General features: G+C 41.3%; 2 protein-coding genes across 2 annotated transcripts; one reads left to right on the forward strand and one right to left on the reverse strand.

The window, feature by feature from the left end:
- Positions 1-6,306: 6,306 nt before the first annotated feature.
- Positions 6,307-13,081, forward strand: ppl (glycine cleavage system H protein, mitochondrial). The gene is made up of 5 exons (XM_053789234.2): positions 6,307-6,501; positions 8,302-8,381; positions 10,194-10,257; positions 11,059-11,190; positions 12,144-13,081. Exons 1-5 carry the CDS (start codon positions 6,339-6,341, stop codon positions 12,239-12,241), a joined length of 537 nt encoding a protein of 178 aa, XP_053645209.2. The 5' UTR covers positions 6,307-6,338; the 3' UTR covers positions 12,242-13,081.
- Positions 13,082-21,215: 8,134 nt separating this feature from the next.
- Positions 21,216-53,594, reverse strand: LOC128697498 (serine protease 30-like). The gene is made up of 7 exons (XM_053789232.2): positions 53,347-53,594; positions 28,782-28,963; positions 27,436-27,573; positions 25,681-25,768; positions 25,179-25,340; positions 23,529-23,717; positions 21,216-22,543 (listed from the first exon to the last, which is right to left on the reverse strand). The coding sequence occupies exons 1-7, from the start codon at positions 53,390-53,392 to the stop codon at positions 22,422-22,424; spliced, it is 927 nt and encodes a 308-aa protein (XP_053645207.2). The 5' UTR covers positions 53,393-53,594; the 3' UTR covers positions 21,216-22,421.
- Between the last annotated feature and the right edge of the window lie 18,495 nt (positions 53,595-72,089).

Genomic DNA, 72,089 nt, shown 5'->3' on the forward strand with positions numbered 1-72,089 from the left:
AGATGTGAGGTTGCTATCCCAGATTGCTGGTTTACTGGCATGAAGGGTAGGGTATGGCACGGGTTCCATGCTGCATCTGCGCTACTAGCGGTGTCGAGTCCTCTTGGGCGCGGAGGGAGATTTCTGGCCCTTTCATTCCTCCTAGGAACTATCCCTCCCCGGTCCCCCCTTTTTTTTTTCTTTGTTTTATTTTTATTTTATTTTCTTCTTTCTTTTTTTTTCTTAAAAACAAAAAGAAAGAAGTAACCTAACCATGGCAGCCCTAGTCCATGAACCTGGTACCCCCGGGCCCCTTCTTGATACCGCACCCCGTTCTGACCCCGCCTCGTCTTTGGACCACTCTTCAGACATTCCCCATGCCTCTGTACCTATTGCCGGTGCTGTTTCCTCACCCGCTTCAGGTACTGAGGCCTCGACTGACTCCTTCGATTTATCAGACCTTCGCTCTCCTCTGACTATGCTTCCGGCCTCTCCCTCTACGGTGCGGCAATTTTCAAATCGCCGACCCGTTCCACGTCGGACCAACTCTGGTCCCACGCCTAAACGTCAACGACAATTACCTGCTGATGATACTTCTCCACCTTCACCTTCTCGTTCTTCTCAGAAACGATCGACACGTCCTTCACTACCTTTCCACGCTCAGTTTCAGACTGAACAGTGGACTAAATTCTTCACTTTACGACCAACTTCCTCTACTGCCTATCTTTCTGACCATAGTATTGGCAAGGCACTCCTACGCCATGTTGGTAAAGATATTTCTTTTCATGCTCTTAAGAGCGGTACGCGCATCATTACCGTACAGAATGCTACCCATGCTCGTGAGCTCTCTCGTCTTTCCCATATAGATACTGTTCCTGTCACCCTTGAAAAACATCATTCCCTCAATTCTTGTAGTGGTACCGTTATTCTGCCCCATACCATAGTTCAACAAAATTTCCAGACATGTGGCACCGACATTCTAGAACAGCTGGAACTCCAAGATCTCCCAATCCTCAAGGTAGACACTTACGTTCTTCCTGCCCGTGGGCGGAGACGATACCCTAGCAATGTGGCTCGTTTAACTTTTGACAGCCGAGAACTCCCATCCTCCGTTTATATAGCAGGACATCGGTTACAAGTTCGAAAGGTGATCCCTACACCACAACAGTGTAGAAATTGCTGGCGATTTGGCCATCCAGCGAAATATTGCAGATCTATCGCCGAATGCCCAGTCTGTGGTGCCGATGACCATTCTAATACGTCTTGCAATCGATCTCCCTCTTGCCTTAACTGTCATGAGGCTCACCCTTCGTACTCTCGCCGTTGTCAGGTCTATTTAAACGAGCGGGAAATCCGTTACCTCAAAGAGACAGAAGATCTCCCTTATGCCATGGCAGTTTCTCATCTCCGCCTCCAAGGGAGACTCCCACGTGTTTCTTATTCCCGTGTTTCAAAACGTCCCCCCACTTCTGGTATCCCATCTTCTACACCCACCTCTGTGGTTACCTCTCCCATAATCACTCCTGTATCTAATCCTTTTGCTGTCCTCGGCTCAGACGTCCCTACTTCAACGCCTCAGTCTAATCTCGCTTCTTCGAGTTCTCTCTTACAAGCCTCAGTATCGACGAGACCTCGTACGACACCTCTTCCCAATCGTCCCTCTACTTCTCAAAAGTCAAAAAAAGGTCCGGTAACACCTCCTACCCATCTTCCACCTCCTCATTTTACCCTCCCTGTCTCTGTCCCTAGTTCTTCCCCTCTCACTGGCTCAGTTACAAGTGCAGAGGTTCACCCTCCTCCTCGTAATGTACCTTCCTCCCCTGTTCCCTCCCAAGTTTCTTCCTCTTCTGCCACCTCCCAGGTTCCTGTCTCTTCTGTCCCCTGCCACGCTTCTCCAGTTCCCTCCACCCTTTCGCCCCCCCCTACCTTGGTACAGTCCAATACAGTTCCAATCTTTACTCATCCTCCCCCTACCATTCCCAATATTGTCTCCCATACGACATCTCTGAATTCCGAAACACTTGAAGCAATCTCTGAATATATTGCAGAGACCAAACCATCAATGGACACTGATCCACCTTCCGCTCTTTCTCTCTCCTCTGCTCCATCTGCGCAACTCCTTTCTTCACAGCGCACCGTTCCTTCGCTGCTTGAACATTTTCCACTGCCTCCGCATGTGGACTTTTCTAACCCTTCTAGTCCGTAGGAACCCTTACCTGCGGATTTCAAGTATCTTTATCATTGCCAATCATGGCCTTTTTACAGTGGAATATACGCGGCCTCAGGGGTAATCGGGGTGAGCTTCAGATGTTACTCTCCCAGTTTGCCCCTGTTGGTGTTTGCTTACAGGAACCAAAATTACACTCTGCTGTTATTTCTCACATCTCAGGCTATAATTTATTGTATTCTTCAGATCCTTTTCCTGATGGGACCTTTAATGAAAGTGCCCTTCTTCTCCGCACTGATATTCCGTACCATCAGCTATTTATTCATACTTCGCTGCATTACACAGCAGCCCGTATCCACTTACATAGGTGGTATACGCTCTGTTCTTTATATCTCTCTCCTTCTCGGGCATTATCTATTCCGGATTTTGCCTTCCTTGTTTCGTCATTACCGCCACCGATTCTGTTACTTGGTGATTTTAATGCCCACCATTTCCTCTGGGGAGGGTCTCACTGTGATTCCCGTGGAATTCAGTTAGAGGCTTTTCTTGCCACCCACCCCCTCCATGTTTTAAATACAGGTACTCACACCCATTTTGATCCTCGGACTCATACTCTCTCTTGCATCGATCTCTCAGTTTGCTCTTCCTCCGCCGCATTAGACTTTACTTGGTCTGTTCTCCCGGACTTACATGACAGTGATCATTTCCCAATCATTCTTACTTCCCCTTCATATTCGCCACCTCTTCGCACCCCACGCTGGCAATTTAATCGGGCAAATTGGAACCTTTACTCACACCTGACTGTTTTTAAAGAGGTTCCTTCTTCGTCCTCCATCGATGAGCTTTTACACCTCTTCTCGTCCTCCGTTTTCACCGCAGCTTCTCATTCTATACCCCAAACTTCGGGCAGGCATTCTCAGAAATGCGTGCCTTGGTGGTCTCCTGCTTGTGCTTGTGCAGTACGTTTGAAACGCGCTGCATGGGGCAGGTACCGGTACAATAGAACCACAGAGCGACTCCTTGATTTTAAACAGAAGCGTGCGATCGCTCGCCATGTCATCCGTGACGCTAAACGCACTTGCTGGCGAGATTATGTCTCCACCATCACCTCTGCTTCCTCTATGAGTGCAGTCTGGAAAAAAGTACGAAAACTGAGTGGTAAATATTCTCCTGACCCGGCTCCTGTTCTGCGGGTTGCCGGTGTTGATATAGCAAACCCACTAGATGTTGCCAATGAAATTGGCAATCATCTGGTCCGTATTTCTCAGGGACTCCATCTATGCCCCTCATTTCTTTCCTCAAAGTCTGCCAGAGAGTTAGCACCCTTGGACTTTTCTTCTCTCAGAGAAGAACAGTATAATGTGCCTTTTACACTTCAAGAACTGGAGGCAACACGCTCAGCTTGTCGATCATCGGCAGCTGGGCCCGACGACATTCATATTCGTATGCTACAACATTTACATCAGTCAGCCCTTGCAGTCCTATTACGCCTTTACAATCTTATTTGGTCACAAGGAGTTCTTCCACAGCTGTGGAAATCCGCCATTGTTCTCCCTTTCCGCAAACCAGGCACTACGGGACATGAAACCTCCCACTATCGTCCCATTGCTCTTACCAGTGCAGTTTGCAAAGTAATGGAACGTCTAGTAAATAGACGTTTAGTGTGGTATTTAGAGACACACAACAGTCTCTCCACTCGTCAATATGGCTTTCGTAAGGGACGTTCTACCATAGACCCCTTACTGCGCTTGGATACGTATGTTCGTAATGCCTTTGCGAATAACCACTCAGTTATTGCCATATTTTTTGACCTTGAGAAGGCATATGACACAACTTGGAGGTATAATATTTTAGCCCAAGCCCACTCCTTAGGCCTTCGAGGCAATCTACCATCCTTCCTTAAGAACTTTTTAACTGACAGGCATTTCCGTGTTCGGGTTAATAATGTGCTCTCCCCGGACTTTGTCCAAGCTGAAGGTGTCCCCCAGGGATGTGTTCTGAGCACAACACTTTTTCTCCTTGCTATTAATGATTTGGCCTCTAGTCTTCCATCAAATATTTGGTCATCACTCTATGTTGATGACTTCGCTATTGCCTGTGCAGGCGCTGACTGTCACCTCCTTACAGTTTCTCTCCAGCATGCAGTCGACCGTGTTTCCAATTGGGCCACCACACATGGGTTTAAATTTTCCAGCACTAAAACCCACCAAATCACTTTCACTAGACGCTCTGTCATCTCTGATCATCCTTTGTACCTCTATGGCTCACGTATCCCTGAACGTGATACAGTCAAGTTTCTGGGCCTCCTCTTTGATCGTAGGTTATCCTGGAAACCTCACATTACCTCTCTGAAGGCAACTTGTCACAGCCGGCTGAACCTTCTTAAAACCCTTGCTCATCTTTCGTGGGGAGCTGATCGTCGAACCCTCCTTCACCTACATTCCACCCTTATTTTATCGAAACTTGATTATGGTGACCAGATCTATTCAGCGGCATCTCCTGCTACTCTCTCTAGCCTTAATCCCATTCATCACCAAGGATTACGTTTATGCCTTGGTGCTTTTCGCTCTTCCCCTGTCGAAAGCCTCTATGCAGAAGCGAACGTTCCAGCCTTATCCGATCGCCGTGATGCCCATTGCCTGCGCTACTATGTACGCTCTCATGATCTCCGCAATCCTTCCATTTATAGAATGGTCACTGATATTAGTAGACATTCTTTATTTGTTCGCCGCCCCTGCTTACTCCATCCCTTCTCTCTTCGCCTTCATTCGCTCTTGTCTTCTCTTCAACTACCACCTTTCTATGTACATGTAGCATCTCACTTTTCCCTACCCCCCTGGGAAGTTCCAGCTGTTCGAGTCTGTTCTTTCTCCCTCCCTTGCTCGAAAGCCCAACTGTCTACGGTCGCTTCCCGCTCTCTTTTTCTTGACCACTTTCACTCTCATTCTCATGCCATTGCTGTGTACACAGATGGCTCTAAGTCTTCTGACGGCGTAGGATTCGCAGCAGTGTTTCCGGACAGCGTCGTACAAGGGCATTTACTATCTTCAGCTAGTATTTTTACTGCTGAATTATATGCCATCCTTACAGCACTTATCCGTATTGCATCTATGCCTGTGTCATCATTTGTGGTTGTCTCAGACTCCCTTAGTGCTTTACAGGCTATACAAAAATTTGATACACCTCACCCCTTAGTCCTCCGTATCCAACTTTGGCTACGCCGCATCTTTACTAAGCATAAAGATATTGTTTTTTGTTGGGTCCCTGGTCATGTTGACGTACAGGGCAATGAACAGGCAGACACTGCTGCGCGGTCAGCAGTACATGACCTACCAGTTTCTTATAGAGGTATTCCATGTACGGACTATTTTGCTGTAATATCTTCCCACCTTCACACCCGTTGGCAACAACGTTGGTCTACTATGCTCGGCAACAAACTTCAGTCTATTAAACCGAGTATAGGTTACTGGCCGTCTTCTTATCACCAGTGTCGAGGTTGGGAGACTACTCTCTCCCGTCTTCGCATTGGCCATACTCGTCTTACTCATGGATATCTCATGGAGAGGCGCCCTGCTCCTCTCTGTGAGAATTGCCAAGCTCCATTATCAGTCAGCCACATTCTGTTGGACTGCCCACTTTATCAACGAGCACGCAGAATTTACCTCTGTCGTCGTCTTCGCCCCGCTGCTCTCTCTTTACCTTCCCTTCTCGCTGATGGACCCACCTTTCATCCGGACTCTCTCATTGACTTTTTGACAACGACTGACTTACTTCACAAATTCTGATACTTTCAGCCCTTTCTACTTGTATCTCTTGCTACCCCCTACCCCCGTACTATCCCCTGCCCCGCTGTTTTCTGTAACCTGCTGATCATCCCCCCTCCCTTCTGCCATCCAATTCCCTTGCTTCCTTCCCTACCCTGCAGCGCTGTATAGCCCTTGTGGCTTAGCGCTTCTTTTTGATTATAATAATAATAATCCTCAGCAGAATGAAAGCTCTGCAAAATTACGGTTCCTCAATACAAAGAAGGTTCCTCAGCAGGATGAAAGCTCTCCGTAAGACGAAGGTTCCTAAGCAGAATGAAAGCTCTCCGTAAGATGAAGGTTCTTCAGTAGGTTGAAGTGACCCCAGGAGATGTAAGGCACCTCAGCATGATGAAGGTGGGTTCCTCCTCCCCCAGGAGGGGGGAGGTATGAGTGGGTCAGCAGCAGCGATCACCAACATGGCTCGACTTCTACTTCACGGTGTGGGCTCTCTTCTCCCCAGACTATCTGCCTCACACCACCTGTATACCGTCACTCTCCTGCCTCACACTCTCCATAGACACTTCACCTACGCCGCCACCTTGCTAGCAGGTGAGGACACCACCTTAAATAACCATAAACTGAAGTGGTAATGTGTGGTGGAGAACTGAGACGCCGTCTGGTACTTGCAATCGTCTTCTCTTTATACTTTCTAACTCCACTTTTATCTCTTAAATTGTATTACTCACAGTAGTGGGAGAAAGGAGAGATAAATACTAATCACAGTTTATTTGCTAATGTATCTGTTGAGTCCCTATTGGTATATTTGTGTGTGATGTATTGATGGATATAGTGATTATAAATTACTAATGGCCAGGTCTGGATCCTGCTGGACATATGAGATATAAATCATTAACAATGAAATAGACGATTTAGATATTCTGTATCTGATATTTCATGATCTTTACAAGATTGGTGGGTAGTTGTAGCAGACAAGAGCAATGAGCTATGGTACAGTTCACCTCAGATTTTAGATAAACCTTCCACTATAAATGACAATAAAAACCAATGTAAATACTATAATGATCCATAGCTACGCAATCTAATACATGCATCAGCTAGGAGGATTGGTAAATTATTATTGTTATAATCAAAAAGAGAGGATTGGTAAAGCTTACCATGAATGTAGAACCCCAGACCTGCTCAGAACATTCCAAGCTGCACTAGCATGTGCAAAGAATAGAAAGCAAGAACTTAGGCAAAAGGAATGGGAACAATTTGTTAGTGGGTTAAATAGGTCTACCCCTTTAAGTTTGGCTTGGAAATATATAAATAAAATAACCAGGAAAAAGACTGGCAATGCTGCTCATCCCTTTCCTCTTGAAAGAGCAAACGACCTCATAAATTATCCAGGCATGAATACCTTCCATCTCATATTAGAAAAAACTTAGAGAGTGCTTCTGAAGAAATGTTCACCACAGTGTCTTCATAACTGATGAAACTATTTGTTTGCTGTTGTGTATGTTTATTTAGGCACAGGTACACATAAGTACAATTATCATACATAGTGTAAATTACCCAGGATAACCCAAAAAAAAGGTTAGTAATTTATTTCCATTGGGGCCCTTGTAATATTTAAACCTTAAAAGTTAAGACAGCTAAGTAACTCAACTGTGTGAAAATCAGTTAACAGTGAAAGGAGATATGTTTGGAATAAGGTAAACTTGAGTTAATTTACATTAACATTAATGAGAGGATCAGCTTACAGTGATAGGTACATGAATGTTAGCTATACAAGAAATCTCTCCTCCCTTTCTGTGAGCACTTTAAGCAAAGTCACCTCAAGGGAGGTTCCTTGATGCTGTTGAGGGGCTCTTGATCTGTGGAGTTGGACCTACGTTCACCTTCCATGGATTGAACCAGAGTGCCTCCCATTCCCTCAAGGTGCTGTATGACCCCTATAAGTCCAGTTCTCCCCCAGTGGAAATAAGTCACTGACTTTTTTGGGTTATCCTAAATGATTTACACATACGTTACTATATGATTTGTGTAACTGTACTCACATGTACCTATACCTAAATAAACTTACTTAATAATTTCAAGTAAGGTGCCTAGGTGCAACTAATACTTTTGTTCATGGAGGCATTTTCATGTTTTCAATTTATGATTCTATCATTTTGGTAATTACAAAAAATGGTGTCCTCATCATACACAGGTAATATCAACCTATCCCTAAGACAAGGCACTGCTGAAGTTACACTGTACACAGGGTACACTTCAGTGCTCCCTCATGTCTGTAATAACATGCTCCGACCAAGCTACAAGCATAAGGTGTCAGAGACATGACATACTGTAGAGTATGATTCAGGATCCATATGTAATTTTCACAAACTTGTACCTATACCTTTTCAGAGCGCAAGTATACCGAGAAGCATGAATGGGTTGCAGTTGAAGACAACATTGGAACTATTGGTATTACAAATTATGCTCAGGTAAGTTTGTGTTTTTTATGTTCCATGATTACTATTTTGCAGTTACAGTACTTACCTGTTGGCAACAGGAACACAGCTATGCTCGTGATGTCCTGTTTTCAGCACCTAATCTTGCTTGTATTATAGTATACTTTTAAATTTCTAGCGGTTATATGAACAGCAGCTAGTTGGCACAACTGTATACCAACACTAGTGTACTAATAAAATGTTGATTCACTTCACCCAATAAATCCTGTGGCTCAGTTGGCAACACACTCGCCTCACACATTGAGTGTCTGTGTTTGTCTCCACCATGGGTTGAAATGTTGCAATTGTCCATGCAAGGACAATTACAGTGTTTCCACTGGTCCGAGGATCAAACTCTGGTCCCCACAGAGTGAGCTGAGGCCACTACTAAGTGTACCCCAAGAGCTAAATACATTCTCAGTGCTTCTTCTCTTCCATCTCAGTCATCCACCTCTCATCAGTTAGTGAGAGAGAGCTGCCAGGTGGCATCAACCCCCAGGGGCAGTTATCACTCACAAACCACCATGCATTTGCAGTTCATATAATTAAGGACCTGTATTAATTGCAGTTAAGAAGGTTGGTTAGCCTTTGTACTATAAGTATTTTTAGGAAATATTGTACAGTACAATACTTGCAAAATAAACTATTACTGTGTAAATATTATTCACTGGGAAAATATGGTCCAATGGGTGGAAAATTAAATACTATATATGTATCGCCTCATGGTGAGCGAAAATCACAAATGATGCTCTAACCCACTGGACCCTGCAGTCCTACAAGAATCAAGCACCCAGCAGAGCTAGGTGTTTTACCTTGACTGCGTGATCCAGTAGGTTAGAGCATTATGCGTGATTTTTGTTCACCATGAGGCGATACATATATAGTATTTAATTTTCCACCCATTGGACCATATTTTCCCAGTGAATAATATTTACATATAGTAATAGTTTATTTTGCACCCTGGGAAAGAGGATTAAAGGGGCCCAGTGGAAATAAGCCATCCTGATGACCATGCAATCCTACAAGAATCAAGCGCCCAGCTGAGCTAGGTGTTTTACCTTGACTGCGTGGTCCAGTGGGTTAGAGCGTCATGTGTGGCTATATACGTATGTATGTATAATGAATCTCCATGGGGAAGTGGAACAGAATTCTTCCTCCATAAGCCATGCAACTAAAGTGCCGAGAGCAAGGGTCTAGTAACCCTCTTCTGTATATATTATGGCCGGTTTGTTGAAAAAAAAGTATGTATAATGAAGGATAGTAAAGAGCTGAAAAGCATCTCCCAAGCTATATCTGGTGTATACCCAGAGGTTGTTTCAAGGGTCAACGCCCCCATGGCCCAGTCTATAACTAGGCCTTGCAGTGGATCAGGGCCTGATTAACCAGGCTGTTACTGCTTGCCACACATTGAAAGTGTAACTAGAAACCACTTGGTGGGAGAAACAATGAGTTTGTGTGTGTGTGGTCTAAAACCAGCAAGCGTTGATTATCTCCATTTTCCATTTAATTATATTAAAGGGAAGTGCTAAACCTGTGGGGGTCATGTAGTGCGTGGGTAGTTTGTCATTCGTGATTAAATATGATCGAAATGCAATGTCTAAACTAAAACATACAAGAGCTTCAAGCAAATTCTGATGAACCAGAGTTAGAGAATAATATTTTCCCTGAAGGATCCAGACGTATTGTATGTATACTCACCTGCACCCCTGGGCAGACTGATTCATTTCTTACGTTGATCTTTTGTGAAGATATTCAAAAGTCTCTAATCTAATGTATATCAAATACTGCTCTCCCTCTTAATTTCAGGAATCACTTGGAGATATTGTATATGCCCAGCTACCAGAGGTAGACGCTGAGTATGAGCAGATGGGTAAGAATTTACATGCTGTTTAAACTCGAATATAACCCAGCTTCGTGAGTAATTCAACCCCATCCTGTTTTTTTTTTTCTTTTTTTTTCTAAAAATCCTTACATTTTTATATACTGTGCACCCTATCTTATGTACAGATAAAACTGGTTTCCAAATCTCGTGTTTTTGTTATCAAGTTTATTATAACAAATACACTACAGTATATAGGAAAAGAAAACCCGATCTCTAATTGAGCTGTTGATGTGCTGGAGTTACTATATTCAGGTCATGTGAATAGCACAGCTGTTCCATGCAAAAATAAGGAAGATTATTATTGCTGTAAGCAAGTTACCAAAAGTTTTAGTGTCATCTATAGCTCTGTTGCTAAAGCTTTCCTATATCCCTTGTAAATCTAAATTTATCAAACATGAAACTATTGTTTTTCATTCTTTCCTTGTTAGGTATCCTTAGTACCCTACTTGTGTCTCCTTTATACCTGTAATATTAAAATTTATAGATTTATGGTCACTTGTGCCAACCTCTTTGGTAGACTCTTAGATTATTTACAAGAGTCTTATTGTTTACCAGAACTAGGTCAAGCAGATTACCTCTAATAATTAACTTGGATAAAGTTCTGCAGGCTAGCTGCTGAAGTTATTATTGTGACTGCCATTGTATTTTTTTATTTGATTGTGTCATAGAGCGGAAATACCGTTATGATTTTGGGAGGGTGAAATTTCATGTACTGTATTACGTTCTCAACAGTTTTAAATTCAGATTAATGATTATTGTCAATATTTTAATTAGTTATTTTTTGGGCAGAGGAGTGTGGAGCTCTTGAGAGTGTGAAAGCAGCAAGTGAACTCTACTCTCCTGTTTCTGGTAAAGTGACTGCAGTCAATACTGCCGTTGAGGACCAGCCATCACTTATCAACCAGAGCTGTTATGATGAAGGTATTTCCTGCTACCACCCACAAAGGCTTTATTTTATTCTGTTATGCAGATCATACTAAACAATTTGCTTTGTAATTCTCACATACTTTGTACAGGTAGCTTACAATCTCAAGCAATATTTTTTCAGTCGGGTATGTGATTTTTCGTTGTTTTTATAACTGTTTACATCCAAGGTATCCAGATATCTATTGTTAATTTAGATATTTGAATTGTTGAAGTTCTAGGTAAAATACATTTTACTTCTGTGTTGACAGTCAAGGGTATCAAATATTTGTCATATTTCACCATTCATTTGTTTATTATGTTTACATTATCTGGGATATTTAATCATAAGATGTTACCTTCATAAATGATGGCATTGTCAGATATATTTTCATCTATGTCTTCCAGCTGGATCCTTTTGCATGGATCCAAGTTTTCTGCATTTAACATAAATCATACAACCTGCACACAGTGCTCTATCATTCCCTGTTCTCCACACTAGTTTTCCTATCCTGGCCTGCCAGACTGTTAATGTCCCTGGCCTTCTCTTTGATTGCAAGATGTCATAGAAATCACTCATTATATCATTGAAATCTCAATATTTCATGTAACCTGAAAATGCTCAATTTATTTTTTAAATATTTTCCTATTTTATGAGTTTTTAAACATTTTTGAATTGTAAGAAGTTGAATGCTGAAACTTGATGCTGGCAGGGCAGACAAGTGTTACATTTACTTTTATATAGTATACTTTAATTAATGTACCGTACATTTGAGATGGAGTGAACCCTAAAGTGAAGTGGAAGGAAATGTCAATAGACAGATGTTTTTTTTTTTTTTTTTTAAATTATTTCACATTTGCTTGGTTATTGTAGATGTTTCTGATTTGTTCATTGTTTTTGTATTTAAATATGGATTTGTATATTGTATTTATAATAAAAAAATTTCCTTAACTAAAAAATTGTCTTGCAGGTTGGTTATTCAAGTTAGAGTTGACTGTTCCAGCTGAAATAGATGAACTAATGGATGAAGACGCATATAAGAAGTTCTTGAAAGAAAGTGAACAATAACACAGGCAAGAGTAAGAAATATAGAGGCCAGCAAGTGTTGCAAGCTGGTGAATCCACATCAAACTATATGTTGCTCATTTGCTCACTTTATAACCATACCTCCTCAATCCTCTGTAGTGCACTATTCAAGGCTCCATAACTAGTGCACACTGTTTTGTTTTCAGTTGGGGTGTCCTGTATTATTACGCCTAATGATTTGTGCACAACAGAAATGTGGAGCAGAGGGAAATATGATCAAGAATTCTCTGTGGAAATGCTATCAACTACAACCTACGTGATTGTAGACTATAGATCTTGACCTTATTCTGTCTCGTCTCAAGTCTTCGCAAGTGAGTAGTCACTGCATGAATATTCTCATGGTTTACATAGGTATAGTGAATGTATTTTAGTTATTTTATCCATTATAAGTTCACACTGTCTCCAAATATAGTATAAAATTATTTGAACAAATTAATTTTGCCAGTTTCATTAAAACATACTTTTTCATTTAAAAATGCTAAGTAAAGTTGGTAAGATGCAGGCTGTAATGTACAATATTTATGAATCTTTCATCATTGAAAGGTTTTCTTTATTCTGATAATGATATAACATACTGATGGATTGGATTGATGTTATCCACTATTTTTATAAAGAATGTGATGGAAGAATGTTTGTGAATGGTAGGCCATTGTCAGCTGTAAATAATAGAGTACTGCTTAAAATTATGCTGCTCATGGCCTGGTGGTTCAGTGGGTGGTCGCGCAATAGCCCTGCAGTACGTATCTTTATGGTTATGAACTTTATTTCCATGTGAAGGCATATGCACAGATTCTTGTTCCAATATAATATTGATAAAGTGATGTTAGTAGTATTATTACACCCTCACTCTTCATGTAATTCTCCTTTCAATAAACTGGCCACATCCCACCAAGGTGGGGCAGTACAAAAAGAAAAACGAAAGTTTCTTTTTAAGTTTAGTAATACATGTACCTCAGTGGGAGATGGCCAACTTGTTAAAAAAAAAATACAGGAGAAGGGGTTACTAGTCCCTCTTTATTTAATTATTAAAGAAAAAAGAGAGAGAAATAAATACTTCAACACAACCACTTGTACATATTGATACTGTATATTTAGAAGCAGAGCTTTGTTTAAACTTTAGGTATGGAGTACAATTACATGCTCTTATTTTGAATTACTTTGTCAAAATTAATTTTCTAAATTTTTTTTTTCAACGTCGGCCGTCTCCCATCGAGGCAGGGTGACCCAAAAAGAAAGAAAAACCCCAAAAAGAAAATACTTTCATCATTCAACACTCACGTCACTCATTCATAATCACTGTCTTTGCAGGGGCACCCAGATACAACAATTTAAAAGCATATGTAAAGATATAACATATCCCTCCAAACTGCCAATATCCCAAACCCCTCCTTTAAAGTGCAGGCATTGTGCTTCCCATTTCCAGTACTCAAGTCTGGCTATATAAAAATCACCAGTTTCCCTGAATCCCTTCACTAAATATTACCCTGCTCATACTCCAACAGCTCATCAGGTCTCAAAAACCATTCGTCTCCATTCACCCCTATCTAACACGCTCACACACGCTTGCTGGAAGTCCAAGCCCCTCGCCCACAAAACCTCCTTTACCCCCTCCCTCCAACCTTTTCAAGGATGACCAAAACTCCAACTTCCTTTCCCTACAGATTTATGTGCTCTCCAAGTCGTTCTACATTGAGCCATTCTCTAAATGGCCAAACCACCTCAACATCCCTTCTTCAGCCCTCTGACTAATACTTTTATTAACTCCACACCTCCTAATTTCCACACTCCAAATTCTCTGTATAACATTTACACCACACATTGCCCTTAGACAGGACATCTCCACTGCCTCCAGCCACCTCCTTGCTGCAGCATTTACAGCCCAAGCTTCATTCCCATATAAGTGTGTTGGTACCACTATACTTTCATACATTCCCTTCTTTGCCTCTATGGATAACGTTTTTTGTCTCCACAAATACCTCAATGCACCATTCACCTTTTTTCCTTCATCAATTCTATGATTAACCTCATCCTTCATAAACCCATCCACTGACACGTCAACTCCCAAATCTCTGAAAATATTCACTTCTTGCATACTCCTTCTCTCCAATGGGATATCCAATTTTTCTTTATCTAAATCATTTGATACCATCATCACCTTACTCTTATCTATGTTCACTTTCAGCTTTCTACCTTTACACACCCTCCTAAACTCATCCAATAACCTTTGCAACTTTTCTTTAGAATGGCTCATAAGCACAGTATCATCACCAAAAAGTAACTGTGTCAACTACCATTTTGCATTTGATTCCCCATAATTTAATCCCACCCCTCTCCCCAACATCCTAGCATTTACTTCTTTCACAACCCCATCTATAAATATGTACATGTATATTAAACAACCATGGTGACATTACACATCCCTGTCTAAAACCTACTTTTACAGGGAAGTAATTTCCCTCTCTCCTATACACCCTAACCTAAGCCTCACTATCCTCATGAAAACTTTACAGCATTTAGCAGCTTACTACCTATTAAATACACTTTTAATATTTACTACATCATTGCTCTCTTATCCACTCTATCATATGCCTTTTCTAAATCCATAAATGCAATGAAAACTTCTCTACCTTTATCTAAATACTGTTCACATATATGCTTTAATATAAACACTTGATCTACACATCCCCTGCCCACTCTAAAGCTCCTTGCTCATCTGCAATCCTACTCTCTCTCTTACCTCTAATTCTTTCAATAATAACCCTACCGTACACTTTTCCTGGTATACTCAGTAAACTTATTCCCCTATAATTTCTACAATCTCTTTTGTCCCCCTTCCCTTTATATAAACAAACATTTATTAAACAAAAATACCAACCACTTCAACACTATATATCCCCTGCTTTTAACATTTCTGTCATGATCCCGTCAGTTCCAGCTGCTTTACCCCCTTTCATTCTACGTAATGGCTCACGCACCTCCTCCACACTCACATCCTGCTCTTCACTCCTAAAAGGTGTGATACCTCCCTGGCCAGAGCATGAAATTACTGCCTCTCTTTCTTCATCAACATTTAAAAGTTCCTCAAAATATTCCCGCCATCTACCTAATACCTCCAGCTCCCTATCTACTAACTCCCCTACTCTGTTTTTAACTGACAAATCCATTCATTCCCTAGGCTTTCTTAACTTGTTTATAACACTCCAAAAAATTTTCTTATTTTCTGCAAAATTTCTTGACAGTGCCTGTCCCACTTTATCATCATCTCTCCTTTTGCACTCTCACCCTTTCTTTTACTCTACATAAACTCTTCTTATAACACTTCTGTTTTGTACAAACCTCTCATAAGCTAACTTTTTCTCTTTTATCACACCTTTTACTTCATCATTCCACCAGTCACTCCTCTTTCCTCCTGCACCCACCCTCCTATAGCCACAAACTTCCACCCCACATTCTAATACTCCATTTTTAAAACTATCCCAACCCTCTTCAACCCCCCCACTACTCATACTTTCATTAGCCCACCTTTCTGCCAATAGTTGCTTATATCTCACCCTAACTTCCTCCTCCCTTAGTTTATATACTTTCACCTCTCTCTTACTTGCTGTTACCATTTTCCTTTTGTCCCTTCTACCTCTTACTCTAACCGTAGCTACAACTAAATAATGATCCAATATATCTGTTGCCCCTCTATAAACATGTACATCCTGAAGCCTACCCATCAAACTTTTATCCACTAATACATAATCTAACATTACTTTCATTACATGCTATATCATACTTGTATACTTATTTATCCTCTTTTTCATAAAATATGTATTAATTATTACCAAACCTGTTTCTATACATAGCTCAGTTAAAGGCTCCCCATTTTCATTTACCCCTGGCACCCCAAATTTACCTACTACTCCCTCCACAACATTTTTACCCACTTTAGCATTGAGATCTCCAACCACAAGTACTCTCTCACTTGGTTCAAAACTCCCCATGCATTTACTCAGCATTTCCCAAAATCTCTCTTCTCTACATCTCTCTTCTCCAGGTGCATAAACACTTACTATAACCCACTCTTCACATCCAACCTTATTTGACTCCACATAATCCTTGAATTTATACATTTATATTCCCTCTTTTCCTGCCATAACTTATCCTTCAATATGATTGCTACTCCTTCTTTAGCTCTAACTCTATTTGAAACCCCTGACCTAATCCCATTTATTTCTCCCCACTGAAATTCTCCTATCCCCTTCAGCTTTGTTTCATTTAAAGCCAGGACATCCAGCTTCTTCTCATTCATAACATCCACAATCATCTCTTTCTTATCATTTGCACAACATCCATGCACATTCAAACATCCCACTTTGATGGTTTTCTTCTTTTTCTTTTTAGTAAGCTATACGGGAAAAGGGGTTACTAGCCCATTGTTCCCAGCATTTTAGTCGACTTTTACAACACGCATGGCTTACGGAGGAAAGATTCTTATTCCACTTCCCCATGGATATGAAAGGAAAAGTAATAAGAATAAGAACTATTAAGATCAAATCAAAGAAAACTCAGATGAGTGTGTAAACATAAACATACATGCATGTGTAGTGTGACCTAAGTGTAAGTAGAAGTAGCAAGATAAACCTGAAATCTTGCATGTTTGTGAGACAGAAGAAAAGACACCAACAATCCTACCATCATGTAAAACAAAATACAGGCTTCCTCTTTACATTCACTTGGTAGGACAGTAGTACTTCCCTGAGTGGTAGCTTCTTACTTGATTATACTCGAGACTTTTTTTTTTTTCCAACATATCGGCCATCTCCCACAGGCAGGGTAACCAGAAAAAGAAAACTAAAGTTTTTCTTCTTTTTACACAGAAGGGAGTTACTAACCCTTTGCTCCCAGCATTTTAGTCTTCTCTTATGAAATACATGGCTTACAGAGGAAGGATTCTTCTCCACTTCCCCATGAAACCTGTATATTATCTATATGCTTGCATTCTCAGAGGTTTCCACACACACTTTGACTACCTACATATATCTAACCCTTGACTACCTACATCTAAACCTTGACTACCTATATCTAAACGACTGTTCCTTTTTATAGTGAGTGATTAATCTTTATTAACCCTTAAATGGTCCAAACGTATATATACGTTTTTTCAACATCTGAAAGTATGTAAAAAACTGTAGATCTTCTTTTTTGTTTTACATTTGAAAACATGTAAAAAAAACTTTTATCTACTTTTTTTTTTGTTTGAAAATATGTAAAAAAAAGTAGATCTACTTTTGTAGCACTACGAATTTGAACGTCGATCTGTTTGGACCGTTTAAGGGTTAATGCCCTAGTTGCACTGAGTAGAATTTTTTTTTTAAGTTTAGGTATTTAGCACTTTTCCTTGTTAAAATGTGCTAAGGTAGAATACTGTATACATACCAGTTACCTTATGTTGATATAACTCTTCAGGGGGTTGCATTGATGCTATTGAAAGGCTATTGATCCAAAGAATTGGAGGTACCCTCCTCTTCAGTGGATCAGACTTCATTGCTTTCCATTTCCTCAGCACTTTAATGATCACAGGTTTATCTGTATGACATGGATGTAACACTACTTTATTAATATAACCTTACAGACTTAGTGCTTTCCCAAGAATACAATAATAATACTAATGTAATTATAATACTGTATAAGTAATGAAGGAAAGGAAATAGGATGTCAGTGATAATTCAAAAGGTAAGTTGAAAGACTTTTAATACTTTGACTAGGTGTTCACAGGCAAACATGTCCAAATCTCATCTATATATAGGCATCATTTTAATTCCTTACAGACACATGACATTTATTAGTAAAATGCAGTATGACATACTATACTATACTTATAAAATAAATTTATGTAATTTACATTAATTAATCTGAGAAAATTGGAAACTTTTCAAATGGATAGAAAGTTCATCACATTACAACAGTAATGGATTATTTTTTTATGTAAATTAGACATTACCATAGTGACTAAATGCCACTGAAGGGGTCTTGATCTAAGGAACTGGAGCTCACCTTCCTAGGATCATACCTCATTACTGCTCATTTCCAAGGTGCTGTAAATTCTCTACAGGTTAACTGCTTCCCCCATGAAAATTAGTGTCAACATTACATAAGATACATTACAATGTGTAAGTGCCCTAATACTATATATTTTACCAATGTATAGTAAGGACTGTGTTTACTTAACACATTCATTACACAGGATGGTTTTAACCACCATACTCCATCACACAAGATGACTTCCCACTCATATTTCATTATACAGGCTGGGTTTGCATATGAAGTAATGCACCTGCGTATCAATATGAGATGGGAGACTTCAGTAGGGTAATGAGGATATATAAATCAGAATACTTCGAGCTCTAGAGATACGGTATTAACATTTGCTGGTCTGATACCTTCAGAGCTGTAATATTGTGCATCCAGTTGCTAACAACTATATGATACTGGAGATCAGTAATGAAAGAGCTATCCATGTCAAAATATGTTTCCAAACATCTCAACTAAATCACAGTTTTGATACACAGTACAAATCTTTATATTACACAATAGACTGGCATACATATTAAAGTTATTTAGGGTTATATTGTCTGATATGGCTCTATTTCAAATGCCCAAGTTTATGTTATGCCACCTTTAAAAGGGGGTTCATTGATGCCAAAGGGCTCTTGATCCAAGGAATTGGAGCTATTCATCACTTCCTTGGATCAAATCTGCCTTCTGTTTCCCAGGCGCTGTAAGACCTCTGTGGGTTTAATGCTTCTCCACGAATATAATACAGTAATAATATGTTCTGCAGCATTATGCACATATTTAGGTAATGACATGAAATGAATATCATTGTCCTGTAGTTCAGATCAAGTTATGCCTGGATCTGCTAAAGGGCTCTTGATCCAAGGAATTGTAACTGTTCTCCCTTGAATAAAACCTGACTGCCACACATTGCCCAGGCACTATATGACCCCAGCAAATTTAGCATTTCCCCACTAATAATAATCTCTCCAGGTTCTTAATTAATACTTTATAAAGAATAGCCTACACACACAGCTGGACACACTTTGTTCTTCCATACGTATTGACACTGAGGTGACTCATACAAAAATAAAGTTTAGTATTATATTTCACAAACTCCATTCATACTTAAATGGTGAAATGCTGATAAAAACAATAAATAACATTGTATATATCATATATAAACTATGTGCAAATTATGTATATCAAATTATGCATTATTGAAGTACAAGCACACATCATTGACACTTATGCATACACTGACTAAAAACATCCACTCACTCATGTATAAGCATGTAATCTTGTTGAATAAAACCCTTATATATTAAATATGGTATTTGCCTAAACAATCAATATCCTATACAGTTTCAAGAGGAAATGAGGCATTTAAGGATATGTAAATATGTATTCAATACTCGTCCAACTTTGTGGGGTTGAGCTCCAACTCTTGGGCCCTACCTCTTAACACTGACTTGTGTGATGCATCCCCAACTCTGAGTTTTGTCTTATAAATTTGTATTCACATTTAGAGGTGGCCAATACCACCTCCATCACCACTACCTCTCTCACACAGTGAAATACTGATTTTTCTATATCTCTTTGGCTCATTTTAATATTTAATTTCTGTGCTCTCATCATCCTGCTCTTTCCCTTTTTGATACCACTGAATATTTTATATGCTGTGGTCACAGTTTCTCCAAGTCTTTAAATGCTATGTCCACCCTTAAAGTTCAGTTTTCTTTCTGACACTAGAGACTGTCTTCCTTTTAGTTTGTACAGTACCAGTATTATTCTATTCCACTGACTTTTCACCTCTTAATTCTCATCACCTTGCACTTAGTTGGATTTACCTCAAGCAGTCATTTATTTAACAATTCTTTTAACTTGTTTGTCTGCCTCATCTACAAATATAGATATGCAAGACTCAATCTCTCCAGGAAAGTCATTGATGATATCAAGATAAGTATGGCTTCTTCAGTCCAATGCATTGGACTGAGGAAGTCACTGGCTGGCAAAACATTTTCAGAAAAAAAATAACCAAATGTTCCACAAGTGTCTCATTTATCAACTTGCCAGTTTTTTAACCATTTATTCTCATTCAATATACTATATACAGTGGACCCCCGGTTAACGATATTTTTTCTCTCCAGAAGTATGTTCAGGTGCCAGAACTGACCGAATTTGTTCCCATAAGGAATATTGTGAAGTAGATTAGTCCATTTCAGACCCCCAAACATACACGTACAAACGCATTTATATAAATACACTTACATAATTGGTCGCATTCGGAGGTGATCGTTATGCGGGGGTCCACTGTATATACTAAGGTCCTACCTGTCCCACTGGGTTTCCAACATGCAGCTCCTTCAGATAAATTTTTATTTCTTCTGTTCCTACTATCTATTCCAGTATTTCTTAAAGTTCCTCTGGTAAATTATATCTTAAATACCTCCTGGTATATTTTGAGGTATTTCTTACATACTTCCCTGTTGTTACTCATGACTATTTCCCTGATTCTTTGCTGCTGATGATACATGCTTGTGAGTACAGTACCTAACATGTGTTTATAGGTCTAGCTCAATCTTCCATATGCACACAACCACTAATTGTCTGATGTGATTTCTCTCTTAAGCCCATTCTGCACAACGTACCTTTGATTTTGTGTACAGAGTGCCTCCATTATTGTTCTCTAGTGTTCCACTTGCTCATCCTGACACTGAACCTCTTTGGCTCATTTTGATATTCAGTGCTATGTTGTACCCCCTTGTCCTGACCACATCAGTTGTCTCCCCCTCATCCTGGTTCCACCCTTCTCCAACACTTAAGTCAGCCTTCATAGTTTAGGTTACTAACCTCAAGGACTAGACTGATAGTGCATTTCAGGACCTCTTTGAGCTGTCTTATATGATTGAGAACATTTAAAATTCATACTGGTGCTGTACACTACTACTATTCTGATTTTTTTTTTTTTGAGGTTCCTGAAAGCATTTCTTATACTGGGTATTTATGTGTATATGTGGGGGATGGAGGGAAGGTGAAAATGGGAAAAGTGGCATTATCAATTTAAATGAGATGAGTCTAAACTTGGCACTAAATGTTGTGTGAAGAAAATGAGAGACTAGCTGCTATACTTTTAAAGGCATATCTACAAAATGAAATATTCAAATTATTGAAAAATTAAAATATTTACATAAGCCACTACATGATAAGGTGACATTAGGCTTTATTAATCATTACCTTATGATGGTATATAAGGAATACTTCTTTAAATGTTGTTAATCATCAATAATAAATGACCTCTCTTATAAACTGACACACATTTAGGTAAGTGTTACCTCAAGACTGCCTAACAAGATGGCTAACTCTTAAGAACTATACAATTTTTTTTAATACACTGGCCGTATCCCACCAAGGCAGGGTGACCTAAAAAGAAAAAGCAGTTTTTCTTTTTAAATTTAGTAGTTTATAAAGGAGAAGAGGTTGCTAGCCCCTTGCTCCTGGCATTATAGGTGCCTCAAGAACTATGCATATAATTAATATTTGAAGACTGACTAGTCCTCTGCAGCTGCATGGTATTATCACTTGTACAGTATTTGCATATAATATAGATGTAAATCTATTTGCAAAGACTTTGACTAATGTTTAGTCAAGACTGCAAACTATTCATCACAATCTTTGGTAGGTAGTTTAGAAACATGTATTACCATCAAACTATTAGAAAGGTGAACATGTACTATATGTAATACAACTATGGATTTAATCTTGTAAAGTTTGCACATTGCAGTAAACTAGAACTATTGTAAAACCACTGCCAGCCTCATCATCTCTGGTGATACCATAGCTAGCACTATTTGTTTTAATAAATCAATCATAATTAGTCATGATATGGCCACTGAAGTGGCTTATATCTAATATAGTATTTGCTGATCCCTATGGGTTTAGTGCTTTCCATGACTACAGTAATGGCCCATGAAATAAAATAATATAGTATCTGTTAAACTTGCTCATTATCTTTCTGCTGTAAGCCTTTAATGTACGTATATTGTTTTCTTTTTTCCATTTTTCTGTGTACTTCCTGCAGGCATATAAAACATGAAAGGTAATTTTTACCTAGTAAGTCCTTTTAAGTTTTAATCACACTTTGTATCCAGTCCAAGTAGTACTGGATGTGTGTATATACTCCGGGCTGGTTTGGTTTGCCACAATTTTTTCCCCACGACACCACACCAAGTAGTATATACGACCCTGTAACATACATTACACAGTTTGAGGATATTGTAAGATGTCAGAAAAATTAGCAATATTATTCCTAAACTAGAATATAAAATGTATACTAGAAGTGTATCAGGTATGTAAAAATTCACAGCTAAAACATTCATAAAGTGTATAGATATAAATTGGCATTTATCTCTGTATGTACACAGGAATGTCTATCTTGACTATGTTCTCCCCTCAAGGGAGATTCCTTGATGCTGGTGAGGGGCTCTTGATCTAGGGAACTGGATCTGTGCTCCAATTCCCTGAATTAAGCCTGAATGCCTTTCATACCTCCCCCCCCCAGTTGCAGAATAATCCCTATGGGTTTAGCATTCCTGCATGATGATGATAATTACTACATTCTGTCTATACATGAAAACAACTCTCCGTTGTCAGTTACTGTCTTCATCGAACTTATCCTGATTTTACTACACTAATTTTCTTAATTGATTCCCAACATCGTTTTTTAACACTCCCTTGTATTCTTAAAAATACTATTTTCTTTGGGTTAGGTTAAATAAGCCTACAGAAATGTATGATTCGTTTCCCTCCTGTGCTCTCCTATATTTCTCTGAGATGTTTTTTGCTTAGCCAGTTTTACTTACTAAAGATTGCTGTGAGACACAAGGTTAATTATGTGATATTCTTTTAAATGTAACAATGGATAGGTAATGATAACAATAGTAAGCTGCAGACAATTGGTAGCTAAGACATTACTACAGTGAACACCTTTATTTGTACTATATTTCACCCAACACTGGACTTTTTCAAGTGCTTTACAAGTACGTATGATGTACTGTACTTGAGAAAGCCTGACGTTAGGTGAAGTGTTGTACAAATAAAGGTCTTAACTAATTGTATTTTGGTTACCAACAAATAGGCAAATAAAACAAAAAGCCATGACACATCTGGCAATGAGGTGGCTATACAGCACTAGAAAATATTCAACTCTGCCCAAGTACAGTTGACTTACCATCAATATTACAAGCAAGTGGGCCCCCAGAGTCGCCATTGCACGAGTCTTTCTTGCCTTCAAGGTAGCCTGCGCATATCATACCAGAACCATATCCTCGGGATCCATGCAGCTGCTCGCACTCTCTCTCTGACATAAGCAGGACCTCTGTGCTGTGCAACAACTGTGACTTGGAGAAGTAGTTCTCAGCTGTGGATAGATGTGTAGCTGTGATATTTTCCTGAACCTGAAGCATAATAGTGGAAGGTGCATCCTTGAGCATGTAATTTTCTAAAGCTGAGATCTTTATATTTTGTAGAAAGTGTTTAAGAATATTTTGTAGACATGTTTAGAATATGTACTGTAGGAATACAGATAATTGCTAGAACTACAATGTTATTTATAATTTTTTGTGAATATACTGTACATAAATTTTCAAAAAACTTTGATAACAGTTCCTCATCAAAGAATTCTTTAAAATTAAAGCAGTAGAGTAGGTGTACAAGCAGAGGTGGAACCAGAATTTCTATTGGGACTTATGACCATCGTCAGTTTAGCACTTTATTTGATTAATATACTGAGGCTTAGGGGTGGCTATCTGGTGGGAAGGTGCATATGGGAGACTTTCTAGGAAGCAGAGTTCTTATTATTACTAATTTCATTACAGAGGGGTTTTGGGGGTCTTGAGCTCCCAAGGTTCTGCTTTGTCTTTGGTGCTGCCATTATGTGCAGGAAGATCGTTTGGTAGATTTATATCTTTAAAATGCTAAACTTTCAAGGATGAAGGGGACTTGATCCAAGGAATTTTAATTCTTCTTACCTTCCTTGGGCTGCATGACCCTGATGGGTTTAGCTCTTAGTTTTGATTATAATAATTCCTTTTCTTGGATCATACATGATTACCAGTACCTCCCATTCACAAAGTGCTGTGCTGTATGACCCCTATGGGTTTAGCACCTCTCCATGAATACAGCAATAAATGCTAAGCTGTATTTAAATAATCCTACCTATATGATCCATACGAGTTTAGCGCTTGCTCACGATTAAAGATTTGGCAATAAGGTTTGAATAACTGAACATGACAGAATTCCTTTAAGGAAGGTGGTGCCTTAGTGCAGATGAAGGTTTCTTGATCTGAGGAATTGAAGATACCAACTCCACATATCAATATGCACTGAACCTTGGTGCTTGCACTCGATGGTTTAGTGCTTAATTTTTATTATAATAATAATAATGTGTTTGTACTGCACTTACCTAGCCATGATTTATTATTATATTTTATCATTAGCCCCCCTCAAGGGAGGTTCCTTGATGCTGGTGAGGGGCTTTAAATCTAGGGAATTGGATCTGTGCTCCAATTCCCTGAAGTCCAAATGCTTTCCATCCCCCCACAGGCACTGTATAATCCCTACGGGTTTGGTGCTCCCCATTATAATATTGCTATTGCTTTTTCCAATTCATATAATTATCTAAACATTTTTACAGTGCACCCCTTGATGCTAGTGAGGGGCTCCTGCTCAAAGAAGTGGAACCATTCTTCCCTTGGAATGAACATGACTGCCTCCCTTTCCCCATGCCTTGTATGACCCTTATGGGTTTAACGTATCTCCCTGATTGTAATAAAAACATGAAGTGGAAGTACAAAAATGAGAGGCAGGATACAATACTCACGGTCAGTGAGGCCCCAGCCTGACACTTGGCACTTGGTGCCTGTGGTATAGGGTGTCGTGTGAGAGGGTAGGCATGCTGGCGTCACGAACCTCGACATCTGGAAACCTTTACCTTGTTGAGCTTGGACCTTCACCACTGCTACATCATTGTTGTAGTGGCCACCTGCAAAGCAAAATGTATCTTTATTACTTCTGATGCCATGAACCAGTACCAGCTTGTGTTTTGACACTGCAATGAAGTCTCCTAACAACTTTTGAAAATGTTATGATTTTATTACAGTTACTCCTTTTGCATAAGAGAGGAAACATTCTTCCAATCGCTGTCTTGCCACAAGTGTCCATACATCAAAGACAGGAATAGTAGAGGGAGATTTGGCGTTAGGCCAGGCTAGAGGCAGGACCTGCAAGCTGTATTCTTGTAACTTGGCACACATTACAGTATGGGATACAGTCTCAAAAAAAATTAAAAAATTACTATCCACGATACAGCTGCTTCAACTCACCTACACCAAAGTTTGGATGGATGGTCCAGTCTTCAATCTCGAACATCTGCTCTGCTGGGTCCCACTGGTTCAAATCGTAGTCTCCCACCTGTAGATGACAATAATGTTGAAAACCAGTACTTCAAGGGGATGCCTTGAGCATCTCCCATTCCCCTGGGGCTGTATGACCCTACGATTTAGCACTTTACCCCTCTCCGATTAAAGTAAATCAAAATTATGCACCCATACCCATCCTGAGGAAGGTAATAAAAATTAGAGACGCATAATGGGTCCAGAGACTGAGCCCCAAATATTTGTGTTTTATTTACGTAAAGAAAGTCCTAGTCCTCAACCTAGGATGCGATCCATAACATCCGACAAACACCTGGGTACCTATTTATTGCTAGGTGAACATGGGCAGCAAGTGTAAAGAAATTTATTTAGGCACAAGCACGCATAAGTACAATTATCATACATAGTGTAAATTACCTAGGATAACCCAAAAACGTCAAGAATAAGACGTACCGGTGAGCTACTGGCCTGAGAGCAGGGTAAAACGTGATACAGAAGAACCATTAACAATGAAGTGATTTGCCATTTCCTGTAGGGTTTGTTTGGTCATGCTTTTAAATGTTTGGATGTTGATGATGGTTTGTGTGAAGAGAACAAAAGAAGGCTGAGGCAGACAGAGAAGAGAGAGATCTGAGGAGGAGAGAGAGAAATCTACCGAGGTGGACAAAGGAGAAAGAGATCTACTGAGGTGGGCAAAGAGAAGAGAGAGATATACTGAGATGGACAAAGAGGAGAAAAAGATCTACTGAGGTGGACAAAGAGGAGAGATCTACTGAGATGGACAAAGAGGAGAGAGAGAGAGATCTACTGAGGTGGACAAAGAGCAGAGAGATCTACTGAGGTGGACAAAGAGGAGAGAGATCTATTGAGGTGGACAAAGAGGAGAGAGAGATCTACTGAGGTGGACAAAGAGAGAGATCTATTGAGGTGGACAAAGAGGAGAAAAAGATCTACTGAGGTGGACAAAGAGGAGAGAGATCTACTGAGATGGACAAAGAGGAAAGAGAGATCTACTGAGGTGGACAAAGAGGAGAAAGATCTACTGAGGTGGACAAAGAGGAGAGAGAGATCTACTGAGGTGGACAAAGAGGAGAGAGAGATCTACTGAGGTGGACAAAGAGGAGAGAGAGATCTACTGAGGTGGACAAAGAGGAGAGAGAGAGAGATTTACTGAGGTGGACAAAGAAGAGAGAGAGATCTACTGAGGTGGACAATGAGGAGAGAGAGATCTACTGAGGTGGACAATGAGGAGAGAGAGATTTGCTGAGGTGGACAAAGAGGAGAGAGATCTTCTGAGGCAGACAAAGAAGAGAGAGAGATCTACTGAGGTGGACAATGAGGAGAGAGATCTACTGAGGTGGACAATGAGGAGAGAGATCTACTGAGGTGGACAATGAGGAGATCTACTGAGGTGGACAATGAGGAGAGAGATCTACTGCGGCAGACAAAGAGGAGAGAGAGGTCTAATGAGGTGGACAAAGAGGAGAGAGATCTACTGAGGCAGACAAAGAGGATAGAGAGATCTACTGAGATGGACAATGTGGAGAGAGATCTACTGAGGTGGACAAAGAGGAGAGAGATCTACTGAGGCAGACAAAGAGGAGAGAGAGATCTACTGAGGTGGACAATGAGGAGAGAGAGATCTACTGAGGTGGACAAGGGGTAGAAGAGAGATGAAGAAAGGACTGAGTGAGAGAAACATACCTTAACGCGGTAGTCATGACGGGAGAGGCCTGGTACTTGCAAACAATGGGCGGCAGTGACGATGTGGAAGGCAGAAATAATGGCTCCACCACAGTGATGGGTAAAGCCTTCTCCTCTCTTGTACACCTCAATCTTCACCTGTGGGGAAAGACTTGTTACTGGTGGTGCTAGTGTTGATGGTGAAAGTGGTGGTAGTGGTACTGGTGGTGGTTATGTAGTAGTAGCAGCACTAAAGGGCTATCCTGGGTTACCAATGCTTTACGGTTAACAATCCTAAATCTTTGTCTGAGACAAATACTCAAATGCACTAGAGAAGGGAAGAAACTACTGTAATCATAAGTCTTCTTAAGTCACGAGGTATTAATAATATTGCTGGTATCAATAACCGCATGAGTATTATCTCTTCATATATTTTGTTATTATTGTCAAAGAAATGGGAAGTTTGCCCAAGAGTCAGAATACTAAATACTAACTTGAAGTTACACGAAGGATGTGTGAGAGAGTTCCGGAAATAGTTTAGGAGGATGAAAAACATTATTATAATCATGGGGAGCGCTAAACCCGTAGGATTATACAGGGCACGTGAGGGGGAAATGGAAGGTATTCAGGCTCAATTCAAGGAACCGGAGTATAGATCCAATTCCCTTGATCAAGAGCCCCTCACCAGCGTCAAGGAACCTCTCTTGAGGGGGAGGGGATGAAAAACAGATGAACCGGTAAAGGCAGATCAAGAAAAACGATGGTGAAGAATGCGAAGAACACTATAAATCCTCTCTTGGAACATACAGCATCAGCATGGAACCCAAACCTGATAATGTTAAGAGACTGGAGAAAGTGAAGAGGCATGCAGTTTAGTTGGGCACCCCATACCCATCATGTGGGCGGTAGTCAGATTACAGAGGCATGTAGCGCAGTAAGTTCCAGAGCTAAGGGGAATAAGCTATAAAGAAAGGATAAAAGACCCGAACTTGACAACATAAGAGGGCAGTAGAACAAGGAGAGACATGATAACAACATACACAATACCCAAAGGAATTAAGAGGCAGAAAACAAGAACACAGGGACACAGAATTTGCAGACAGCTGAGTAACAGTGATGTCAGGAAGTACCTTTTCAGCTTCAGGGTGGTCAGGAAGTGCAATGACCTGGACGAAGAAGTGGTGGAGGCAGGCTCCATACTCAGTTTTAAGAGTAGGTATAAAAATGCCCAATAGGCTAGGAGGGAATGAATCTAACAAGAGGTAATTTGAGAGACGGCGCCAGGAAGTAAAACTCGACTCATGTAACCACATATAAGTACATACATGCATAAAAAAGACATTAAACTAAAGGATGTATAGGCCTACCTGCCAGGGGTGGCTGCCGTAGGTGGTAGCGGCGCCGCCGACGATCCTGGGGGTGGCTGTGCGGCCGCACGGGGAGGCGTTGAGGGGCGGCAGGTCGTCTCTCACTCTCGCCACCTCCACCGATGCCGCCGGAAACTTAGGGAACCCGCCGTGCCGGAAGTCCGCCCGCCGCCCACCTGTGCCTGTTGATGCCATGGCCGATGTTAGTGCCTGCCGTGCATGCCTTTAGATTGTTATTATAATTTTATCAACGAGGAAGCGCTAAATACATAGAGATCATAGTGTCTGTGGAATCTGAGGTCATTAGGATTGACTACTGAACATGTTACTCCTGATGCGAACACATACGAGGCCGTGGAATCTACAGGACTAATTTTATTCCTCTCCCGTTATGGAATATCAGTCTTCAAGAGCAGTACATATATCAAGGCATCCACGTGGCGAAAGGTTTCGTCTAGCAGCAGAGGTTAGCACTGTGTCTCAGACACAGAAGGGGCCAGTGGAGAAAGCTAAATTAATATCCGTTGTGTATTTGAGAGATTTGTGACGGCCATCACTCCAGGGACAGAGTAAGAGAGAACTGCTAATTTAATATAAATATTCCAGACAGATCATACTGTATATGAACTGTCACGTACACACTCTGCACTGTTCTATATTTAAATCCACTTTATTTAGGTCATGTACCAAGGATTTTACAAACAGTAGCATCAAATTTTACATATTATTATTTTTGTTATTGTTATTAATATCATATTTAAAAGGAAGCGCAAAATTTGCAGGATTGTATAACACCTACAGAAATGGGAGGATAATTCCACTTCCTAGGATCAAGAGTTGCTCAGAGGCATGGAGACGGTGCACACAAATGTCGCAGGTATATATTAATAATACATTGTGTTGAATTAATCTAAGATAAGTCAATGCAGTCAAACAATTTGACTTATTTCGAGGGGAGTGCAGTGGGGACCATGGAACCCAATGGAAATAAGTCACTCTGGCTTTTTTGGGTTATCCTAGGTTTTCTACACATATGCTGCTATGTATGATAATCTATGTAACTGTATTTGTGTATACTTGAATAAACTTACATATTTGACAGGTGATGAAGGGCAGGGTGGCAGAGGCCACGTGACTCCTTGTTTACAAACACTAGTGGTCGGGTGAAGGGGAAAGTTGGCCCCTTTCTAAAATTTACTACGCTTTTGTTTAAATTATATTTTTTTTCATGGTCAGTAGGTCGTGTGCGCACGACATGCATACATATTAACACGCGTTCGTAGGGGGAAGGGGTGTATACGGATATACGCTAGTGGTTTTGTTGGATGCACCATAGACATGTGGCTCCCCCTGCATGATGGAATGATGCTAGATGGACTGACTGGTGTCAATCTCCCTGAGTCTTAAGTCCATAAAGTTCAATTGAAGTTCTTTTCGTATTATTGTTCTCAAACTGCTAACTAACTGACAACCCAAGATTGTAATCTACTCCCTCTTTGAAAGCATACAACTTAGCCAGTTCATCAGTTCTATCATACATCTGAAGACCAATGTGATTTATTATTATTATTATTATTATTATTATTATTATTATTATTATTATCAAAAAGAAGCTCTAAACCACAAGGGCTATACAGCGCTGCAAGACCAATGTGAGATGGAATCCACAGCATGTGCACTCGGACTCTACTGTCCACAATCTTACCATACCTATGTCTGGCTTCTGACACAAGCATGCCAAAATTTATACTTAATGAGTTGAGAGCATTTATGGATGACAGAGAATCAGTTATAATTAAAGTGTCAACCTAAGATACATAAACGCATTTGAGTGCAAGGAGTATGGCAAACAGTTCTGTCTGAAGGGTAGAGGCCCAGTTATTGATGTGTGCTCCAATTTCTTTATGAGAGCCATCACTCTGTATGGCAACAGCAGCACTACCAGCTGCACCAGTGGACTGGTGAACAGAACCATCAATGTAAATAATTTGTGAAAGAGTGTTTTGTGTGACTAAGTTATCAATACAGCTTAAGGCATCATGTCTGGCTCCAAGACGAAGCTTTGGTTGTGATTTAAGAAGAGTTTTGGGGGTAAATGGAGGAATGGTAGTTTGAAATGGGGTAATATCCCATGGAGCAGGGAAGTGTCTCTGTTGCCTAACTTGACATAGATCATGTAGATGGTTCATGCGGAGGTCGGTTCCAGTTGTTTCGATCCAACTGGAAGGATGTTCACCAGTGCTGAGGAAAGTTTGGAGGGCTTCTGTGCAGGGGTTGCCCGGGGGAGGCTTAGCCACCCAGGATAACCCAGGGGAGGGTTAGCCACCCAAGATAACCCAGGGGAGGATTAACCACCCAGGATAACCCGGAGGAGGGTTAGCCACCCAGGATAACCCACGAAAGTCAGTGAGTCATCGAGGGCTGTCTCCCAGGGTGCGACTTACGCCAGTCGACTAACACTCAGGTATCTACTTATTACTAGGTGAACAGGAAAGAAGATGTCAGGAAACATGCCCAATGTTTCCACCCGGCCGAGGATTGAACCACGGACGTTCAGTGTGTGAGGCGAGAATATTGAGCAATACCCCCCATGCTTGTTAAAACAATGCCACATAGACGGAGGTTATCAGGTCCACTCGAGTTTTTGTACAGGAAAGTATTGTGGCATAAAAATAGCAACCAGGCCAACTATATTAGGTCAGAAGGGATGCACAGAAATGTTATGCACAGGTAAGGAGTCACCAGTTGAGGGTAGAGCCAATAATAGTATTTGTAAGAATTTTGACTTACTTCCAAGTGGGACTACAGTAAACTAACTTGACAACATTCACTGGGTCCAGGCCACGAAAGGTTATTGCGTATCCTCAATTTCTCTTGATACTCTCTCAACGCAGACTAGTTCTCAATTTAAGTTACTCTCATCAAAATCATTATTATGATTATGCTGACCCTAAGACAGCCTATATATACATATATATATATATATATATATATATATATATATATATATATATATATATATATATATATATATATATATATATATATATATATATATATATATATATATATATATATATATATATATATATATATATATATATATATATATATATATATATATATACATATATATATATATATATATATATAGCTGAGATGTATGTTGTACCTGAGTGGCGTAACCAGCTTCCGATGACCATCCGGGTCACTGGGTCACTTGCCCCTTTACTATTTCCTCTTTATCATTCTTTTATTCATCTTTTAAGTCTAATTGCCTTTTCAATATTATTCCTTGACTTTCTCGTTGCTGCATGTTTATCGTATTTTTTTTTTTTTTAATTAGCCTTCTGATGATGTAAAACCTATCTAAAAATAGTCTGGGCACTGACCCATTGACTTACACAAAGTAATGTGGTGTATATCTCTGTCATATGATCAGGGCGGTCGTCAAGCACTACGAGTTGTGGCAACTAGGCTGTGAGTATATGCTTACTGTACGTGAACTACTGTAGTTAGATGACATTGTTCCAGAGGTGAATATTTAGCGCTGTACAAATACCTTGTAAACTGGGTTCCGTAACCACTCCTCTGCCACACCCTCTCATTCCTTGACGTTTCTCTTATTTTTTGTTCGTCTTACTCTTGCTTTCGCTCTACTTCTACTCTCGGTCTTTATATTTTTATTATTTTTAGTAATAAAAATATTAGAGCTCTTAAGTTTGTCGCTGAAAATAGTCTGTCCTTACTTTCTCTCTCTCCCTCTCTCTCTCTCTCTCTTGCTAACTGATACTAGCCGAGTTATAACTAAAAGAATAATAAATAGAGTTAGGGAAAGTGAGCTTTAGACAGGAATGTGTGATATTTTATGTATTTATAGATGAAGTTGTAAAATCTTGAGTGTCCGTGTTGGGAAGAGGTGTGGCCTTAACTGAAAGATAAAAAAAATATGGAATAAAGTAATGACAAACTGCTTTTTACTGCAGATATATACATTCCTTTTAGGAGATTATGAAGATAAGATGTAAAAATTTGTGAAAGAGTTTAGAAGGGTGTGGAAAAGAAGGAAATAGAAAGTGAACATAGAAAAGAGCTGGATGATGAGTGCAAGAAAAAGTCTTGGTAGTGACAGAGTGAACGTCAAAATGAAGGAAGGGAAAATGTAGGAAGTGAACGTATACAGGAAACTGGGAGTAGATGTATTGGCGGCTGGAGTGTAGAGGCATCTGTAGAAAGAAATAAGTGCAGTATTAACACTTTTGTGTGGGTGTGAAACATGGTCTTTGAATGTTGCAGTCAGGAGGCTGGAGGCAGTGGAGGTGCTATTTTTAATATCAGTGTGTAATGTAAATATTATGCAGAGTATAAGAACTTGAGAAATGTGAAGACTCTGGAAAATGTACAAAGGAGGATGACAAAGTTGATCCCATGTATCAGAAACCTTCCCTATGAGGATAGACTAAGGGCCCTGAAACTGCACTCTCTAGAAAGACGTAGAATTAGGGGGGATATGATTGAGGTGTATAAATGGAAGACAGGAATAAATAAAGGGGATGTAAATAGTGTGCTGAAAATATCTAGCCTAGACAGGACTCGCAGCAATGGTTTTAAGTTGGAAAAATTCAGATTCAGGAAGGATATAGGAAAGTACTGGTTTGGTAATAGAGTTGTGGATGAGTGGAACAAACTCCCAAGTACCGTTATAGAGGCCAGAACGTTGTGTAGCTTTAAAAATAGGTTGGATAAATACATGAGTAGATGTGGGTGGGTGTGAGTTAGACCTGATAGCTTGTGAGGAAATGGTATGGTGATACCGACAAGATGTGGAAAAAGACACTTATGTACAGTTCAGGACATTTATTAAAGGAAACGTTTCGCCACGAGTGGCTTCTTCAGTCCTAATAGGACTGAAGAAGCCACTCGTGGCGAAACGTTTCCTTTAATAAATGTCCTGAACTGTACATAAGTGTCTTTTTCCACACTGATAGCTTGTGCTACCAGGTCGGTTGCCGTGTTCCTCCCTTAAGTCAATGTGACCTGACCTGACTAGGTTGGGTGCATTGGCTTAAGCCGGTAGGAGACTTGGACCTGCCTCGCATGGGCCAGTAGGCCTTCTGCAGTGTTCCTTCGTTCTTATGTTCTTATGTGTTCTGGCATAAAGCTTATAACTCGCCGGGTCACCATCTGGAGAAGACCCGGGCCGGAAGTACCGGCAAATCAACAAGAAGAAGCTTATAACTGAGAGAGGAACAGGGGTTGTCGAGATGGTTTGATCATTTAGAAAGGTTTAAGCATGAGAGAGAGTAACCAAGAGTATATATAAATTTGGGGTAGATGGATGGTATACAGAACGTCTCGAAGTGTCGGAGGAAGGGTGCGAGAGATTATTATTATTATTATTCACAAATTGTAGGATGAAAAGGTTTTGAGTAGCAGAGGCTTGAGCATCCAGCAGGTATGTGTGTTTGACTGAAATGAGTAATAACCAGCAGTTTTTTTTATATGTCGTGATGTTGGAGTGTCAGCAAGGTAACATCCATGAAGGAATTCAGATAAACCGGTTAGCAGGACTTTAGGTCAGGATGAGGAAAGTACAGTTGCCTGCACTCTAAAGGATGTGTGAGGATATTGCGCCACAATTCTTATCACACTTTGTAGATGAAAGTAGTGACCGGTTTTAAATTGTCTATAAAAGAGTTGCCATAGATGACACGTAGCAGCAGGGAGATCAAAAAAGTTTGAGAGAAATCATTCCAGCGTCAAGGAAAGAACCATCTCTGTCGAGTATCATCGTTAATTTAGTGGAAGATATAACATAGTTACAAGCGATCTTTGACGATGGGCTCTTGATCCAGTTAAATGGAGCTCCCATGACCTTGGACCAAACCTGCCGTCCTTCCCTGCTTTAAGTGGAGGGAGGGGAGGGTCTGGTGGGGGAGAGGGTGAGTTTGGAACATTCATTCAACACCGACTATAAATACCCGTGACCCCGAGCACTGGCTTGGTGATACAGTGTTGTATCAAGGATAGTGTTGTATCAGGGATACACAGTGTTGTATCAGGGATACACAGTGTTGCATCAGGGATACACAATGTTGTGTCAAGGATACACAGTGTTGTATCAGGGATACACAATGTTGTATCAGGGATACACAGTGTTGTATCAGGGATATACAGTGTTGTATCAGGGATACACAGTGTAGCATCAGGGATACACAGTGTTGTATCAAGGATACACAGTGTTGTATCAGGGATACACAGTGTTGTATCAGGGATACACAGTGTTGTATCAAGGATACACAGTGTTGTATCAGGGATACACAGTGTTGCATCAGGGATATACAGTGTTGTATCAGGGATACACAGTGTTGCATCAGATACACAGTGTTGTATCAGGGATACACAGCATTGTATCAGGGATACACAGTGTTGTGTTTTGAGACGGGTATAATAGCCACCTATCAGACTGTCTCGACAACAGTGGAATACTGACTTTGATCAGGAGGATGGTCTGCAGGGATATCCCTGTGTCCGAGTGTTATCTGGGCTGCTGTCCCATAACTCGCACCTTGAGAGGACCCAAGATGGAACGAGTGCCAATCCTCCATGTTTGGAACATTGTAGAGATGTACAGATTTCTTTCCTGTTGTTGCGTGGACTTTCACTATAGCCCCCGATACAAAGACAAAAAAAAAATGAGAATAGGGTATAATTTTCAAGAATGGGAGGGGATGTTTTTTTTATTATTATTATAAATGAAGTCTGATCTGGAGAGACAGGTAGGACAAGAAAGACATTGTTGTTTGTTGGTAGAATTACCCACAATATGTTAGGTAAAAGGACTTACGCGAAACTAATATGACATTTTATTGTGGCAACGTTTCGCTCTCCAGGAGCTTTGTCAAGCTCCTGGAGAGCGAAACGTTGGCACAATAAAATGTCACATTAGTTGCACAAGTGTCCTTTTACCTAACAAGAATAACACTGAATGCTTGGATAACCAAACACGGGTGAGAAACAGTCCATATTTAAACAATAAATGTCAGATCGCATGGTATATTTATCATAGTAAAATTAGTTTTTTTTTTCAAAAGTTGTATAATAGTTGAAACACAAATAATTATAATACTAATTAATCCATTTATGGGGTGTCTCGAGGCTGGTGAAAAACTCTTCAGTCAACGAATGCTCTCCCCTGCCTCAGGTGTTTTATGACCCATGCTGCTTTAACGCTTCCATATGATGTCAGTATTAATACAAGTAGTCTCTGGAGTTCAGGCGTTTTATACAGGTGGTACTGTAGTAGAAAACAAACGCCAGCATCAGGTACGTCTATGGTGAGGCTGATCTCTGTACCGAAGTTACAGCAATTTCTTTATTTTTACCAAATAAATCTCATAGTCCTGCTTTAAAGACCCCGATCACGTGACCAAAAGTTCCGGGGAACGGGTCATCATATGACCCGAACAATAAAATCCCACCAGTAATAATCTGAGCACTTACAGGTGCCATTAAATGCAGCAGCACCATACTAGACAGTAGTAGACACACCTGGGAATAATATACGACACTCAAATCTCTTCATCTTTAATAAATAAGTCAACTACACAAGTTAGCGAGATGAAATCTGCTTGTACCGCAGCTCACACAACACGACTACTTCTGTGTACACTAGGAACACGACTACTGCTGTATACACTATGAACACGACTGCTTCTGTATACACTATGAACACGACTGCTTCTGTATACACTATGAACACGACTGCTTCTGTATACACTAGGAACACGACTACTGCTGTATACACTATGAACACGACTGCTTCTGTATACACTAGGAACACGACTACTGCTGTATACACTATGAACACGACTGCTTCTGTATACACTATGAACACGACTGCTTCTGTATACACTATGAACACGACTGCTTCTGTATACACTATGAACACGACTGCTTCTGTATACACTATGAACACGACTGCTTCTGTATACACTATGAACACGACTGATTTTGTATACACTATAAACACGACTGCTTCTGTATACACTATGAACACGACTGCTTCTGTATACACTATGAACACGACTGCTTCTGTATACACTATGAACACGACTGCTTCTGTATACACTAGGAACACGACTGCTTCTGTATACACTATGAACACGACTGCTTCTGTATACACTAGGAACACGACTGCTTCTGTATACACTATGAACACGACTGCTTCTGTATACACTATGAACACGACTGCTTCTGTATACACTAGGAACACGACTGCTTCTGTATACACTATGAACACGACTGCTTCTGTATACACTAAGAACACGACTGCTTCTGTATACACTATGAACACGACTGCTTCTGTATACACTATGAACACGACTGCTTCTGTATACACTATGAACACGACTGCTTCTGTATACACTATGAACACGACTGCTTCTGTATACACTATAAACACGACTGCTTCTGTATACACTATGAACACGACTGCTTCTGTATACACTATGAACACGACTGCTTCTGTATACACTAGGAACACGACTGCTTCTGTATACACTAGGAACACAACTACTTCTGTATACACTATGAACACGACTGCTTCTGTATACACTATGAACACGACTGCTTCTTATACACTAGGAACACGACTGCTTCTGTATACACTATGAACACAACTGCTTCTGTATACACTATGAACACGACTGCTTCTGTATACACTAGGAACACGACTGCTTCTGTATACGCTAGGAACACGACTGCTTCTGTATACACTATGAACACGACTGCTTCTGTATACACTAGGAACACGACTGCTTCTGTATACGCTAGGAACACGACTGCTTCTGTATAAACTATGAACACGACTGCTTCTGTATACACTATGAACACGACTGCTTCTGTATACACTATGAACACGACTGCTTCTGTATACACTAGGAACACGACTGCTTCTGTATACGCTAGGAACACGACTGCTTCTGTATACACTAGGAACACGACTGCTTCTGTATACGCTAGGAACACGACTGCTTCTGTATACACTAGGAACACGACTGCTTCTGTATACACTAGGAACACGACTGCTTCTGTATACACTAGGAACACGACTGCTTCTGTATACACTAGGAACACGACTGCTTCTGTATACACTAGGAACACGACTGCTTCTGTATACACTAGGAACACGACTGCTTCTGTATACACTAGGAACACGGCTGCTTCTGTACACTAGGAACACGGCTGCTTATGTATACACTAGGAACACGAATGCTTCTGTATACACTAGGAACACGACTGCTTCTGTATACACTTTGAAAACGACTGCTTCTGTATACACTGAACACGACTGCTTCTGTATACACTATGAACACGACTGCTTCTGTATACACTATGAACACGACTGCTTCTGTATACACAATGAACACGACTGCTTCTGTATACACTATGAACACGACTGCTTCTGTATACACTATGAACACGACTGCTTCTGTATACACTAGGAACACAACTACTTCTGTATACACTAGGAACACGACTGCTTCTGTATACACTATGAACACGACTGCTTCTGTATACACTAGGAACACGACTGCTTCTGTATACACTATGAACACAACTGCTTCTGTATACAATATGAACACGACTGCTTCTGTATACACTAGGAACACGACTGCTTCTGTATACGCTAGGAACACGACTGCTTCTGTATACACTATGAACACGACTCTTCTGTATACACTAGGAACACGACTGCTTCTGTATACGCTAGGAACACGACTGCTTCTGTATAAATAACAAAAAGGCACAATACCGTGCCTTTACACAACTACTTCTGTATACACTAGGAACACGACTGCTTCTGTATACACTATGAACACGACTGCTTCTGTATACACTATGAACACGACTGCTTCTGTATACACTATGAACACGACTGCTTCTGTATACACTACGAACACGACTGCTTCTGTATACACTAGGAACACGACTGCTTCTGTATACGCTAGGAACACGACTGCTTCTGTATACACTAGGAACACGACTGCTTCTGTATACGCTAGGAACACGACTGCTTCTGTATTCACTAGGAACACGACTGATTCTGTATACACTAGGAACACGACTGCTTCTGTATACGCTAGGAACACGACTGCTTCTGTATACACTAGGAACACGACTGCTTCTGTATACACTAGGAACACGACTGCTTCTGTATACACTAGGAACACGACTGCTTCTGTATACACTAGGAACACGGCTGCCTCTGTATACACTAGGAACACGGCTGCTTCTGTATACACTAGGAACACGACTGCTTCTGTATACACTAGGAACACGGCTGCTTCTGTATACACTAGGAACACGACTGCTTCTGTATACACTAGGAACACGGCTGCTTCTGTATACACTATGAACACGACTGCTTCTGTATACACTATGAACACGACTGCTTCTGTATACACTATGAACACGACTGCTTCTGTATACACTAGGAACACAACTGCTTCTGTATACACTATGAACACGACTGCTTCTGTATACACTAGGAACACAACTGCTTCTGTATACACTATGAACACGGCTGCTTCTGTATACACTAGGAACACGACTGCTTCTGTATACACTAGGAACACGACTGCTTCTGTATACACTATGAACACGACTGCTTCTGTATACACTAGGAACACAACTGCTTCTGTATACACTATGAACACGGCTGCTTCTGTATACACTAGGAACACGACTGCTTCTGTATACACTAGGAACACGGCTGCTTCTGTATACACTAGGAACACGGCTGCTTCTGTATACACTAGGAACACGACTGCTTCTGTATACACTAGGAACACGACTGCTTCTGTATACACTAGGAACACGGCTGCTTCTGTATACACTAGGAACACGGCTGCTTCTGTATACACTAGGAACACGGCTGCTTCTGTATACACTAGGAACACGACTGCTTCTCTATACACTAGGAACACGACTGCTTCTGTATACGCTAGGAACACGGCTGCTTCTGTATACACTAGGAACACGGCTGCTTCTGTATACACTAGGAACACGACTGCTTCTGTATACACTAGGAACACGACTGCTTCTGTATACACTAGGAACACGACTGCTTCTGTATACACTAGGAACACGACTGCTTCTGTATACACTAGGAACACGACTGCTTCTGTATACACTAGGAACACGACTGCTTCTGTACACACTAGGAACACGACTGCTTCAATACTCGGAGCACAACTGAATTATAAGAGTATCTTATCATGAGTGTAACAGAGTGGGTACTAGGCATCCAACTGCTCTCCTTCAAACCAAGAATAATTCAACTCTTCTTGCAGAATAAAGCATGCGAAAATTTGTGTATGTAATAATTTCGGAAAAATTATGAAATTATTGTAAACCTATTGGATTAGGCTAAATTAAATTGAGCTTGTTATAATAAGGTTAGGTAAGCTTTCTAAGGTTCTTTTGGTACAAAATTATTATTGTTTACATTAACGCAAATGTAAAAAAAAATATATATTTAAACGTAGAAGAGAAATTTTTAGAAAGGATTTAATTTAAATGAGTTCTTGATAATTGACCAGTTTTACCTATTCGGCACGACATATATATATATATATATATATATATATATATATATATATATATATATATATATATATATATATATATATATATACACCGTGAGATGTATGTCTTTCACAGTTTATATACCGAGAGATTACTTTTATCCCTAGTCTAGGTAATAAAGTATTCTTGACTGGTGGTGAGCAGGTGACTGGCACTCTTTATGACCCTAGTGTAGTAGAGAAGCTTCAAGCTTTATTAACAGTGTGAAGGCATCAAGGAATACTTCATCCATCCATATGGATGAAGAAGAAACAGGTTGCAGAATATACTTTTATTAGACAACGTGTCTGCGTAGAGCTTTATCAATTCATGACTTAATGAAGCTTAACGCAAAGTGATATCAAGTTCCGCATCATAGAGTAGCGTCGGGCAGATAAGCCCTTGCTCCTCCGCGTGTCTTTCATGTATAATGGTTAACAGTGTAACTGCTTCAGAATAAAAAAAAAAACAGAGGAAAAAAACAGCAACAAATGTAATGATCCAAGAAGAGTGAGAGTAAAATGTAGCAGTGAAGGAGGAAAAAATATTCAGAACTGGTTTTTAAACCTGAGTCGGCCAGACCTCGGGCCGCTGAATCTCAAAATACTGTGTAACCTTGATGTTAGAACCTATCTTAGCAGACATCGGGCAACAATGAACGGGCTAAGGATCGAGTCTCCACTCCTTAGCCTGAATGACGGGTCAAACTGAACAGGGTCTATAATGCCGAAATGGAAAGATCCTTTCTTCTCTGTATTTATCATCTGAGAGTTAACTATTAATAATCAACATTCATCACAATACTAACTAAGATTCCTTGTAAGTGCGGCAACAATCACAGAACAGAATGTACAGGAGGAAATTGTACGAATTAACTTTGACTCACACAGTGATAATAGTATATTGTAAACGCAATTCATAGTATGAGTGAGTGTGGCAAGAGAGCCTCAGACAAGATGCACTTACCTCTGAGGTAATTTAGAAAGTTTGTTATCAAGTTAGAGAGACAAGTTCACTGACCTCTCACCGCTGTTGAGTGTTTCTCTCACTCCATCACAACCTTGTATTTCCCTTAACCTGTATAAGTAACCAACCCAAAACAAGGTTGTTCTGGCATATTTGTGGGTTCAAAACAGATGTCGACATGAAACAAGTAAGTGTTTTATAACGGTACCAAGAGGAACTAGTCTAGCAGGCTTTTCACACACACACACACACACACACACACACACACACACACACACACACACACACACACACACACACACACACACACACACACACACACACACGTACTCACCTAATTGTGGTTGCAGGGGGTCGAGACTCAGCTCCTGGCCCCGCCTCTTCACTGAGTGCTACTAGGTCCTCTGTCTCCCTGCTCCATGAGCTTTATCATACCTCATCTTAAAGCTATGTATGGTTCCTGCCTCCACTACCTCACTTGCTAGGCTATGCCACTTCCTGACCACTCTATGACTGAAGAAATACTTCCTAACATCCCTTTGACTCATCTGGGTCTTCAACTTCCAACTGTGACCCCTTGTTTCTGTGTTCCCTCTCTGGAACATCCTGTTTCTGTCCACCGTGTCTATTCCACGAGTATTTTGTATGTCGTTATCATGTCTCCCCTAACCCTCCTGTCCTCCAGTGTCGTCAGGCCGATATCCCTTAACCTTTCTTCATAGGACATTCCCTTTAGCTCTGGAATTAACCTTGCCGCAAACCTTTGCACTTTCTCTAATTTCTTGAAGTGCTTGATTAAGTGTGGGTTCCAAACAGGTGCTGCATACTCCAGTATGGGCCTGACGTACACGTGTGGATGTTGAGAGGCTCTGGGCGAAATGTAGTGATAAGTACAGGAACAACATAGCAAACACTTACAACCGGGAAACCAAACGTAGTGATAGCTGTCCTCTACAACCCTCCACCCAACAAGTGACCGAGACACGAATATGAAAATTGTGATATAATATAACCCATCGACGATTTAGCAAGGAGAGCCAACAGGGCCAGGGCAAAACTGATCATCATAGGAGACTGGCCATACGGAGAGACTGGGAAAGCTGGGAACCAGATGAAACAAATGGTGAGCTAACTTGACTGAGACAGTGAGGGAGAACGTCGTGTACCAGCACGTAGAGGAAATGACGAGATGGTGAGCGGGGGAAGGGGGGGGCGGCGAACCAGCAGTACTGAAACTGGTTTTTGCCTCAAATGATTCAAATATAGAGGAAATAGAATAAGAGGAACCCTTGAGGGCCAGTGACAACGCAGTCCTGAAATTTGCCAGGTAGAAGTGAAGCAGAGAAAGATGAGAGTAAAATCACAGCCGGATTACACAAGGTTGAGAGTTCCTAAATGAAATACAACAGGTAAGAGAAATGAAAGGGCAATGAATGTAGAAGATAATGGTTACCTATCTGAGAAATGCTCGGAGAAATGTTCGAACTAAGGAACTGCGACAAGAGAGACGAAAGGGAATGTACCCGGTCTAGTTGAATGGCTATAACCTTGTCTGTGGTCAGAGGCGTCTGGGGATCACTTCTCGAGTGAATATCATAGAAAAACAATAGAATAAATATATGGTTCGGAGGTAGAGGAAAAATTCTTATCACAAAAAGGAATGGCAGCTGGAAAAATTAACATTTCATGAATCACCTATAGATGCAAACGACAACAGAGACCAAAAAAGTGAATGGAGTGGCCAGGAATGAGTAAATAAAGGCGAGAAGAGAAGTGAACAGACATTTTAAAATGGCACAGCTACAAAAACTAAATTAGAATTGAAACTACTATATAGACTGTCAGAAGAAAGATGACCACAAAAGACGAAGTAATAAGATTAAAGAAGGCGGGAAAAGAACTTAACCAAATTAACAAGATCTGAGAAGAGTCGAACAGATAATCCAATGAGGTGTTGCCCGTGGAATCTGGGTACGGCACCGGAAAGGCAAATAGGGAGACCAACAGATACCGAACCAGACATTGAGTCACCGGTGGGGGCTGGGGCTTGTTGTTTGTGCCTGGGGATAGGGGCCCCTCATCTCTGGAAGGGGTGACACTCTTCTCACAGGGTGCCCAGCTTCTCTTTCGGCATAAATGGTGGGGATATTTCCCCTTTCGTTTAAATTTGCTGAAACTTATGGCCGATGACATAGTTTGTGGAATGTGAAAAAGGAGATTCTGGGTAGTTTTAGTTGATTTATGATTGAATTGGTCACGACATTAGCAAGTTGGTACTGACAGCGTAATTTGATATATACTATTAAAACGGAATATGTTTAAAGCACTGCATAACCAAAAGGTTCTAGTGTTTTGTAAATAAAATAAAGCAAACAATGGATAGTGAAAACTATCATCATATCAGGGAATAAATTATATTACCGAGTGAGCTGAATTCGCCAACAGCAACAGATGATATTATATCCCCAAAGGTTTTCCAAGAAGCAACAAGAACAATACAAGCACTGAACTATTGACCTGAATCTCTGACATATATAATGTCTTGGGTAATATAGACGATAATAAGAATGATTGAGCACCTAGAGAAGAGAAAACTCATAAAAGACAATTATCACAGGTTCAGAGAGGGAAAGCCTGGTCTTACAAACCTACTGGAGTTCTATGACAGTGTGATAGAAAAAAAAAAAACAGAAAAGGGAAAGGTGTATGAACTGCATATTCCTGGATTGTAAGAAGGTATTTGTGTACCACACGGTACTCGCCTAATTGTGGTTGTAGGGGTCGAGACTCAGCTCCTGGCCCCGGTGAGGAAGGAGTTATGCAGGTGGCAGATGAGGTGCATCATCGACATGCGAGATGAGACGAATTCATATATTTACTTGTTTTCAGATGATGTTAAACTAATGGGGAAATAAAAAATGGGAAAAAATGGAGTCTGCAGAAGGGGTTGGATAACCAACAGGGACAGTCAGGCTACTGTAGTCAATCCCGGCAAATGCAAAGTTATGAATATTGAGGAAGCTGAAAGAGAACCGATGACTGTAAACACCGAGAAAGGAGAAGGAACTTGGTGTAAATACAGCAGCGATTGTTTTGTAGTAGGTTCTCCGGTGTTGTCCCAGCCCAGGTCTTTTCCAGATGGTGACCCGGCGCACAGCAGAGAGCATATCGTCGGAGGGGCACATCTGAGGAACAGCGTCAGCGGCATGTGTGCGCACGGCAAACTTGAAAAAGTTTCTCATCAATCTCAATAACAGAGTTATTCGATATGTCAGAGGAATTCCAGGAATTTTGAATAAGACAGGTACTAAATCTGAGAGAGATAACCTATGAGGAGAACATGAACACAAACCGACCTTAGAGGGCAGAAGATCAGGGAGGAAACATGAAAACAACGTACAATATACTCGAGAACTTATGAGGTAGACAGAAAAAATCTTTTAAGACAGGCAAAGATCGGAAACAAAGAGGAACAACTAGATGTTAAAGATGCAAATGAGCCACAAGAATGTTAGAATATACTTCTTCAGCTTCACGACCCCTCAAGGAAGGTTCCTTGATGTTGGTGAGGGGCTCTTGATTTAGGGAATTGGATCTGTGCTCCAGTTCCCCGAATTAAGCCTGAATGCCTTCCACATCCCCCCCCAGGCGCTGTATAATCCTCCGGGTTTAGCGCTTCCCCCTTGATTATAATAATAATTCAGCTTCACGATGGTCAGGAAGTGGAATGAGCCTGATGACTAGGTGGATGAAGTAAACATTACACAGTTTTAAGGACAGATATAACAGATCCCATGTAGCAGGAAAGAATGCCAGTCGTGTGAGATTGAGAGGTGAGGCCAGGAGTCGAGGGTCGGCCCGCAAAACAACAAACAAGTGAGTACACACAAAACCAGGTGAAAACAGTAAAATGCGTGGACTTGCTCATTCTGCAACACTGACCCATATAAAACAAAAGGGGTTGATAAACAAAAACAAAATATTCATCAACAAAGGAAAGGAATTATAACTATGACAATAAGGTGGTACTGGTGGGTGTGACAGTGGTGGTTATAGAGGTTTTGGTGGTAGTGATGGTGGTGACAGTGGTGTTGATGGTGGTGACAGTGTTGATGGTGGTGGTGGTGACGTGGTAGTGGTGATAGATGGCAGTACTCAGTATCTATTACTCTCAATTTCTCATTGAAAACAAGTTGAAGATATGTGGCCAGATTTTTATTCTTGTGTGCGGTCTGGTGCACTAGGCTGGCAGGCCTAGCATGATAAAATACTGGCTCGAAGAGTAGGTCATACAGAGCAAGGAGTGGTGAGTCTTCCTCCATTAATCCCAACCAGGATTCTGTCTGGAGAAGATACTGGTAAGAATCCTTATAAATGACGAAGACTTTGAAATATTAACATAAAGGAATAATAATCCAGGACAACCCAGGAAAATCAGTGCGGTTTATTTCCACTGGGAACCTTTGGTCCTCTTTTCCTGGAAGCTAACCACAACAGTCGGGTAACACCCAAGTACCTAATGACTATCAGGAGAACAGGTGCAACAGGTGGAAGGAAACATGACTCACGCCTCAGTCAACCCAGGATCGAACCCTGGTCCTTAGATAAATTAGACACATGTGCAACTCTTGGGTATTTTTATTGAGGAAACGTTTCGCCACACAGTGACTTCATCAGTCCATCAAGATTGATAGACTGATAACATCGACTCAAGGTTGAGGGACTGATTACCGCATTGTCCTCCTCTTTTTCACGTTTCTCCTTTGTATGGACTGATAAAGCCACTGTGTGGCGAAACATTTCCTCAATAAAGATACCCAAGAGTTGCACATGTGTCTAATTTATCAACGTATCAGTTCTCTGAACCATTCATCTACAATCCTGGTCCTTAGGTTGTGAGCCGTAGGCGCTACCACTCAGTTTTTTAGTTTAATATGTTTATTATGCACCCCATACCCATCCTGTGGGCGGTAGTCAAAAGATTACAGAGGTACATAATTGGTCCAGGGACTGGACTCCAAAGTTTTGATAGCTGAGCAAGTTACAGAGGTAATGAACTCACAATTTACAAAGGTAATGAACTCACAATTTACAAAGGTAATGAACTCACAATTTACAAAGGTAATGAACTCCAGGTAAGTCTGGTCACAATCATGACACGTAAAGCCTACAAGCTTAATTACTCAGGAAAGCTTAACTACTCTGAGTGTTATCCATGTTGAGTATTGTTGACAATAATAAACTGAGAGTGGAGAGTGAATCACAATGAGAATAAACAATGCAAAAGTCCTTTCTCCTTTGCGAGTACAAGACACGCATCACTCACACCAACGAAGATCAATGAAATCGCCCGTATCTTAACGGGTAATAGGGGTGGTTGTGACTCAGCTGCAAGTGTTCAAGGTTAGGTCAGTAGTACAAGCGGGTAGATCCCGCAGGACTGCCTCACGCCACGGGAAACTTGAGTGACCTCAATAATGCTCTCAGCTGATGCTCAAGTGGCAACACTTGATGTTACAAACATGTGACAACCTTCAAGGTGTGTGCCAGCACGCTGCTAGGGGGCTCTTCATCCGAGGAAGTCCTGCTGCCCTACCCATCCTTCGATCAAACCTATTCACCTCCCATTCGCCGCCAGGCACGGTATGAGTCCTTACGAGTTTAGCGTTTCCCCCGCGAATTTCGTAGTTAATAATACTTTATTATGCGTGCCTTCCACAGTATACAAATATTTGCATAATTATTTTTCATATAAATTATTTTTGCATACTTTCTAATCCCTGCTGTTGTGATACCTGTGTGTACCTGTATGTGGTTGCAGGGGTCGAGTCTCAGCTCATCTGTATATGTGCCCTTGTGTAGGTGTATGTGTCCTTGTGTAGGTGTATGTGCCCTTGTGTAGGTGTATGTGTCCTTGTGTAGGTGTATGTGCCCTTGTGTAGGTGTATGTGTCCTTGTGTAGGTGTATGTGCCCTTGTGTAGGTGTATGTGTCCTTGTGTAGGTGTATGTGCCCTTGTGTAGGTGTATGTGTCCTTGTGTAGGTGTATGTGCCCTTGTGTAGGTGTATGTGTCCTTGTGTAGGTGTATGTGCCCTTGTGTAGGTGTATGTGTCCTTGTGTAGGTGTATGTGCCCTTGTGTAGGTGTATGTGACCTTGTGTAGGTGTATGTGACCTTGTGTAGGTGTATGTGACCTTGTGTAGGTGTATGTGCCCTTGTGTAGGTGTATGTGTCCTTGTGTAGGTGTATGTGCCCTTGTGTAGGTGTATGTGTCCTTGTGTAGGTGTATGTGCCCTTGTGTAGGTGTATGTGTCCTTGTGTAGGTGTATGTGACCTTGTGTAGGTGTATGTGACCTTGTGTAGGTGTATGTGACCTTGTGTAGGTGTATGTGACCTTGTGTAGGTGTATGTGACCTTGTGTAGGTGTATGTGACCTTGTGTAGGTGTATGTGACCTTATGTAGGTGCATGTGAACTTGTGTAGGTGTATGTGACCTTGTGTAGGTCTATGTGACCTTGTGTAGATGTGACCTTGTGTAGATGTGACCTTGTGTAGGTGTATGTGACCTTGTGTAGGTGTATGTGACCTTGTGTAGGTGTATGTGCCCTTGTGTAGGTGTATGTGACCTTGTGTAGGTGTAAATGACCTTGTGTAGGTGTATGTGACCTTGTGTAGGTGTATGTGACCTTGTGTAGGTGTATGTGCCCTTGTGTAGGTGTATGTGCCCTTGTGTAGGTGTATGTGACCTTGTGTAGGTGTAAATGACCTTGTGTAGGTGTATGTGACCTTGTGTAGGTGTATGTGACTTTGTGTAGGTGTATGTGCCCTTGTGTAGGTGTATGTGCCCTTGTGTAGGTGTATGTGACCTTGTGTAGGTGTATGTGCCCTTGTGTAGGTGTATGTGCCCTTGTGTAGGTGTATGTGACCTTGTGTAGGTGTATGTGACCTTGTGTAGGTGTATGTGCCCTTGTGTAGGTGTATGTGACCTTGTGTAGGTGTATGTGACTTTGTGTAGGTGTATGTGCCCTTGTGTAGGTGTATGTGCCCTTGTGTAGGTGTATGTGCCCTTGTGTAGGTGTATGTGACCTTGTGTAGGTGTATGTGCCCTTGTGTAGGTGTATGTGACCTTGTGTAGGTGTAAATGACCTTGTGTAGGTGTATGTGACCTTGTGTAGGTGTATGTGACCTTGTGTAGGTGTATGTGCCCTTGTGTAGGTGTATGTGCCCTTGTGTAGGTGTATGTGACCTTGTGTAGGTGTAAATGACCTTGTGTAGGTGTATGTGACCTTGTGTAGGTGTATGTGACTTTGTGTAGGTGTATGTGCCCTTGTGTAGGTGTATGTGCCCTTGTGTAGGTGTATGTGACCTTGTGTAGGTGTATGTGACCTTGTGTAGGTGTATGTGCCCTTGTGTAGGTGTATGTGACCTTGTGTAGGTGTATGTGACTTTGTGTAGGTGTATGTGCCCTTGTGTAGGTGTATGTGCCCTTGTGTAGGTGTATGTGCCCTTGTGTAGGTGTATGTGACCTTGTGTAGGTGTAAATGACCTTGTGTAGGTGTATGTGACCTTGTGTAGGTGTATGTGACTTTGTGTAGGTGTATGTGCCCTTGTGTAGGTGTATGTGCCCTTGTGTAGGTGTATGTGCCCTTGTGTAGGTGTATGTGACCTTGTGTAGGTGTATGTGCCCTTGTGAAGGTGTATGTGACCTTGTGTAGGTGTAAATGACCTTGTGTAGGTGTATGTGACCTTGTGTAGGTGTATGTGACTTTGTGTAGGTGTATGTGCCCTTGTGTAGGTGTATGTGCCCTTGTGTAGGTGTATGTGCCCTTGTGTAGGTGTATGTGCCCTTGTGAAGGTGTATGTGACCTTGTGTAGGTTTATGTGACCTTGTGTAGGTGTATGTGACTTTGTGTAGGTGTATGTGACCTTGTGTAGGTGTATATGACCTTGTGTAGGTGTATGTGACCTTGTGTAGGTGTATGTGACCTTCTGTAGGTGTATATACCTTGTGTAGGTGTCTGTGACCTTGTGTAGGTGTATGTGCCCTTGTGTAGGTGCATGTGCCCTTGTGTAGGTGTATGTGCCCTTGTGAAGGTGTATGTGACCTTGTGTAGGTGCATGTGACCTTGCGTAGGTGTATGTGACCTTATGTAGGTGTATGTGACCTTGTGTAGGTGTATGTGACCTTGTGTAGGTGTATGTGACCTTGTGTAGGTGTATGTGACCTTGTGTAGGTGTATGTGACCTTGTGTGGGTGTATGTGACCTTGTGTAGGTGTATGTGACCTTGTGTAGGTGTATGTGACCTTGTGTAGGTGTATGTGACCTTGTGTAGGTGTATGTGACCTTGTGTAGGTGTATGTGACCTTGTGTAGGTGTATGTGACCTTGTGTAGGTGTATGTGACCTTGTGTAGGTGTATGTGACCTTGTGTGGGTGTGCTCGTAGCTTTAATTTAGCACATTTTCACTATATATCTTGTAAGTCCTCTCTCTCCAAACTTTCCACTTGCTTGTATAATTCTTAAATAGTCCCTAATTGTCTATTTATTCTACCTATGCTATTTATGATAAAATGTTCAAGAAATGTATATATACTAGCATACATTATGGTGCAGGATGTGTATAGGATGTTGGGAGACAACGTGTGTACCCGGCTTTCAAAGTATATTTGATAGATCCACAGGATTAGAAATCCTTCTGCACTGGCCAATTAAGGGATAAGAGGCATGCCCAGTAGCTAATGCTCAACCCCGTGTGGACCTAGTAGCAACCAGCGAAAAGGCGGGGCCAGGAGCTATGAAACGACCCCTGCAACCACAACTAGGTGAGTGCACACACACGCACACACACATACACACACACTAATCGACATGTGCCTAGGACAAAATGGTAACTAACACACGCGCGCACACACACACACACACACACACACACACACACACACACACACACACACACACACACACACACACAAGACCAAACGAACGAAGGACTCACATGTAAGGACCCACTATGGGTGAGGGGAAAGTGGAGATAATGGAAGAATAGATGGGGGAGAGAAAAGAATTACAGAGAAAGGAAAAGAGTCGCAATTAAACTCAACAGCAAGTGCATTGAAAAGCACTGTGTGTAAGGCATGTGCTGATGCTCTTCGTCTCTCCCCCTCAACAAGACTGGTCGGGCAAGTTCGGCAAAACATCGGACTGTGTTGTGGCCCATAGAAGATAGGAAACGGGATATAGACTAAGGGTACAGAGGCTGCAGACGTCAAAGAGACAGACCCTGGGATGAGCATAGTACCCAGTATAACGCCAGAGGTTCGCAGCAGCCAAATAATTTCTGCAGCCAATAGTTGCCTGGTAATTCTTAGGGTAGTGTTCAGGAATCTTAACAAAGAAACATTCTGGACCTTTCATACGACATAAATCAGGCCTATCTTGCAGAACTGGTATGGAACACGCATCTGAAAAAGCATGTAAGAAATTGAGGTATGCAGAGGTAAGCAACAAGGCTTATTCCTGAGCTTAGGTGCACGAGCTACGAGAAGAGACTAGCGGAACTGAACCTAACGACACTGGAGGACAGAAGAACCAGGGGACACATAACAACATACAAAATACTCAGGGTAATTGACAAGGTAGACAAGGATAGGCTTCTCTGAGAGGTGAGAAACGGGAACTCTGGAACATGTTGGAAGTTATAGTCACAAATGAGCCATAGGTATATCAGGAAGTATTTCTTTAGTCTCAGAGTATGAAGGTGGAATGATCTTGATAAGAAGTGGTGGAGGCAGGCTCTACATACGGTTTTAAGAACACGTACGATATGGCCCACGAGTCTTAGACGTGGAGAATCTGAAGAGTGGCAAGTTAAAGAGGCAGGGCCAGGATCTGAGAATCAACCCCTGCAATACACACGTTGAGAGTATAAGCAAAATCTCATTACAACTTGTCACCATTGTAAGACTATTCCACTTAAAGCAGTCATTGTAAGAAGAGCAAGATAATGTTTGAAATGCAAGCAAGGTAAAAATAAATCCAAAATTTCGAACAAGAAAACTGTAACTTTAATATAAATTAAGAACCAACAGACCACAGACTCAAGACCTGATCACTATTGAATTGTTATATCTTTTATTACGAGTTTTCAGCTCATGAATAAAGGTATTTATCCAGCGGAGGACGGCTAGTTCCGCCATCCGCCCTATGGGAGTGTTGGTGGAGGTCCGTACGTACCCCCAGTGAGAGCGAGAGTGGAATGTTCCGCATTATCATATCCGCTGGCAATTAGACGTTTGTTTACTCTTATACACCTAAAGCAGAGAGAAAAACACACACAATGCATCTGTTTTTAGTGGAATAGTTGGTAAAGGAGTGGAAATAGTTAGTGGCATGACCCCGTTGGAGAGCGGTTTCTCCAGCGGCGTTTGACAAGACCAGTGGAAAGCGAGAAGCCTGTACACCACTTCACTTTTGCTTTTCTCGGACACGGAGGCCGACAGGTGCTGTTTCACCCTCAGGACGAATGTGTCTCTCAACGTAGACAATATGTATGGTAGCTGTCTCCCGTCCTGTACATTATGTAAAGTTGCTATCTATCGGTTCGGGCAGTGTAGACAGTGTACTTTGTACTTCCTGAGTGGCGGGATAATACCTACCTCATCCTCATCCACAGAAAGAACCTGTCTCTCGACCTGGACAGTAGCTGTCACCCATAGCAGGAACCTGTCTTCTGACCTGGACACTGTGAATGATAGTTGTCTCACCCACTATGACAGATCACAGTTGTCTAACTTTCCTCTAAAACTCGCAACATCATAAATTCTGCACTTGGAAAATTTTGAGAACAATTCTGGTGTTGTTTATGATATAGAGTCTGTGAACCTAATCTGTATATAAGTAGTAAACACAGAAACTTTGATACAACTATAGATTCAAAATCAAGCATATATTATTCTCACTTTGATACCTCAGTACTACAAAATAGTTTTAATTTTGAGTCTTGGTATAATCACATATTATCGTCACTTCATTATGCTTATACACCTATGTTATATCATGTTAAATTTTTTGATGGCACTTATGTCAGACAAACAGTGCATGAGACGGACTTTTCATTATTTAGATTAATTGGAAAGGTATGGTGATACCGACAGTATGTAGATCAAGACTCATATGCACAGTTTAAGACATGAAGGGAACGTTTCCCTCACAAGTGGCTCCTTCAGAAGGCACTTGTGGCGAAACGTTTCCTTAATAAATGTCTTGAACTGTGTAAATGTGTATGTATCTCCATTATTCATATCAAACATTGAATGTACTACTGCTTTAACGTCTTGTGTCATGCTACACTACCATGTTGTTGGTTTCCAGTGGAGGTGTAAGATGTGACACTGACGAGGTGTAAGATGTGACACTGACTGGAGATGTAAGATGTGACACTGACTGGAGATGTAAGATGTGACACTGACTGGAGATGTAAGATGTGACAATGACTGGAGATGTAAGATGTGACACTGACTGGAGATGTAAGATGTGACACTGACTGGAGATGTAAGATGTGACATTGACTGGAGATGTAAGATGTGACACTGACTGGAGATGTAAGATGTGACACTGACTGCAGATGTAAGATGTGACACTGACTGGAGATGTAAGATGTGACATTGACTGGAGATGTAAGATGTGACACTGACTGCAGATGTAAGATGTGACACTGACTGCAGATGTAAGATGTGACACTGACTGCAGATGTAAGATGTGACACTGACTGGAGGTTTGAATCAGCTGTTAGTGGGCGGGGCTGAGCATAGCAGACGCCATCATGACGTCACTCATCACACACTTTAAACCTGCCTCACACACATAATCTCCTTCACTCTCCTCCTCACACCCTCTCCTCTAATGATTCGTAAACAACAATGGTTTAAATACATCCTGGTGTGTGGCGCATCAAACACAAAAGCTTACTTGTTATTAGAAGAGTCAGTATGAGATGAAGAGGTAAGACATCCATGTTCTTGGGTATGTCGTGGAGGTGGTGCCGTTGTTGAAGTCAAACTGGTGGTGTTGGAGGCACTGTTTTGAGGCCGTGGTTGAGCCTAGCGTGTACTGGTGGAGGTTGTGATGGTGAAGGAGAGAGGAGTCACCTATAACCAGCACCGAGTGTGGGCTATGACTGGTGTGGCGACCCTGTCCGCGCCACGATATACCTCCCACCCCAGCCTTCACTGCCACCTGACCTGCACCACTGACCTACACTCCCTCTTCCATACACACACGACCTCCACACCCCCTCCATACACACACACGACCTACACACTCCCATCATACACACTCCCATCATTCACACTCCCATCATACACACCCGACCTACACACACTTTCCTCTGTACATATAAGCTAGTCACGATTAACTCAGAAATTGGACAATGTTTCGTTCCATCATGAACCATTATTAAATGACAGAAAAATGGAGGAACCCTAATGTAAGCTTGCGTGAAGAGGTTAGAAGACAGCCGAGGTCAGGAGAGGTGAGGAGAAAGCTTAAACGAGGTCAGTTCACGAGTGTTACGAGATTACAATATTTGACACTGTACTAGGAAAGGCGAACATCAGCAGAGACAAAACCGGGTCTAAGGTAGATGCTGAGTATTTTGTGTGTAATGGTTGACTAATAAAACACCGTCTGTGAAGGCTTCAAGGATATTACAGATTGTTTGACCAGAGTAGCTTATAAAATGAATATTGGTGTCTTAACATGAGAGGGGAATGTTCTTGGTATTAACTAGGCTACTACGTTTTGAGGTAGCCTAGTTGATACCAAATAAAACAAATTAAAGTTATATTGAATTTTTTATGAAACTATAACAAATCAAGGCTATATTGCACCTTTATTAACATAACAGATCAACGTTATATAACAACTTTATTAACAATACAAGAAATCACTTTTCTCTTTCTCCATCTTCATTCTTTAGGTACTCTTTATTTATATTCTAAAACTGAGTTATACTAAGACTGACCTTGACATCAACAGGCAACCCATTCTACCCCTTTATCACTGCGTGACTGCATAATGAAAGGTATTTGATACCTGTCCAGGAGATTGTACTCACCTCTCCAGGTACCATACTGGCTTTAGTACCTAACCTTGACTTTTTGTGCATTAAGATACTCTGAACACTTCCTAGCAGTTCTACATACATGATTTTCACATGCTTCACTCTGCCACATTAATCATTTTCAGTTGTTGTAATTCATCTTGGCCTACATGTTCTCCTGGACGCAGGTCCAGGATGAATATCACCATCTTATTCTGGATAATTTGTAGTCTGTTTCTCAGTTGTTGTTTTTTTTCAGTAATCTACATGACATTGCGTACCCGAGCAGGTGGGCACTGTGCCTGTGTGCATAGGAACTTTAACCTAGTATTTGCTCTTATTTTGTAATACATTGTTCACTGTCAATTTTGATATGCATAAATCAAAGGGTATTCCCAAATATTTGACCGAAGTCACTATTAAGATGGGTTCCAGTTACACAGTATATTAATATTGCATTTTTCAGTTTTCTTTTTGGGCCAGATAGTATGGCCATTCTATTTTTCCTAAATATGGCGACGGTTTGTTATCGACTAACCATTGGCCTCAAGAGCCTAATTCAAGACAGTACATTAGCTGTTTTACTCTTTGGGTCATAACCTGAGACTAGGCGAGCACGGTCATCCGCATACAATAGGAGTTAACACTTAGCACTAATAAGCATGTCATTGACATAGCACAGAAAATAGAAGGGCACCCAAAATACCTCCTTGTTGAAGCCCGCATGCTATCAGCAGGGTTTCTAATTGTGCTTTATTGCCCCCCTAACTACCCCACCTCTCTTTTCCCCTATATATGCAACCCCCCCCCTTAATTTTCCTTAACATCTTCATATTGCCTCACCTACTCTCATCCTTCACTGCCCACATAAACAACCAGGAGTGATCAGCAACTTCGTATCCACCTACCATCCAACCTCCCTCCGTCACCCAGGCCAGTGCACCCTTATTTTAGTGATGATGGTGAAGGTGCATGCTCCCTAACCCTTTACCTCACACCTCCCTAAAAGTGAATAGTCAACTTCGGTTTCGTTCTAACATACGCCTCCACGCTAATAAAAATCTACAAATCTAATCATTCATTAACTCAGTCAACTCCATTTGTTCTTAATTATTTTCACTTTCTGAACTTAGACGGATATTGAGAGGAGTGATCATATTCCTTCTTATATTATCTTCCAGCCACCATGTGGAGCTTAAACCTCTCGTGTGCGGACAGTCTAGTATCCTTCACTTATTATTAGGTCCCAATTCAATCTACCAACAGATGACAAGTGTTTCAGTGACCCCATCCTGAACTGTTCAACTTCCTGTTTCTGGCCGCCGCACCTCCCTAAGTATATTACACTTCTCCACTTATCCTTCAACGAAAAAGAGGAGGGATGACGATGCTGGTTGAGGGTTCTTGATTCAAGGAACTAGAGCTACACTCACTGTTGTACCCAGTCTTGAGTGCCGCTGCAGGTGGCAGTTGGAGCACTCAAAGTAGCACTCTGTTCCCCATTCAGCATCTCCATTAGCGAGGGTTTGCATTGTTTTTCTCTATTAGACTGCAAAGTTTGCTATAACATGGATCTCCAGAAATTTTTTTTCACAAATACGCACCTCTGTGGTCCCTCGACCATGGTCCAGCAGTCTGTCATATAAAATATGTAGAGTGGGGTTGTACCGGTCCTGCCGTGCTATTGGTAGCTATCTTGAGGTTTTTTTTTTTGTACATTTATGGGACGCGCTAAACTTGTTTGAGTCATTCATGGTCCAGCAGTCTGTCATATAAAATATGTAGAGTGGGTTTGTACCGGTCCTGCCGTGCTATTGGTAGCTATCTTGAGGTTTTTTTTTTGTACATTTATGGGACGCGCTAAACTTGTTTGAGTCATTCAGTGCAAGGAAAGGCTAAGGCTCGATCCTCCGTCCGTTAATTACGAGTGCCTCCCTATACTAAATATATACTTTTCTTGATCCAAGAAAACAAGGACTCAAGCAGATTGTTATGCGAACAGGTCAACGTACAGTACTTGTGAGTGTGATTACGCCTCTAAACACCACTTGACCTGGCTCTCACTCTTCTTATGGCTAGTGAGGAATTAACTAGCTCTGTTCTCATGGAAAAATAGCCAATACTGAGACCAGTTGCCTGGTTTTACTCTGCGTTTACCTCTTAACATACAGACAAGGTTGATAAGTAAGATATATGCAACAGTTAGGTATCTTTATTCTGAAAAGTTTATAAAAGTTTCTTCAGTCGAGTACAGAAGAGTTAACAGAAGCAGTACAAATGTAAAGACGATGTCATCAGTCCATCACCCTTGAAGACGTAGTTTTGAGGTGGTTAGTCCCTCAGCCTGGAGAAGAGTTTTGCTCCATAGTCTGGAACAGTGTTCTAGATGGATGGAGCAAAACCATCACAATGTTTCAGACTGATTACACCTTTACGTCTGTACTGCTTCTGCCAACTCTTCTGTACTCGACTGAAGAAGCCTACTGGGTAGGCGAAACGTTTCGGAGTTAAGATACCTAGCTGTTGCACATGTATCTTACTTATCAACCATTATCATACACAAGCAAGGTATGCAGACCCAGGCAAAGGTAGTTATTTGCTATGACAGAAATGTATAGAGACAAGACAAGTTGCAGGACAAGCTTTTATGAGACAAGGTTTATCGTTTCGCTCTTCACAGTTGAAATGTCCTAGTAAAAGATTATTCTGAAACTTGTGCCTTTGTTTGCATACTTATCGGTAATATCACATTTCACCAATGTTCAAAAGAAGCGGGACATTATTTTGCTGGGGTTTTCAAAAGGACACAGTCGTCTCCTGACTTCTGCCAGTCCAGACCAGGGCAGGAAACCACACCGTTGAATTTTACCTCTCACGAGGATAAGATAAGATTTGCTCGGATTTTTAACCCTGAGGGTTAGCCACCAGGATAACCCAAGAAAGTCAGTGCACCATGGATGACTGTCTTATTTCCATTGGGGTCCTCCAATCATGGTCTGTTCAACGTGTTTGTGACAACAGTATATACTTTAATAATTTAAAACTTGCTCAAAAAGATATATTACCTAATCACATCTCAAAACTTATGCGACAGCAATTTGAAAAAAGAGAATTATTATTCAAGTCAATAATCATCTTGCCAAAAAGTGGGACACCAGAGATGTACTGCTAATCACGAGAACAATGGATCTCAAACAGCTCCGGGTCAGTCAGATCATTGGTGATCAGGTTAAGAAGCCCACAGTACCAGGACACTGGCTTGGCAGTAGAGTTGTAGGATGTGGAACAACCACAACTATACTACCGCCTAGCGCCTTGGTATTGTGGACTACTTAACCATATCAGTATCCATACAGTAGATAAATAAATCTCCTCTCTCTCTCTCTCTCTCTCTCTCTCTCTCTCTCTCTCTCTCTCTCTCTCTCTCTCTCTCTCTCTCTCTCTCTCATTATATATGTATATATATATATTATATACACATTGAGTGTTTCCCACCAAGGCAGGGTGGCCCGAATAAGAAAAACTTTCATCTTTCACTCCATCATTATCTTGCCAGAGTCATGCTTATACTACAGTTATAAAACTACAACATTAACACCCGTCCTTCAGAGTACAGACACTGTACTTCCCATCTCCAGGACTCAAGTCCGACCTGCCGGTTTCCCTGAATCCCTTCATAAATGTTACCTTGTTCGCACTCCAACAGCACGTCTAGTCCTAAAAAACATTTGTCCTCATTTGCTCCTATCTAACACTCTCACACACGCTTGCTGGAAGTCCAAGCCCCTCGCACACAAAACCTTTACATGGGGAAATGGAGAGGAATCCTTCCTCTGTAAGCCATGCGTGTCGTAAGAGGCTACTAAAATGCCGGGAGCAAAGGGCTAGTAACCCCTTCTATATAAATTACTAAATGTAAAATGAAAAAAAAACATTTCTTTATCGCATCACCCTGCCTCGGTGGGAGACTGCCGATGTGCTAAAAATATGTATGTATGTATATATATTAAGATATTAATTGCTTTACCCCACCCAAATAATCGTTATCAAACGCTGCCATACACTCACCACTAAGCACCTTCACATATTAGGTACAGAGGCTGAGGACCCTCAATCAGTGTACATGTACTCACCTATTTGTACTCACCTGTTTGTGGTTGCAGGGGTCGAGACTTAGCTCCTGGCCCCGCCTCTTCACTGACCGCTACTGGGTCCTCCCTCTCCCTGCTCCATGAGCTTTATTATACCTCGTCTTAAAACTATGTATGGTACCTGCCTCCACTAAATCACGTGTATGTGTGTGCACGTATGCATGTATTTGAGCCGTGGCAGAACCACTTTCCCTGACCCAACCCCCACCACCTGTGTGTGTGTGTGTGTGTGTGTATGTGTGTGTGTGTGTGTGTGTGTGTGTGTGTGTGTGTGTGTGTGTGTGTGTGTGTGTGTGTGTGTGTGTGTACTCACCTATTTGTACTCACCTATTTGTGGTTGCAGGGGTCGATTCATAGCTCCTGGCCCCGCCTCTTCGCTGATTGCTACTAGGTCGTCTCTCTCCCTGCCCCATGAGCTTTATCATACCTCGCCTTAAAACTATGTATGGTTCCCGCCTCCACTACGTCACTTTCTAGGCTATTCCACGGCCTGACTACTCTATGACTGAAGAAATACTTCCTAACATCCCTTTGATTCATCTGAGTCTTCAACTTCCAATTGTGACCTCTTGTGTCTGTGTCCCATCTCTGGAACATCCCGTCTTTGTCCACCTTGTCTATTCCACGCAGTATTTTATATGTCGTTATCATGTCTCCCCTGACCCTCCTGTCCTCCAGTGTGGGTCATTGTGTGTGTGTGTGTGTGTGTGTGTGTGTGTGTGTGTGTGTGTGTGTGTGTGTGTGTGTGTGTGTGTGTGTATGTATGTATGTGTGTGTGTGTGTGTGTATGTATGTGTGTGTGTGTGTGTGTGTGTGTGTGTGTGTGTGTGTGTGTGTGTATGTATGTATGTGTGTGTGTGTGTGTGTGTATGTATGTGTGTGTGTGTGTACTCACCTATTTGTACTCACCTATTTGTGGTTGCAGGGGTCGAGTGACAGCTCCTGGCCCCGCCTCTTCGCTGATTGCTACTAGGTCCTCTCTCTCCCTGCCCCATGAGCTCTATCATACCTCGCCTTAAAACTATGTATAGTTCCTGCCTCCACCACATCACTTTCTAGGCTATTCCATGGCCTGACTACTCTATGACTGAAGAAATACTTCCTAACATCCCTTTGATTCATCTGAGTCTTCAACTTCCAATTGTGACCTCTTGAGTCTGTGTCCCATCTCTGGAACATCCCGTCTTTGTCCACCTCGTCTATTCCGCGCAGTATTTTGTATGTCGTTATCATGTCTCCCCTGACCCTCCTGGCCTCCAGTGTCGTCAGGCCGATTTCCCTCAACCTTTCTTCATAGGACAATCCCCGTAGCTCTGGGACTAGTCTTGTTGCAAACCTTTGCACTTTCTCTAATTTCTTGACGTGCTTGACTAGGTGTGGATTCCAAACTGGTGCTGCATACTCCAGTATGGGCCTGAGTGTGTGTGTGTGTGTGTGTATGTGTGTGTGTGTGTATGTGTGTGTGTGTGTATGTGTGTGTGTGTCTGTATGTTTTATTAATCAATTCCCATATTTCACAACTTCATAATTTACTTAGATGAATCTTACACAAACATGTAAATAACAATTATAATAATATAACCAGGGATAACCTAAAAAAAATCTTCGCTGGACTATTTTTGACTAACATTATTATTTTTTTTATCTTGATGTTCGTTAAGACATTTTTTCTATATTATCCAACATTTTCTATTTCTGGAGTAACCTGTCTAGGACATGAGAGAGTATATGTATAGAGACATGTATAACAAGAGGTATATCTCTCAGTATATGTATACTAACAGTTTACTTAATCCTTTGTGTAGGTATTTATGTATTCTTGACTGGTGGTAAATAGGTTACATGCAGCCTCAGTAACCCTCGGTAGGTTAGTTCAGGTAAAGTTCGTCAGGAAACGGGATGCTTCCTGACGCGGGTCTTAGTCATGTGATGACCCACAGCTGCAGTTTTTGGTCATCTGACAGAGTCCTTCCACCGGCTTACCCCCACCCCTTTAAAAATTATGTTTATAGTTATATCCATTACCGATTCTCAAAATAATCCCAAGGATATTGTAAGATGGTCACTTGTTTAGGTCAGTTACCCACCGCGTCAACATCCCATTTTCTATAAACACGTGTAGAAAATTCCCCATTTTTTGGATATAATTTGTATTTTGCAGGTCATTTTCAGAGAGATTTTCTCTTTTTCATTACTTGTGAATTTTCTTGTTTCTTTCAAATCTGTTATGCTATTGGTTTTCAATTTTTATTACATATTGTTTGATTTTATGTAATTATTTGTTCGTTATGTAATGATTTGTATATATGCGAAAATTTGCCAATATATTTGTGATAATAATAATGATCATGTATCACTCATGGTGCCAGAATGATCATGTATCACTCACGGTGCCAGAATGACATGTATCACTCACGGTGCCAGAATGACATGTATCACTCACGGTGCCAGAATGACATGTATCACTCACGGTGCCAGAATGACATGTATCACTCACGGTGCCAGAATGACATGTATCACTCACGGTGCCAGAATGACATGTATCACTCACGGTGCCAGAATGACATGTATCACTCACGGTGCCAGAATGACATGTATCACTCACGGTGCCAGAATGACATGTATCACTCACGGTGCCAGAATGACATGTATCACTCACGGTGCCAGAATGACATGTATCACTCACGGTGCCAGAATGATCATGTATCACTCACGGTGCCAGAATGACATGTATCACTCACGGTGCCAGAATGACATGTATCACTCACGGTGCCAGAATGACATGTATCACTCACGGTGCCAGAATGATCATGTATCACTCACGGTGCCAGAATGACATGTATCACTCACGGTGCCAGAATGACATGTATCACTCACGGTGCCAGAATGACATGTATCACTCACGGTGCCAGAATGACATGTATCACTCACGGTGCCAGAATGACATGTATCACTCACGGTGCCAGAATGATCATGTATCACTCACGGTGCCAGAATGACATGTATCACTCATGGTGCCAGAATGAATATGTATCACTCACGGTGCCAGAATGAACATGTATCACTCATGGTGCCAGAATGAACATGTATCACTCACGGTGCCAGAATGATCATGTATCAGTCACGGTGCCAGAATGATCATGTATCACTCACGGTGCCAGAATGAACATGTATCACTCACGGTGCCAGAATGAACATGTATCACTCACGGTGCCAGAATGAGCACGTGTCACTCACGGTGCCAGAATGAACATGTATCACTCATGGTGCCAGAATGAACATGTATCACTCACGGTGCCAGAATGAACATGTATTACTCACGGTGCCAGAATGAGCACTTGTCACTCACGGTGCCAGAATGAACATGTATCACTCACGGTGCCAGAATGAACATGTATCACTCACGGTGCCAGAATAACCACGTATCACTCACGGTGCCAGAATGACATGTATCACTCACGGTGCCAGAATGAGCACGTATCATATACATGAACATACACAAGTCTTTGGGCACAGCAGAAGAGTTCTTTTGTTTTCTTGTGGTATAGCAATACTACACCATCTTCTAAAGTTTTTTTTATAGTCATGGAGTGATAAGACAATGTAAGACCTTGGCCAGATTAGCAAGGGCTCCATGGAACAGATTAGCATATTAGTCGAAATTTTCTCATTTTTACAAACAAAATAGAAATCACAGAACGGTTGGGAGTCGAACCTATGGCAAGCGTGTCCTAAAGCCCACAGCCACTGTGTTAGCAACTGGCCTAGGCCGGCCTAACAAGAGCCATCATCTCGCCAGCATCAAGGCATCACTTCCTCCCCCTTGATATGTTTATTGCGCACCCCATACCCATCCCGTGGTCGTGTCACCCCATACCCATCCCGTGGGCGAGTCACCCGATACACATCCCGTGGGCGAGTCACCCCATACCCATCCCGTGGCCCATGCTAAGCAGGTCCAAGTCATCTACTAGCCTAAGCTAGTCGGGTCCAAGTCACATCCACTTAAGGAAGGAGCACTGCATCATTAGTCCAAGCCAGTCAGGTCTAACTCACCCATATTTACAACATGTATTGGTGGTGTGAGAGTGACAACCCGCAGCCTAGTGCGTCCTTGGCCCTGCTCGGGTCTGCTACTTTATGAAACACAACTTTAATTATCATGACACAATATGCAAATTTATGCTCTTTTTTTTCAGTGGGTTATTTGTGTATGTTGTATGTATTTAAAGTATGTGCGTATATATATATGAAATGATGTAGGTAAAGATACTACGGTGAAAAATGACATCGTGATATAAACTGTACAGTGCGTGGAATGATGTGTGTTTACGTGTGTACTTACCTCTATGTATTCACCTATATGTGGTTTGTAGATGAATGGTTCAGTGAACCGACATGTTGATAAATTAGACACATGTACAACTCTTGGGTATCTTTATTGAGGAAACGTTTCGCCACACAGTGGCTTCATCAGTCCATACAAAGGAGAATCTTGAAGAACAGGAGGAGAATGAGGTAATCAGTCCCTCAACCTTGAGTCGATGTGGTCAGTCCATCAATCTTGAATAGAATGATTGATGGACTGACCACATCGACTCAAGGTTGAGGGACTGATTACCTCATTCTCCTCCTGTTCTTCAAGATTCTCCTTTGTATGGACTGATGAAGCCACTGTGTGGCGAAACGTTTCCTCAATAAAGATACCCAAGAGTTGTACATGTGTCTAATTTATATGTGGTTGCAGGGGTAGAATCACAGCTCCTGGCCCCCTGTGTGTGTGCGTGTGTATACCTGGAGAGGGTTTCGGGGGTCAACACCCCCGCGGCCCGGTCAGTGACCAGGCCTCATGGTGGATCAGGGCCTGATTAACCAGGTTGTTACTGTTGGCCGCAACCCGACGTACGAACCACAGCTCGGCTGGTCAGGTACTGACTATAGGCGCCTGTCCAGCGCCTTCTTGAAGACAGCCAGGGGTCTATTGGTAATCCCCTTTATGTATGCTAGGAGGCAGTTCAACAGTCTTGGGCCCCTGACACTTATTGTGTTGTCTCTTATCGTGCTCGTGGCACCCCTGCTTTTCATTGAGGGGATGTTGCATCGTCTGCCAAGTCTTTTGCTTTCATAGGAAGTGATTTTCGTGTCCAAGTTCGGTACTAGTCTCTCTATGAGTTTTCCAGGTGTATATAATCATGTATCTCTCCCGCCTGCGTTCCAGGAATACAGGTTTAGGAACCTCAAGCGCTCCCAGTAATTAATGTGTTTTATCGCAGTTATGCGCGCCGTGAAGGTTCTCTGTACATTTTCTAGGTCAGCAATTTCACCTGCCTTGAAAGGTGCTGTTAGTGTGCAGCAATATTCCAGCCTAGATAGAACAAGTGACCTGAAGTGTGTCATCATGGGCTTGGCATCCCTAGTTTTGAAGGTTCTCATTATCCATCCTGTCATTTTTCTAGCAGATGCGATTGATACAATGTTATGGTCTTTGAAAGTGAGATCCTCTGACATTATCACTCCCAGGTCTTTTACATTAGTTTTTCGCTCTATTGTGTGGTTGGAATTTGCTTTATACTCCGATATAATTTTAATTTCCTCACATTTTCTATATCGGTGTAACTGAAATTTCTCATCATTGAACTTTATATTGTTTTCTGATGCCCATTTAAAGATTTGGTTGATATCCGCCTGGAGTCTTGCAGTGCCTTCAATAGAGGACACTGTCATGCAAATTCAGGTGTCATCTGCAAAGGAAGACACGGTGCTGTGGCTTACATCCTTGTCTATGTCAGATATGAGGATGAGGAACAGGATGGGAGCGAGTACTGTGCCTTGTGGAACAGAGCTTTTCACAGTAGCCGCCTCAGCCTTTACTCTGTTTACTACTACTCTTTGTGTCCTATTTGTTAAGAAATTATAGATCCATCTACCAACTTTTCCTGTTATTCCTTTAGCACGCATTTTGTGCGCTACTACGCCATGGTCACACTTGTCAAAGGCTTTGCAAAGTCTGTGCATTTTGTTTGTCTTTTAGAGCATCCAGGACCTTGTCATAGTAGTCCAGTAGTTTGGACAGGCAGGAACGACCTGCTCTAAACCCATGTTGCCCTGAGTTGTGTAACTGATGGGTGTCTAGATGAGTGGCGATCTTGCTTCTTAGGATCCTTTCAAAGATTTTTATGATATGGGATGTTAGCGTTATCGGTCTGTAGTTCTTTGCTATTGCTTTACTGCCCCCTTTGTGGAGTGGGGCTATGTCTGCTCTTTTTAGCAGCTGTGGGACGACCCCAGTGTCCATGCTTCCTCTCCATAGGATGTCAAAAGCACATGATAGGGATTTCTTGCAGTTCTTGATGAACACGGAGTTCCATGAGTTTGGGCCCTGGGGCAGAGTGCATGAGCATGGCATTTATCGCCTTTCGAAGTCATTTGGCGTCACGGTAATATCAGATAGGTTTGAGTCTACCAAATTCTGTGTCTCACTCATAAAAGATCATTTAGGTCTTCGACTTTCAGTCTGGTTAGCGGCTCGCTAAACACCGAGTCATACTGAAACTTGAGTAGGTCACTCATTTCCTTGCTGTCATCTGTGTAGGACCCATCTCGTCTAAGTAGGCACCCAATACTAGATGTTCTCGACTTTGATTTGACATCAAAAAAAAAAATTATTTTGGGTTTCTTTCAGTTTCATTTATGGCTTTTAGTTCTTCTCGCGTTTCTTGACTCCTGTAAGATTCCTTTAACTTAAGTTCGATGTTTGTTATTTCTCTTACCAGTGTCTCCCTTCGTATTATAGATATATTGGCCTCTTTTAGCCGCTCTGTTACTCTTCACCTTCGCCTGTATAGGAAGCGCCTTTCTCTTTCTAGTTTACATCTTCTCTTCCTTATCCTTAAAGCAATATGCCTTTGAGCACACCTCGAGTGCCACAGAGTTAATTTGTTCTAGACATAGGTTTGGATCCGTGTTGCTTAGGATATCTTCCCAGTTTACATCATTTAGGACCTGGCTGACTTGGTCCCACCTTATATTTTTGTTAATGAAGTTGAATTTGGTGAAGGCTCCCTCGTGACTGATCACAGTTTATTGGTCTGGGGCTCCGCGCATAGCTGATCTGAGTATATTGTTTTTGAAATGGTAATATTTCGTATCAGATCATCATTGTTAGTGAAGATGAGGTCCAGTGTATTCTTCAGTCTTGTTGGCTCTATTATTTGCTGGTTTAATGTGAACTTGGTGCAGAGATTTAAAAACTCGTGTGTGAGTTTTCATCAGAGCTGCCTCCTGGGATTATCTCTGCTACAACATTATTTGCTATATTCCTCTATTTTAGGTGCCTTATGTTGAAATCCCCCAGGAGCAAGATGTTTGGGGCAGGAGCTGGAAGATTTTCCAGAGAGTGGTCTATTTTCAAAAGCTGTTCCTGGAATTGTTGGGAAGTTGCATCCGGAGGCTTGCATACAACCACAATGACCAGGTTTTGGTTCTCGACCTTTACTGCCAAACTTTAACTACATCATTTGAGGCATTTAGCGGTTCCGAGCATATCAGCGACTCTGACGTACAGGCCAACCCCCCGTTCCTTTTTGCCTGTTCACTCTGTCCCATCTGTATAGGTTATAACCAGGGATCCATATTTCATTGTCAAAGTGATCCTTTATGTGGATCTCTGAAAACTGCGAACATTGCCTTTGAATCTGTAAGCAGTCCACGGATGAAAGGTATTTTGTTGTTCGTTGCTGGCTTTAATCAATCAATCAAGTTTATTCTCTACGAAGATTTCAGTTGGTGGGTTTATATTTTATAGGATATTGTGTGGTTTACATATTATAAAATACAAATTACAGAGAGGGCCACTATCACACCTAGCATAACTAGGTATTTCGCCTAGTTATGCTTGGCGAAATGCCTAGCATAACTAGGGAGCATATATTAATACACAGTACTTGTAATGTGATGTTCACCTGTACATCTACATGTGCACATGCATGTGTGTACGTACATGCGCGTACGTACATGTACGTACACACGCATGTGTGTACGTACATGCGCGTGTGTGTAAACATGTCAAAATATTTGGTTGTGTTGTTATGTGTAACAAGAATAAAGAAAGTGCTGCAGTAGGCTTACTGGCCCATGCTAGGCACGTCTAACTCACACCCACCTATGTACTCGTTCAACATATAATTAAATCCATTCACAGAACTTACCTCAATGACGCAGTTTGTTCCACTCATCCAGTGTCCTTTCTAAATCTAAATTTGTCTAACTTGAATCCGTTGCTGCGAGTTCTGTCTTGGTTAGACATTTTCAATATGTTCTGTATATCTCCTTGATATCTCTTGATCCAGTGAAGTGGATCTGCCCTTCTCTTCCTCGGATCCCAGGAGTTGCATGAATCTTGCAGGTTTTGCGCTTCTCACTCATGATAATAATGATAAATATATGTGCATGTATACTTAGGTACGTATGCAAACACAAACACAATAAAAATTAACACACAAACACAGGTATGAGAGAGAGAGAGAGAGAGCGAGAGAGAGAGAGAGAGAGAGAGAGAGAGAGAGAGAGAGAGAGAGAGAGAGAGACAGACAGACAGAGAGAGACAGAGAGAGAGAGAGAGAGACGTTGTACATATATTTCCACTTATAAAAGTTCTTAGTATCCGACAAGGACATTTTTGAAGTAATCAAATGTAAACTCTCTCCTTTCACTGTGAACCCCGACACACACTGAGCTGAGTCTCGACCCCTGCAACCATAATTAGGTGAGTACACTATATATATATATATATATATATATATATATATATATATATATATATATATATATATATATATATATATATATATATATATATATATATATATATATATATATATATATATATATATATTCCTATCACAACTTATTTTGTACTTTGCTTACATTCATGGGGAGCGCTAATCCCGCAGGAGTCATACAGCTCCTGGAGGATTGGATCCAAGGGAGGTAAGAGTTAATTCCTAGGATCAAGAGCCCTTCACCGGCATGAAGGTATGTTACTTGAGGGGAAGTTAGAGCTGAACTTAAAATAAACCAAGTTAGGATAACAGCTCTTAGCCTGTAAATGTATCACAGTAAATAAAAGGAGCATCAATGAAGCAAATATATATATCTATATATAATATCCGCTCAAAAAGCTATTAAATTTATATTGATTAGTTAAGCGTGTCGAGTTTATCAGCTGACTTAGGAACATTATCTGGCAGATCAGAGGTGATACTCTACCTACGCTGCTATGTTATTTTGTCCCAGTGAATGATTGCTTTTATAAGTAGGTGTTGCCTGAATATACGAGATGATGGATAGGTCAGACGGTGATGGCCAGGTCAGAACGTGATGAATAGGTCAATCGGTGATGGATAGGTCAGCCGGTGATGGATAGGTCAGCCGGTGATGGTCAGGTCAGCCGGTGATGGCCAGGTCAGCCGGTGATGGCCAGGTCAGCCGGTGATGGCCAGGTCAGCCGGTGATGGCCCTGGTAAACAAGAGGAGGGGCAAAGCAGTGAAGGTCAGGTTGCAGTGAAAGCTCTCGTACAAGAGGGGCGATTGTATTCTTGGGGTAAACTCCTCCCAGCTTGCCTATATATCTGCCCACCCCTCCCCTCTCGACCTTACTTTTCCCCAGTAAACCGCTTACCTTTCTCATTATATTTTGTGTTGTCAGTGGCTCTGTGCTGATGTTAAGGGGACTCTATGTGCTAATGTTGAGAGTGCATTGTATAGTTATGGGGAAATGTTAGCTTTGATCAAATGAAAGGGAGGGTAGTTCAGATCCCTTGGATTCAGGCCATCCCTTGGAAGGGCTAGCTGAGGAAGAGAGGACTAAATGTGAGTGAAAGCTGCGACAGGAGATAGTGAATTAGGTTAGAAGCATAACCTTGACACCAGTGGCCTGGTTGAGAGCCATAGTCTGCTGCTGCATCCCACAAGGACAGAGAAAGGCGGGGAAGGGTTCTGTGTTTTACATAAGTCAAATATACACAGGCGTTGCCCAAAGGCATTATTCTATGTCAATTTATGTATCACCTTCAATTGTTTTATATTTTCCTGCACGGAGGGGGATGGAGGAGGGGAGTGAGAGCTGGGACTCGACCCCTGTAACCACATGTAGGTAAATACCTTTCCCCTTCCATGCCGACAACCTTACCCCTGACCCCTCCCCTTCAGTGATGCACACACCAACGACTGTCCTACCTCCTCCACTTAGATGAGCAGTATGTAGATAACGCAACCAGTGTATGGTAACGGTAAAAAGCTTAGTGTAGAAAACAAAGGAAGATTGATTAATTATCAAACAAGAGTGAATAGTAGAGGTAACGCCAGACACTGGAGCTGTCACAGAGACAAAAACTGACTGAAATAATATCAGATACCGTATTCTCAGCAGTATACAAAGTGGTGATGAAAGACAAGAAATGAAGGGAGCAGAGGCGTATCAGTGTTAATCAGAAATCAGCAGTTTTGAGATGAGTGAGGTAAAGAACACTGTAGCAAGCGACTAGAGCACCCAAAGTAGCACTGGACTAACAGCAGGAGACCACGACAAGAATATGAAGACAAAGTAATGGTTGAGCCATTACAAAAGCACTATCAGTGTATATAGGACTAAAACATAGATGATAATCATAGGTAATATCAACCACAAAGAAAATAGGAGAATTGGGATACACATGGGAGACCAGATATGTTTGGGGCTAAGTTGATGGAGGCAGTCAAGGAAAACTGTGTCAACACATTAAGTTTTTTATTTAGTTTAATATATTTATTATGTACTCAATACCCATCCCGTGGACAATAGTCTAAAGATTAGAGGCACACAATGGGTTCAGGGACTGGGCCACAAAGTTTTGATAGCTAAACAAGTTACAGTGGTAATGAACTATTTACATGTTTATATCCGGTTACAATCGTCATGAGCTATTTATGCAGACATAAATCAGGTCACAAAAATATTACCTTATACTTTAGCAAGATATGTTTGCACAAAATAAGGTTTAAGTGGTTATGAGTTATTTACAATGGGCAAAATCTTGGTATTTTTCCAGAATGTTTGGTAATACACAATACACAAATAACCCGCGTAAGCTTCTCGTCGTAAGCTTCTCTCTTTTATGTGCGGGTTATTTGTGTATCGTTCCAGTCACGGTATTGTGCTTTTTTTTGTTATTTATGTTTGGTAATATGCCACTATGGATTAAATAGTTTGCCAAAATTTTAAGTACATGACAGAAGTGAGAGGAGATGAACAAGCAAGACTAGACCTAGTATTTACAGCAAAATGACTGTCATAGGTGAAATGGAATATGAATACCTTATGGAACTAGAAACAGAGAAAAAAAAGAATAGTCTGAGGGCATGAGAAACCAGACTTTAGTGAAGGGAACTTCAGAGGGACGAGGGAATTCCTGAATGCAGTGCGGTGGGAAAGAAAGGAAAATCAGTGGGTGAGATGAGGGAGCACCTAGTTGGAAAGTGGTAGGAGGCAGAGGAGACCTTCACACCCAGAAGAAATTAAAATAACACTAGAAATAACAAAAATAATAATTTAAATTTTAATTTCTTCTCGATATAAGTGTTCTCTGTCTGCTACCACATTCCAACTAGTTTCTCAATCATCTCATCCACTGACTTGTCTTCCAAAGACACAGAAGAGTGCCCTTGGTTCAACCAGAGATGCAGAGGCTAAACAAAAGTATAAGAGGTGTGACCAGAGACGGAGTACAGACTGCCAGGAGAGAATTAACCTTGATTATTATTATTTATGAATGGGGAGCACTAAATTTACTGGGGTCATACAGCGCCTGGAATGATGGGAGATTTTCAAATGCGATCCAAGGGAGAATGAGTTTAGTTCTATGGATCAAAATCCCTTCTATAACATAAAGGCACCTCTCTTGAGGTGTGTTAGGGTCATATAATACCTGGGGAATATGAGATAATCAAATTTGATGTAAGACAAAGGCAGCTGCAATTTCTTGGATTAAGGACGGTTCAGCGGCCAAGTGCTCCTTGTCCTCCCCACCATGAGGGCACAACTCTCTCCTGTGGTATTGGTAATCTGTGGTACTTTGTTGAATGCCTTCTGGAAATCGAGATACACTACAAATATTGACATATGTATTTGTAATGTTGAATTATTATTATATTTAGAATGAAGCATTAAACCCATAAGGGTCATACACTGTTTAGGGAATGGGAGGGAATCATGTAATTAAAAAAAAAGGACAAGTTTAATTCATTGGATCAGGAGTCCTTCAGCATCATGTGGAAGAGTTTTTTGAGTGGCAAGAGCGTGAACATCCAGCATGGCTGAGTGAGACCTAGACTGAATTGAAGAGCCAATTCAATTTTGGGACTTGTGCTGGTGGGATGTGGACAAGGCAACGTTTATGAAGGTCAGGAAAACTGGTTTGCTGGAATATAGTCCAGGTGGGAAATACATTTCCTACGCTCTGCATCAAGGAACCTCCCTTGAGGAGATTTGTTATAGTAAAAAGGTAAAAATCTTGGAATCTGTGCAAAAATGGAGATTTTCACCAATGGTGTGGTTCTTGAATACAAAGTTCATGCTGCAAGGTTGCCAGTTTTATTGAACAGCGATATTCAGTTTTTATTCAATAGTGCAAGAATGCTTTTGATTGGCTTCAAAATATTATTGACGATTGATTCTGTAAGAAGGTTGATGCCCCAAAAGTTTAGTCAGAGTCTACCTGGAGTGTTCTGGAGGTCAATGACCCTGCAGCCCAGTCCTTGACTAGGCCACCTGGTGGATCGGCCTGATCAACCAGGCTCATTAGGCGAGAATTTGAAATTTTACTGAACTGGTTTAAAAACTTGGAATCACTGGAATCAGATCAATTACTGGAGAATATCTCTTCTGACCGGATTCAGAATTTTACCATTGCTGGGTTTTATTAAAACAGCTGGTCACTAATTTTGAGCTGTGTAACTTTGAATTTGCCAACTTTATTAACAAAGTATTTCCCATATAATAACTTGAGAATGCCTCTTCTGATTAGGTTCCTATTAAGCTACACCAGCATTTTCTGTGTATCTTAACAGGAAGTATTTTGCTATTAATTTCGAGCAGTGTGGGTGTCAATTTGCCATTTTTGCAAAATTTATCAGTTTTCTCTCTTTTTAAATCAAAATCAAACATCTTTTTTTTATAGGATTGTAGAGAGTTTTAAATATAATGTAAAGGAGGAAAGTAAACTGGAAAAAGTAAAAATGTGATTTTATGGCATTTTTAAGTTTAATGAGCGGCGCCTTTCCTATTTTTCGGAACATTCTCAGTGATATTTTCATTTGCTTTCTCCCAAATTTTTGTCTATTACTCAAGAGCACCTTATTTCAACACTTGTTTAATGTATCTTTGACAGTGTATCCTTGGTGCCCCATGGCTTGGTGGCAAAAGC

This window comes from Cherax quadricarinatus, chromosome 44, assembly GCF_038502225.1.
Source record: "Cherax quadricarinatus isolate ZL_2023a chromosome 44, ASM3850222v1, whole genome shotgun sequence".
In the NCBI taxonomy this organism is placed as follows: domain Eukaryota; kingdom Metazoa; phylum Arthropoda; class Malacostraca; order Decapoda; family Parastacidae; genus Cherax; species Cherax quadricarinatus.

Excerpts from the sequence above, each read along its gene's own strand:
- ppl (XM_053789234.2), top strand. The coding sequence starts at position 6,339 with ATGAGTGGGTCAGCAGCAGCGATCACCAACATGGCTCGACTTCTACTT. Across the intron at positions 6,502-8,301 it reads CGCCGCCACCTTGCTAGCAG|AGCGCAAGTATACCGAGAAG; the intron begins GTGAGGACACCA and ends ATACCTTTTCAG. Across the intron at positions 8,382-10,193 it reads GTATTACAAATTATGCTCAG|GAATCACTTGGAGATATTGT; the intron begins GTAAGTTTGTGT and ends TCTTAATTTCAG.
- LOC128697498 (XM_053789232.2), bottom strand. The coding sequence starts at position 53,392 with ATGGATGTCTTACCTCTTCATCTCATACTGACTCTTCTAATAACAA. Across the intron at positions 28,964-53,346 it reads ACTGACTCTTCTAATAACAA|GCACAGGTGGGCGGCGGGCG; the intron begins GTAAGCTTTTGT and ends TGGCATCAACAG. Across the intron at positions 25,769-27,435 it reads GTCATGACTACCGCGTTAAG|GTGGGAGACTACGATTTGAA; the intron begins GTATGTTTCTCT and ends TGTCATCTACAG.